General features: G+C 45.0%; 3 long non-coding RNA genes across 4 annotated transcripts in view; all 3 read left to right on the plus strand.

Moving 5' to 3' along the window:
* Positions 1–5,929, plus strand: part of LOC140598293 (uncharacterized) — a 30,368-nt gene extending 24,439 nt beyond the window's left edge. The window contains exons 2-4 of one of the 2 annotated variants that reach the window (XR_012000584.1): positions 1,008–1,190; positions 1,619–1,668; positions 3,509–5,929. This is a non-coding gene — a long non-coding RNA (uncharacterized lncRNA). The remainder of the gene's footprint in view (positions 1–1,007; positions 1,191–1,618; positions 1,669–3,508) is intronic. The other variant, XR_012000585.1, reaches the window with a different exon arrangement.
* A 4,583-nt stretch (positions 5,930–10,512) lies between these two features.
* On the plus strand, positions 10,513–31,762 carry LOC140598294 (uncharacterized). Its single transcript, XR_012000586.1, has 4 exons — positions 10,513–10,830; positions 26,846–27,028; positions 27,455–27,504; positions 29,337–31,762. It is a non-coding gene; the product is annotated as an uncharacterized lncRNA (long non-coding RNA).
* Positions 31,763–36,310: 4,548 nt separating this feature from the next.
* Positions 36,311–58,008, plus strand: LOC140598296 (uncharacterized). Its single transcript, XR_012000588.1, has 2 exons — positions 36,311–36,635; positions 55,579–58,008. It is a non-coding gene; the product is annotated as an uncharacterized lncRNA (long non-coding RNA).
* The last annotated feature ends 3,594 nt before the right edge of the window (positions 58,009–61,602 follow it).

Raw genomic sequence — 61,602 nt, forward strand, 5'->3', positions numbered from 1 at the left:
CTTTTTTTGGTAAGACATGGAAACAAATAATGGCAATATGATTGATGAGGGCTAGAAGAAAGTGTATGACAGGAGCTCTGTGGTTTCTAGGTAATCACTCAGGGGCATTTAAAGGTTTCAGAATTTGGAAAATATTGAGAATAGTGAGAAGATGTTATTTAGAGTGGACCAAAAGACTGGGGAAATAACAGGTGGGGGAGACTGAGAGAAATTACCCCATCAGCATGGGCAAAGCAAGTGAGGACCCCACAGAACAAGTGTCAGAAGAGCTGAGATCTAATAAGCATTTCAACATTTCATGTCCAAAAGGTAGCTCTTTGGTAAATTTTCCCCCAAGTGTTTTCCCGTAAAATACTCAGTTTCCCAGGTCACAAACTGGAATCAATATTCCCTCTGTGTTGAACAAGCTCAAAGCTTCAGAAAGAGCAGTGAGGGCTTGCATTCTGAATGCACTTTTCTTCCTTTTCTTTTACTTTTTTAGTTTATTTTAAGGAGAGAGCTCACGAAAGTAAGTAGTGAGGCAGTGTGAAGGGACAGAGGGAGAGGGAGAGAACCTAAAGCAGACTCCCTGCTGTATATGGAGCCTGACGTGGGGCTGGATCCCACGACCCTGAGATCATGACCTGAGCTGAAATCAAAAGTCAAATGCTTAATGGTCAGGGCCACTCAGACGACCCAATGGATGGACTTTTCAAGTGTGTGTGGGGACATGGGGGACTCGATGGATGCCTTTCCTGAACTCTGTGGCCGGTGAAGTTTGTCCTGGGAGTTCTGATTGCTGTATTAGCAGGAAACCCGTCAGTGGGAGATACTTTCAACACAACAGGGGCTGTTCCTAAATAGGAGTGATAATATTTTTGATCAAAAACGAGAATTCTGGGTGAAGCAGTGCAGTGGATGTTCCTCATAGCTAACTGTGGTGGAGGAAATAGGATAATTCATTCACTGTTCCAGTGTTTCCATGAATTAGTTGACAGGAAAATCCAAACCTTTAAACTTTGTTTCAGAAGCGACAAGTGAACATCATCAACAGAGAGAAGGCAGCTGATGGTCCGTTGTCAGCATGACTCTTTGGTCCAGATGAAGCTTCCAGTCTCTTGGGGTATGACCCCTGCCAGTGGGGTCGCAGAAACCTAGACTGAATTCCACTCATCAGAAGGAACGTTGTACACTAGGACCCCCAGAGTCAGGTAGGTGCCCTGGAGGTGGGCTGTGTTCAAAATCTGAGCCCAACCATTTTTCTGGTTTGCTGGTCACCAGAGAAACCTGACCATGTTCCCTAGGCCCTGGCACTGCCCTGTCAGCAGTATCTTTCCATCTGTGCAGGATCCCATCATGAGCCCAAGGGTTCCGGAGGACGTGGTTGGTCACAGGGCTTCAAGGAGGAGCCACCACTGACTCTGTGAGCTGGCAGCTGTGTGCCGGGAGGCGGCACATGGACTGGGGTCACCCCCACAGATGTTACTGGTTCCTGTTCTCCTTCCTGATTGTGTGAAGACAGATGGTGTTTACAGGGAGAAGGAGGGATGAGTCTTCTGACTACAGGAGTGTTTGCTTCTGTCGCTCCCCTGGTGGTGGTGGACCTTGATTTGTGTTTCTTGTGGTTTTGTTCTTTTAGTATCTTCAAGCTCCACGAGGAAAGGAAACAAAAGATCCTTGGGACAAAATGTAGGTTGGATTACTACTGTCTTTGTAGTTGGGCCCGTGAAGCACAGACACACAGAATACAAGCAAGACCGAAGGATGTGGGTGGTGAATGTGCCCCAACCAGTGACTCTGTGACTCTGTAGCTGCAACATCCAGGCTGTTCTGGCCACCAGCAGGGCTTGGTCACACAGCACCACAGGCTGCAAGACAGAAAGGTGTTGCTCCAGCTGGGGCCTCACTCTGGTCCATGCATCTTGTCAGCACAATTTGTGAATCCTAGAGTTTCATAGATCAGAAGCCAATGATATAGCCAATGATCACCCAAAATTATTTATTTATTTATTTATTATTCATTCATTCATTCATTCATTTATTTAGGAGAGCAAGAGAGGGAGAGAGCATGGGCATGAGGATGCGGAGTAAGGGAGCAGAGGCAGAAGGAGAGAGAGAATCCCAAGCCGACTTTCCACTGGGGGCAGAGCCTGACACATGGCTCCATCCCAGGAGCCGTCAACCATGAGCTCAACACCCAAGTGCTCTGATAATCTCCCCATTTAAGGGCCAAATTAACACCTTTAATTCCCCATTGCCATGTCCAGTCACGCATTCACAGGCTGGGGAGCAGGCATGGACATCTCTGGGTGTAACTCTTCTGCCTACCGCCCTCAGTTTCCACTGTCTCCTCCCTGGGGCCCTCTCCACCTGGTAAGCAGAGCGATACCACTAGAACAGCATCATGTAAGATAGATCATGTCACTTCTGGAAAATCAATCAATCCAAAACCAGTCTCTTTACAGACTTCTAGTGGCCCCATCAAATAAGGCACAGAGTCCCTCATGTGGCCCCCAGAGCCCTGCATGATGGGTGCCCAGGCTTCAGGCACACTGGCTGCTCCAGGATTGGGGGCAGGTGGGTGTGAATAGGGAGGGTGGGTCTCCCCAGCCTTTCACTCATGGAGGGATATTTCATTTCTTTTTATTGTGTGGTGAGGTCGTGAAGAGTAAGCCTCCGGGTCATTTTCTCCCTGAAGACTTCCTCCATGTAGCTCTCTAGACGTTGTGCTAGCCTTCCTGTGATCATCGGCTCAGCACGTGCCAGCAGCTTTATGGATTCGGCCTGTACCTTAGTGAAACAGGCCTGTGAGTGGTTGATCCAGCTGGACCAAAGAATAACAGAATCTGCGATTACACCCTTGTCTGAAGTCCCCACTGTGGGAGGATGGCGAATAGTAGCTATTACCATATTGAACTATGATCCTTTTCTGCTATATTTTGAGGGGGGCTCAAAACCACAAGTAGTATTTTTGTCTCTAGGATTCACCTCTACATAACTGATGCCATATTTTGGTTTCGTTTTTTAAATTGTGATATAATTGACACACAATGTTATTGTAGTTTCTGGTACAACAGAACTAGTATTGAACAGAAAGCCTAGTTAATACCTGTTACCACACATTACAAAATTTATTTTTCTTGTGATAAGAACTGTTAAGATCTAATCTCTTAGCAACTTTCAAATATGCTAAAAAGTGTTATTAACTGTAGTCCTCATGCTGCGCATTACATCCCCAAGACCTTTCTTATATTATAATCAGGTGTTTGTACCTTTTGAGGATCTTCACCATTACGTTTCCCATCCCACTCTGCTTCTGGCAACCACGTGTTTATTCTCTGTATCTGTGAACTTGTTTTTTTATTTTTGTTTTTATGATCCACATGTAAGTGAGGTCATATGGTATTTGGCTTTCTCTAAATTATCTCATTTATCATATTGTTCTGAAGGTCTATATATGGTGTCACAATTGGCAAGATTTCCTCCTTTTAATTAATTAATTAATTGATTAACTTATTTATTTATTTAGAGGGAGCACGTGTAAGCAGGGGTGCCACAGAGCCAGGATAGTTGGATGTGAACATATGAAGAAAGACTCAGAATCTCACTGAATTTTCATCCGAGACCTGGACTCAGACCCTGAGGCTGCGGCAGGAGGCGCGGGAGCAGCAGCAGCGGCAGGCAGAGGAAGAAGCCGGCGGGCCCGAGAGGCCCAGGCCTGGGCGCAGCTCAAGGAGCAGGAAGTGCTGCAGCTGCAGGAGGAAGCAAAAATTTCATTACCCGAGAGAACCTGGAGGCACGGGTGGAAGAAGCATTGGACTCGCCGCCGAAGAGCTACAATTGGGCCATCACCAGGGAAGGGCTGGTGGTCAGACCACAGCATAAGGGCTCGTAAGGGTCCAGTAAGGACAGTGCCCACCCAGGGACCATGTGTGTATGGGGTAGGAGGGTTGGGCCTGATCTGGCATAGATCTGTTGATGCTGCTTAGGAAGAAGGAGGCTCAGCCTATTGCAGTGTCCTCCTCACACTCTGCCCTGCACCCACCACCTGGTTGGCAGTTCCCATACATACTGTCCTGTTCTACACCCATGTACGACTCAGCAAAGCAGCAGACCTTAGAGGTTTCCAGCTCGCAGTGGCGCGGAATGGACCACATTCCCCTCGATCAACTAGGTCATTTACTAAGTGTCATCAAGGACATGGACAGAGGTTGGCAAATTACAGTCCTTTGGCCCAATCTGTCCTACTGCCTGTTTTTGTAAATAAATTTTATTGGAACACACACACACAAAAATGGACTCAGACACATTGCTTTGTCACTTCCAGCTTTATTAAGAGAGCTAGCAGATTGGCTATAGGAATGATTAACTTTGGGAAGCAAAGAAAAACACTTTAACTTCAAAGGGTGAAAGACTAGGCTATTGACTCAAGGAGGGGGAGTGGAGGAGCTGTATCTGGAGACAATGTAGTCAAGAGTCAGTGTGCCAACTCAGGTCTTCACGTGTCCTCAGGGTGCCCAGGACTAGAGAAGCTCCACAGCTTGTTCCCCATGCAGGGTGAAGGGCAGAGGGAGACAGGGAGAGAATCTCAAGCAGACTCCGAGCTGAGCTGAGCTGAGCTGAGCACAGAGCCCAATGTGGGGCTCAATTTCAAGATTCCGAGATCATGACCTGAGCTGAAATCACGAGTTAGACATTTAACCAACTGAGCCACCAGGTGCCCCCAAATATCCTTCCTTTAAATAACTGAATAATATTCTGGGGCACCTGGGTGGCTGAGTCGGTGAAGCATCTGCCTTTGGCTTGGGTCATGATCCTGGGGTCCTGGGATCCACCACTGTGTGGGCTCCCTGCTCAGAGGGGCGTCTCCTTCCTCTTCTCCCCCTCTCCCCACTCGAGCTTTCTCTCTGCCAAAGAAATAAAATCCTTTAATAATTATTTAAAATAGCTGAATAACATTCCATTTTACAGACATACCACATTATCTTTATCGTTTCATCCATGAATGGACACTTGGAATTCTTTGCTTTAGTTTTACAGGTTAGGATAAAGAGGACTGATTCGCAAAGCTCCTGTAAACCGCAATGTGGCAACGATCTGTCCTACTGGTGGAATCAGTAGAATTATACTATTTTGGGAAATGTTTCCCAGATTCCCAGGGTTCTTGAAAATGACATAGGGCGAATTTTGGGAATAGAGATTTCTGGCGTGTATGTTCCTGTGGCCAAGTCTGCAATAAACACTTTCCTCTGAGTGGGAGGAGCTGCAGGGGTGTGGGCAGAAGGTGTGGGTGGGTCACTCTAGCCCTGGGCAGGCAGGAAGATTAAGAAGAGGGATTCAATACAACAGGAACCCTCGCTTACTTGATATGGAGTCCTACCATGAATCCTTGAATGTAAAATAAGTATTCACTGAATGAGTCTCAAATTCCCTCAACCGCAGATATCGCATGTGTGCAGGGGCTTCACACACACACACACACACACACACACACACACCCCTCTCAGAACCTCCAGGATCCTGGACAGCTCCAGGCAGGCAGCTGCAGTGTAGGAATGGCCCATATGATGTCCCTGGGGCAGGTGTCTCTGAGGAGTGGGGACCTGCATGGAGGCTGGAGGGCACCGTGGAGCTGGGTGCTGACACGCAAGGGGGAAGCAGCATTGTGCACGACAGAGCACATCTCTCTGCAGCAGCTGTGCACACAGGGTCCCCGGGGCCAGGCTGCCAGTGTTTGGCCCCGATAGGAAACCTGTACTAGGGGATCCCTGGGTGGCGCAGCGGTTTGGCGCCTGCCTTTGGCCCAGGGCGCGGTCCTGGAGACCCGGGATCGAATCCCACGTCGGGCTCCCTGCGTGGAGCCTGCTTCTCCCTCTGCCTGTGTCTCTGCCTCTCTCTCTCTCTCTGTATCTCTCATGAATGAATAAATAAAATCTTAAAAAAAAAAAAACCCAAACAACACTTGTTGTTGTTCCTCTGCTCAAAGCCCTTCTGTTGCTCACCTGTGAATCACATCAAACCCCAAAGTCCTCCCCGCAGCCCACAGGTCCTACGTTGGAGCTACTAGGAATGCTGGTTTGCAAGAAGATGCCAGCAGGTCTGTCAAGTTAGCGCCTGAGTCGAGAAAGTCTTGCAATGAAGAAAATGTCAGCGGAAATCTACAGGGCGCTTAGTGACGTGGACCGACCGCCTTCTGGGCCAGGCTCCTCCCCTCCTTGCAGACAACCCTTTGAGTAGCACTGCCCCTACCCAACCTGGCTCCTGCCCATACTGTGCTGTCCTCCTCACCCCATGTGTTCCGGCCACAGGGGCTTTCTGACCCTTCCTCAACTCTCACGCAAGCTCAGGTCTCCCCCTGCTCCCCGGCATCTATTCCCTTTCCAGGAAATCATCTTTGTCTGGAGACTCGCAGGACTGCTCCCGCCCTCTCTTCCCATCTCAGATGTCACCCCACCATGAAGGATTTCTTTTTTTTTTTTTAAGATTTTATTTATTTATGCATCACACACACACACACACACACACAGAGAGAGAGAGAGAGAGAGGCAGAGACGCAGGCAGAGGGAGAAGCAGGCTCCATGCAGGGAGCCCCATGTGGGATTCGATCCCGGGTCTCCAGGATCACGCCCTGGGCCAAAGGCAGGTGCTAAACCGCTGAGCCACCCAGGGATTCCTCCAGTGAAGAATTTCATTGACTTTCCTATACAAAGGAACAGGATCTCCCCGTGAAACCCTCACTCTATGTTCTTCACCCTATTTTGGTTCTCTGTTCGATGGCTTTAGAGGACAGAAATTCTGCCTTTTATATCTTTTTTCCCAGATAAAATTGACATGTAACGTTGGATTAGTCTAGGTGTACTGCACACTGATTCGATATATGTATACACTGTGAAGTGACCACCGCGATAAGCATAGTTAATGTCCATGACTTCGTGTAGTCATACTTTTTGCTTTTAGCAAATTTCAAAAATGCAATGCAGTATTTTTTTAAAGGTTTTATTTATTTATTCATGAGAGACACAGAGAGGGAGAGGCAGAGACATATGCAGAGGGAGAAGCAGGCTCCATGCAGAGACCCCGATGCAGGACTCCATCCTGGGACCCCAGGATCATGCCCTGAGCCAAAGGCAGACGCTCAACCACTGAGCCACCCGGGTGCCCCTGCAATGCAGTATCCTTAACAGAGTCACCACGCTGTGCATTACGCCTCTAGGACTTCTGCATCTGGAAGATTTGATCTTTTGATCACCTTTACTCATCCCGACCGCTCCCTGCCCCTCAGGCAAGGCAACCACGGACAGTTCTCTGTCAGATTCCACCTGTAAGCAAGATCATAGAGTATCTGTCTCTCTTTGACTCGCTGGCTGCTCTTAGCACAATATCCTCATCCATGTTGTCCATCCATGTTGTCACAAAAGGCAAGAGTTTCTTCCTTTTTGTGGCTGAATAATATACCATCGTATGAGATCCCACCTTTTCTTTACCCATTTATTCCTCAACAGACTTGTAGGATGTTTCTGTCTCCTGCCCTTTGTGAATGATGCCGCAGTAAACCTGGGGGTGCAGGATGTTTTTCAGGAGGTGATTTCATTTCTTTTGTTCATATACCCAGAAGTGGAACCGTTAGATCAGATGATAGTTCTATTTTTAATATTTGGAGGACTCACCATATTGCTTTCTGTGGGTTTTTTTTTAAGTTTATTTATTTATTTGAGAGAGAGCAAGAGAGTGAGCATGAGTGAGGGGGAGGGGCCGAGGGAGAGAGAGAGAATCCTAAGCAGACTGTCTCCACAATCAGTCCGGAGCTCAACTCTGAGCTCAGTCCCAGGAAGCTGAGATCATGACCCTGAGCTGAAATCAAGAGTCAGATGCTCAACTAATTGAGCCACCCTGGAACCCCCAACTCCGGGCACCCCTCTTTCTATATTTTTGGGTATTCCAAATTTTGGATATTAATCCCTTACCAGACATATGATTTAAAATGTCTCTCCCACTTGGTGGGTTGCCTTTTCATTTTCTCATGGTTTCCTTTGCTGTGCAGAAGCTCTTCAGCTTGATGAGGTTCCACTTATTATTTTTGACTTTCATTGCCATCCAAAAAACTCATTGCCAAGTCTGATGCCAAGGAACTTACTGCTTGTGTTTTCTTCTGGTAGTTTCATGGTTTCAGATCTTATATTCAAGCCTTTAATCCAATTTAACTGAATGCACATGGTGCTCCTGATGGAGCTCTCACTCTCCTGGATCCACTGCTCCAAAATTGTTGACACGTTGTCGGGTGGTTGTAACAGGAGGGCAGTGCATGCTCTTGAGGGTGAAAACTCTTTACAATTGACCTAATTTGAGCCCATTGAATTCATACATCATTTCTGAATCTGAGTACTTTCACACCAAAGCAACTGATGGTGGGAGAAACATGTCCTCACCAGGGAAATTTGAGTTTATATTTGAAATAGTACATAGGGGCGCCCGGGTGGTTGAGCGTCTGCTTTTGGCTCAGATCATGATCCCAGAGTCCTGGGATTGAGTCTTGCATCGGACTCCCCACAGGGAGCCTGCTTCTCCCTCTGCCTGTGTCTCTGCTTCTCTCTGTTTCTCTGATGAATAAATAAATAAAATCTTAAAAAGAAATTTACAGGGCAGCCTTGATGGCCCAGCGGTTTGGCACTGCCTTCAGCCCGGGGTCTGATCCTGGAGACCCGGGATCGAGTCCCACATCGGGCTCCCTGCGTGGAGCCTGCTTCTCCCTCTGCCTCTCTCTCTCTCTCTCCCTGTCAGTCATGAATAAATAAATAAATAATCTTTTAAAATAAATATATAAATAAATAAATAAATAAATAAATAAATAAATAAATAAATAAAAAATTTATAGGAAAGGAGCCAAGAACATACAGTGGAGGAAGGGCATGTAATATCTTCAGAAAAGGCAAAGGTTTTCTTAAACACAAGGGAGCTTCAAAGGCCACACAGAACACCAGACTCAGGAATCTTCCAACCTGCTCATCTAAGTTGTCGCCCTCATCATCTCCTGTCCTCATTCTTTTTTTTTTAATTTTTAATTTTATTTATTTATACATTTTATTTATTTATTCATGAGAGACACAGAGTGAGAGAGAGAGCAGAGACATAGGCAGAGAGAAACAGGCTCCATGCAGGAAGTCCAATGTGGAACTTGATCCTGGGACCCTTGGATCATGCCGTGAGCCAAAGGCAGATGCCCAACTGCTGAGCCATCCAGCCCTCCCCTCATTTTATTTATCATTATTTTTTAAAATATTTTATTTATTTATTCATGAGACACACACAAACACACACACACACACACACACACACAGAGGCAGAGACATAGGCAGAGGGAGAAACAGGCTCTATGCAGGGAGCCACACGTGGAACTCGATCTTGGGACTCCAGGATCATGCCCTGGGCTGAAGGCAGGTGCTAAACCGCTGAGTTTTAATGAGTATTCGTATTTATTTTATTTTTATATTAAAAGAGTATTTTAAATTAGGCTCCATGTAAGCATAGCACCCCACAGGGGGCTTGAACACACAACCCTGAGACCAAGACCTGAGCTGAGTTCATGACTTAGACGCTTAAACAACTGAGCCTAAGAACTCTTTAAAAAAGATTTATTTATTTATTTATTTATTTATTTATTTATTTATTTGAGAGAGAGACAGAGAGAGAGAGAGAGAGAGAGAGAGGCAGAGACAGAGGCAGAGGGAGAAGCAGGCTCCATGCCAGGAGCCCGATGCGGGACTCCATCCCTTGGGCCAAAGGCAGGCGCCAAAGTGCCGAGCCACCCAGAGATCTCTGTTTTTGTTTGTTTGTTTGTTATTGTTTTTTAATGAGTTCTACTTGGGGCCTGAGCCCACCATCCTGAGGAAAGAGTTTCATGTTCTAGGTATTCAGCAACCCGGTCGCTCCCTTTTTTCTTCTTTCTTCCTTTCCTCCTTAATTTCTTTCTTTCCTTCCTTTTTTTTTAATGTCACATCTTAGACTCTTTGGCTGTCCTGAATCCCTCAATCTGCCCCCCTCCCACACAGCTGCTCCTCTACCCATCTTTCCATCCCTGCTCAGCCCTTCTCCTCCCACCTTGGCCCCTCAACTCCTGAGAATCCCTGGAGCCTCGAGCCTCTTCCCCGTTTTGGACTCTGGAGGGGCTCAGAGCCCCATGAGCTGCCATGGGAGGCTGAAACGGGCTGGCTGGGAACACAGAATGAACCTCACCCACCAACACTTTGTATTGGTCACACCCAGAGCTTCCTCTTGGAAGGCAGGAAGGTTTCAAGGGCCCCAGGGATCTTCACCCCAATTTCTTCCTTAAATCTGTGAAAAATTATGGGGAAAAACTCATAACATTACATTCCCTACCATTCACTGGGAACCAGGATACAGATGAGCAGGGGTATCAATATTCTCAGGGGCGTACAATGCATCTCTAGCACCTGCTCATTTTGTAACAGAAAGTCTGCACCCACAGTTTCCTGTTTGCTCCTCCCTGCCCCCACCGGCCCCACATGTCTTCTTTCTGTTTCTATAAATTTGACTATGACGGGCAGGACATACAAGTGGAATCATAGGGTATTTGACTTGCTGCGACCTGCTCATTTCATGTGGCAGCGGGTCCAGAACTCACTTCTTCCTTAGGATCCTTCCAGCTCGTTCCACTGGAGCTGGATGCCGCATGATCTTTCTCTGTTCCTCTGTGCGTGGACACGGGGGCTGCTTCTACATCTTGACTCTTGTGAACAACACTGCGATGAACAGGGATGAGCGGGGATCCCTTCGTACTGTTGGCTTTCAGTTCTTACAGATGTAAAATGAGTAAGGAGATGGCTCCATCACACGGTAAGTCTATTTCTTAATTTGGAGGAAACCCGGCACCGTGTTCCAAGCTGATGTCTGATGTGCCATTTTACTTTTTCACTAACATTTGCCAGGGTTCTGATTTCTCCAGATCCTCACCAACACACATTAATTTATGGTATTTGGGTTTGGGGTCCTTTTGCTTATTGTTGTTTTTTTTTAATTTTTATTTATTTATGATAGTCACACACAGAAAGAGAGAGAGAGAGAGAGAGAGAGAGGCAGAGACACAGGCAGAGGTTGAAGCAGGCCCCATGCACCGGGAGCCCGACGTGGGATTCGATCCCGGGTCTCCAGGATCGCGCCCTGGGCCAAAGGCAGGCGCCAAACCGCTGCGCCACCCAGGGATCCCTTGCTTATTGTTGTTGATGGTGACTATCCTGATGGGTGTGACTTGATATATATTTGTGTTCGATTTGCTCTGTGTAATGATTAGCGATGTTGAGCGTTTCCTCAGAAGCTTGGTGGCCACTGTATACCTTTGGAGAAATGTCTCTTTGACATTTTTGCCCATTGTTGATTTTACTGATTTTTTTGTATACCTTTTTATTGGAGTTCCATTTGCCAACAATAGTATAACACCCAGTGCTCATCCTGTCAAGTGCCCCCCTCTTTACTGATTTTTTAGTTATTAAAATATTTATTAAAAATTGTATTTATTAATGAGTGCCTGGGTGGCTCAGTGGTTGAGTGTCTACCTTGGCTTCATGTCATGATCCTGGCATCCTGAGATGGAGTCCCAAATCGGGCTTCCCACGGGGAGCCTGCTTCTCCCTCTGCCTAAGCCTCTGCCTCTGAGCATGTCTCTCATAATACATAAATAATCTTTAAAAATATTTTATGTATTTATTTGTTAGAAAGAGGGCACGAGAGGGCGAATGAGCAGAGGGAGAGGTAGAAGCCAACTCAATGCTGGGCTAGATCCAAATGAGGCAGGCTCAAACTTCCAGGGCAGCCTGAGGACCTCCGAGGTGCTCTGGGGAGGGTCATTCCACTCACATCCTTTCCCCTCCGCAGGGTTTCTCCTGACCCAAGGGGCGCGTTCTCATGAGCCCTCTGAATTTCACCATCACCCATCCCAACATGGGTCCCTTGAAGATGAGTTTGCGGGGAGCTGTCCCTACCCCCAGCTCAGTCCTCAAGAGGCTGGCTCTACCCTGGTCAAATGTGGGATATATGCCTTACAAGTGGTAGAGATGCTTTCAACCAGTTCAGAGTTCTCTGTGACTGACTTTGAACTTCTCCGGGAAAGATGACACATCCCCAGAGCCTCCTGGGCTGCCGTGTCCCAGACCATCAGCCTTGGAAACCACCTCCACCCCCATCCTCCATTCAGCAAATATCACCCAGGTTGCGTACCCATCCCTCACCAACCCCTGCCAAGCCATGGAGCTCTCTATCTAATCACCCTGGTTTTCCCTCCTCTTCTTCGGTGCCTTGCAACAGACCCTAAGCCACACAGGGTTAGAAGGAAATCAGCCTAGGATGGAGCAGTAAGGCTGCAGACATGCCATTGTCTGAAAGGAACTTTATTTGCTCAGTATGTGAAACAAGAAAGAATCGAGGCTGCGAAAACAAACACGCAAACAAAGAAATAAAAAAAAAAACAAACTGTACTGAAATCAAGGGGGCAGCCCGGGTAGCTCAGCTGTTTAGCGCCCGCCTTTGGCCCAGGGCGTGATCCTGGAGACCCGGGATCGAGTCCCACGTTGGGCTCCCTGCATGGAGCCTGCTTCTCCCTCTGCATGTCTTTGACTCTCTCTCTCTCTCTCTCTCTCTCTCTCTCTCTCTCTCACTCTCTCTCTGTCTCGGATGAATAAATAAAATCTTGAAAAGAAAAAAAGAAATCTGGGAGACATAGATTGAAGAAGAACCAAATGTGCTCTGGGGGCTGTGGGGGTGAGGGGCTCAATTGATGAAGGTAACACCATAGGCTTGTAGAAGTTCTTCTGAAACAATTAGGATCGATGCACCATAAATAACCGGCTTTGCCACATAGAGATGGTGTCACTGAGTGAGTTCAGCGAAATAAGCTTCCTTGTGACAACTGTGGCAGAACGGAGCTGTGTGTCGGTTGGAACGGGCTGCAAGTTCATGTGACATCCAGACGTGGTAGCGGATAGGATCAACTTGTACATTGGTCTCCGGCCTCCATGTCAGGCTGCTGAGCATTAGGGTTTCAGTATCAATGTTTGCACCCACAGTTGTGAGCCAGTGTTGTTTGTGAGAGGATAGAATGGGCCAGGCTCGGGGAGAGCGGAGCGTGCACACAAGCCTCCAGTGGCAGGAGATAAGCGAGGAAAGTCCTTTGCTCTCCTCCGGGTGCCAAGTATCCCCCCAACGAATGCAGGGTGAGTAGGTGTAAGAGTAGCTAAACGACAACCACAGCTGTGGGCTCAGAAACCATCTTTTTGTGTAGAAAGTAATATAGCTTATTGAGGAAGACTTCAACAATGAGATTGTGTATAATGGACGCAAGAGAACTCAGGACATAAATAAGGGTCTTCTTCACCATAAACTGGCACATCTTTTTGAAACAACCCAGGAGCTTCCAGTGGTTGTCCGGCCATGTCACGAACAATGCAGGAACATAACTTCTTATCTTGGCCAGGACAAAGGTAGCTACAACTTCCACCATTAATTCTGTGAACCACAGTTTGATATTGAGCATAACTGACCTGTTACAGAACATAGGCAGTGTCCCCTTGTGTGCTTCGGTCCCAAGGAAGATGTGAAGCCTCGAGACCAGCCTTTAATAGTCACTGCTATAGAGTAGGAGCTGGGGACGAGTTCTCGGTGTCTCTTTTCTAGAGGAGTCGTGCCAGTTTAGAATTATCCTTTCCGTTTATAAAGCTTGTGAGCCCTCTGAAAATAGGTTGAAATAGGTCCTAAAAGTAGTACAAATCAGTTTATTGGTAAATTCATATGACTACTAATAATTTACAAATGATATGAGAAATCAATGACCCTGTGGCCTTTTTATAGGCTCCACAAATGAAAAGAAAATCACTCCACCAATAAAAATAACCCCATAAAGTTTGAAATCGGATATTTTTTCTTTTGAAATCGGATATTTTTTATCTCAAACATCTCAATTGGATGTTTTTTATCTCAAACAACTCAATCGGATGTTTTTTATCTCAAACATCTCAATTGGATATTTTTTTAATCAGATGAGTTTTATCTCAAACATCAATTGGATGTTCTTTATCTCAAACATCTTGGATGGTTTTTTTTTTCTTTTTTTTTTTTTTTTCTTGGATGTTTTTTATCTCAAACTTCTCAATCGGATGTTTTTTATCTCAAACATCTCAATCGGATGTTTTTTATCTCAAACATCTCAATTGGATATTTTTTTAATCAGATGAGTTTTATCTCAAACATCAATTGGATGTTCTTTATCTCAAACATCTGGGATGGTCTTTTTTTTCTTTTTTTTTTTTTTCTTGGATGTTTTTTATCTCAAACTTCTCAATCGGATGTTTTTTATCTCAAACATCTCAATTGGATATTTTTTATCTCAACAAAGGCCATTGTCTTTTTTTCCCCTTATGCCTCCTAATATTGCTTCTTGTGAGAGGGTTGAAAAAAACCCCTTGTCCTCTTGTTTATACATATTTTGGCAAAATGTAGGTATTTTCAGTTTCAATATTTTGTGAAAAACTTCAAAAAACCCTGTTCTTTATCACACACACAAGCTGGCCAAATACAGGATTTATCGTGACAATATTTTGTGAGAAGCTTCAGATAACCTTGTCATTTTTATACATATCATAGTGATACATAGGTACCTTTTGTTCCAATATTTTGTGAAAAGCTTCAAAGAAAAAAATCCCTCTTCTTTTCTACACATATCCTGGCCAATATAGGTATCTTTTGTGACAATATTTTGTGAAAGGGTTCACAAAACCCTGTCCTCTTTTTTCCACATATCTCGGCTGAACATAGGTATTTTTTTAATACCATCTTGTGAAAAAGATTTCAAAACCTTGTCCTCTGTTTTACACGTTTCCTGGCTGAACCTAGTTATTTTTTGTGACAATTTTTGTGTGTGACAGGCTTTCAGAAACCATATCCTCTTTTATACTTGTATCCTGGTTTAACATAGACATTTTTTTGTGACAAGATTTTGTGAAAGGCTTCGAAAACCCAGTCCTCTTTCTTACACATATCCTGGGCGAACGTAGGTATTTTTTGTGACAATTCTTTATGACAGGTTTCAAAACCTCTGGCCACATTTTTACGTATATCCAGTTTTTAAAAATTGAGATTTTATTTATTTATTTATTTATTTATTTATTTATTTATTTATTTATTTATTTGAGACGGAGAGAGACGTAGTGGGAGATGCACTGTCCCTGTGGGGAGCCTAATGGGGACTCTTTCCCAGAAGCTCGGGAACAGGGCCTGAGCGTCTGCTCAACCACTGAGCCACACAGGTGCCCCACATACATCTCTATTGTTACATGTCAGTCTCCTTCACTTTAACTGCTGGCTAGGATCCCACCGTAGGAGTAAACTCGTTGCACTCCTGAAAGGCTGCGAGTTGAAACCAGTGGTTTGGGGCATCCCCGGTGGCGCAGCCGTTTAGTGGCGCCTACAGCCCGGGGCGTGATCCTGGAGACCCTTGATCAAGTCCCACATCAGGCTCTGCATGGAGCCTGCTTCTCCCTCTGCCTGTGTCTCTGCCTCTCATTCTCTCTCTGTGTCTCTATGAATAAATAAATAAAATCTTAAAAAAAAAAATAAAGAAACCACTGGTTTGACTATCACAGCTAGATTTCCGCATCCTGGAACATGTTTTTTTCCACACGGGCTGAAGAGTTTCCCTAGGAGATGTATTCATGCCCCAAAGTAAGAATAGTTGGGCAGGCCGGGTGGCTCAGCAGTTTAGTGCCACCTTCAGCCCAGGGTGTGATGCTGGAGACCCTGGATCGAGTCCCACGTGGGGCTCCCTGCATGGAGCCTGCTTCTCCCGTTGCCTGTGTCTCTGCCTCTTTCTCTTTCTGTGTGTGTGTGTGTGTGTGTGTCTGTGTGTTTCTGGTGAATAAATAAAATCTTGAAAAGAAAAACGAAAGAAATCAAGGAGATACAGATTCAAGAAGAACCAAATGTGCTCTGGGGACTGTGGGGGTGAGGAGCTCAATTGATGAAGGTAACACCATAGGCTTGTACAAGTTCTTCTGAAAGAATTAGGATGGATGGGATCCCTGGGTGGCGCAGTGGTTTGGCGCCTGCCTTTGGTCCAGGGCGCGATCCTGGAGATCCGGGATCGAATCCCATATCAGGCTCCTGGTGCATGGAGCCTGCTTCTCCCTCTGCCTATGTCTCTGCCTCTTTCTCTCGCTCTGTGTGACTATCATAAATAAATAAAAATTTAAAAAAAATTTAAAAAAAAAGAATTAGGATTGATGCAGCATAAATAACCGGCTTTGCCTCCTAGAGATGGTGTCACTGGGTGGAGTTCAGCGAAATAAGCTTCCTTGTGACAACTGTGGCAGAACGGAGCTGTGTGTCGGTTGGTTCAGGCTGCAAGTTCATGTGACATCCAGACGTGGAGGCGGATCAGACCAGCTTGCACTTTGGTCTCCGGCCTCCATGTCAGGCTGCTGAGCATTAGGGTTTCAGTATCAACGTTTGCACCCACAGTTGTGAGCCAGTGTTGTTTGTGAGAGGATAGAATGGGGCAGCCTCGGGGAGAGAACCGAGCGTGCACACAAGCCCCCAGTGGCAGGAGATAAGCGAGGAAAGTCCTTTGCTCTCCTCCGGGTGCCAAGTATCCCCCCAACGAATGCAGGGTGAGTAGGTGTAAGAGTAGCTAAACGACAACCACAGCTGTGGGCTCAGAAACCATCTTTTTGTGTAGAAAGTAATATAGCTTATTGAGGAAGACTTCAACAATGAGATTGTGTATAATGGACGCAAGAGAACTCAGGACATAAATAAGGGTCTTCTTCACCATAAACTGGCACATCTTTTTGAAACAACCCAGGAGCTTCCAGTGGTTGTCCGGCCATGTCACGAACAATGCAGGAACATAACTTCTTATCTTGGCCAGGACAAAGGTAGCTACAACTTCCACCATTAATTCTGTGAACCACAGTTTGATATTGAGCATAACTGACCTGTTACAGAACATAGGCAGTGTCCCCTTGTGTGCTCCGGTCCCAAGGAAGATGTGAAGCCTCGAGAGTCAGCCTTTAAGAGTCACTGCTATAGAGTAGGAGCTGGGGACGAGTTCTCGGTGTCTCTTTTCTGGAGGAGTCGTGCCAGTTTATATTATCCTTTACAAAAAAAAAAAAAAAAAGAATTATCCTTTACGTTTAAAAAGCTTGTGAGCCCTCTGAAAATAGGTTGAAATAGGTCCTAAAAGTAGTACAAATCAGTTTATTGATAAATTCATACGACTACTAATAATTTACAATTGATATGAGTCATCAAGACCCTGTGGCCTTTTTATAGGCTCCACAAATGAAAAAAAAATCACTCCACCAATAAAAATAACCGCATAAAGTTTGAAATCGGATATTTTTTTTTTTTTAAATCGTATGGTTTTTATCTCAAACATCTCAATTGGATGTTCTTTATCTCAAACATCTTGGATGTTTTTTATCGCAAACAACTCAGATATTTTTTATCTCAAACATCTCAATCAGATGTTTTTTAACTCAAATATCTCAATCGAATTTTTTTTTTCAATCAGATGTTTTTTATCTCAAACAGCTCAATGGGATGTTTTTTATCTCAAACATTTCAATTGGATGCTTTTTTATCTCAACAAAAGCCATTGTCTTTTTTTCCCCTTATGCCTCCTAACATTCCTTCTTGTGAGACGGTTGAAAAAAACCCCTTGTCCTCTTGTTTATACATATTTTGGCAAAATGTAAAATATTTTCAGTTTCAATATTTTGTGAAAAACTTCAAAAAAACCCTGTTCTTTATCACACACACCAGCTGGCCAAATACAGGATTTATCGTGACAATATTTCTGAGAAGCTTCAGATAACCTGGTCATTTTTATACATATCATAGTGATACATAGGTACTTTTTGTTCCAATATTTTGTGAAAAGCTTCAAAAAAAAAATCCCTCTTCTTTTCTACACATATCCTGGCCAAATATAGGTATCTTTTGTGACAATATTTTGTGAAAGGGTTCACAAAACCCTGTCCTCTTTTTTCCACATATCTTGGCTGAACATAGGTATTTTTTTAATACTATTTTGTGAAAAAGATTTCAAAACTTTGTCGTCTGTTTTACACGTTTCCTGGCTGAACCTAGTTATTTTTTGTGACAATTTTTGTGTGTGACAGGCTTTCAGAAACCATATCCTCCTTTATACATGTATCCAGGTCTAACATAGACATTTTTTTGTGAAAAGATTTTATGAAAGGCTTCGAAAACCCAGTCCTCTTTCTTACACATATCCTGGGCGAACGTAGATATTTTTTGTGACAATACTTTGTGACAGGTTTCAAAACCTCTGGCCACATTTTTACGTATATCCTCTTTTAAAAAATTGAGATTTTATATATTTATTTATTTATTTATTTATTTATTTATTTATTTATTTATGAGAGACTGAGAGAGGGAGGTAGAGGGAGATGCAGTGTCCCTGTGGGGAGCCTAATGGGGACTCTTTCCCAGAAGCTCGGGAACAGGGCCTGAGCGTCTGCTCAAGCACTGAGCCACACAGGTGCCCCACATATATCCCTATTGTTACATGTCCATCTCCTTCACTTTAACTGCTGGCTAGGATTCCACCGTAGGAGTAAACTCGCACTCCTGAAAGGCTGCGAGTTGAAACCAGTGGTTGGGGCAGCCCCGGTGGCGCAGCGGTTTAGTGCTGCCTGCAGCCTGGGGCGTGATCCTGGAGACCCTTGATCAAGTCCCACATCAGGCTCTGCATGGAGCCTGCTTCTCCCTCTGCCTGTGTCTCTGCTTCTCATTCTCTCAGTGTCTCTATGAAAAAATAAATAAAATCTTAAAAAAAAAAAAAAAAAAAGAAACCACTGGTTTGGCTATCACAGCTAGATTTCCGCATCCTGGAACATGTTTTCTTCCACACGGGCTGAAGAGTTTCCCTAGGAGATGTATTCATGCCCCAAAATAAGAATAGTTGGGCAGCCCGGGTTGCTCAGCAGTTTAGTGTCGCCTTCAGCCCAGGGTGTGATCCTGGAGACCCGGGATCGAGTCCCACATGGGGCTCCCTGCATGGAGCCTGCTTCTCCCTCTGCCTGTCTCTCTGCCTGTCTCTCTTCTCTCCCTCTCTCTCTCTGTGTCTCAGAAATAAATGAATAAAATCTTTAAAAAAATAAACCTACCAAACCAAGGAAGGCTATTTCTGGTTCTGGAGCAAGGGCATCCTTCTTGAGAATAGATATTTCTAGATTCTCTCTCTGAGGGGTTCTACTAATTCACCCATCTACAATGAAAATAGAAGAATTTTAGTTTCCTAGATCCTCACCACACTTGGTCATGTAATAAGGCCCTGGATACTACACACTCTTTGCCTTGCCTTAGGAGAAAAAGTTCCCGGAATACAAAGTGTGAGGGGGACTCTTGGGTTGTTCAGCTGTTGAGCCCCTGCCTTTGGCTCCGGGAGTGATTCTGGAGTCCCGGAACCCAGTCCCACATCGGGCTCCCTGTATGGGGCCTGCATATCCCACTTCCTGTGTCTCTGCCCCTCTCTTTGTGTGTCTCTCATGAATAAATAAATAAAATGTAAAAAAAAAAATACAAAGTGTGAGGACAACTATATATTGCTGTAGGAAACAAAAATTCAGTAACTTTTGATGGCTCTCATTTCACTATAGAATTTTTGCAGCCTTCAGGGGGAAAACATGGAGTAGGTAAGTACCTCTCTTGAAAAAGCCACTTGGAATCCACTCTTTTTGTGAAGATTTAAGCCCATGTCTCTCAGTAATTAGAGGGCAAGCTACACAAGAAGGGTATAGAATATTGGAGCAGTGCAAGCAGCTTGGCCTGTACATACGTAAAATGCTGCAATACAGTTTTTCCAAGCAAACAAGGCAACTTTATGAATATTTGCCACATACTACACCAAAGAGCAACTTTCAGTAAATACTCATAGATGTAATGCTCTGTAAACTCTGTGCTATGAAGTCAGAAGTCCGATTACAAGGGTGTCTAGAACATCACCATCTGAATGGAAACCACCTTTTAAAAAACTTGTGCTTGAAGGAGAAATTATAACGGCCATTTCAAAATTTGTAGAACTAAAAGTAAAAATACTTTCCGTAGGGACACCTGGTTGGCTCTGTGGGTTAGGCGACACTTGATTCCAGCTCAGATCTTGATCTTAGGCTCCTAGATTAAGCCCACCATTGGGCTCCACACTGGCCTTGGAGCCTACTTAAAAACAAAACAAAACAGCTTTCTTTAGAACACATAGGATGCAACTGAGGTGGGCTTCTGAGCAAATTCAAAACACTAAATTGCTTAATAGGAAAGGATGAAAGGTTGGTTGTTTCTGAGATAATTATCCACTGGTTGAAGTAAGAGAAGGAACGAAGTCAAAGGAAAAAGAACGTAAGAGGTAAGCAAGAAATACAAAATTCTAGATATGGTTCTTCTGACCGCGTGATCAGGAAAAAAAAAAAGAAGCAATGTGCAAGAAGCAATGTTAGGAATCAAAAAGGGAAAAAAAAGACAATGGCCTTGAAAGAGATGATGAACATTTTGATTTCAAGCTTTGGTATTCATTTGTGGAGTGATTACCTACAAAAAAGGACCAAACTGGGTCAAAATGGAAGAAAAGCATGAATAGCCGTATGAGACATCCAACAAACTGAGTTTTACTATTTTGGAACTGTTTCAACTGGTAGGAGAGATTTTTAAACATTCATGACTCCATTCTAATCTGACGCATACTCCTCCAGAAAAGAGAAAGAGAAAACATGTCCCCAGCTCTTCCTGTGGGGTACAGTAACTTTGACCCCCAAACCAGAAAAAATACAGCAAGGAAAATACCAGGCCCAAGTCAGCACATACAAACATCCTTCAGGACTCGGAGACACAATGCAGAAATGAATGAAACAGATAATGTGCATGGAAATGTAGGGTTTATTCTAGGAATATAGTAGTTTCACAGGAGAAAATCAGTGTCATTCATGGCATTAATGGTTTAAAGGAGGAAAACCATGTGAGTTCTTTGAAGATGCATTAAAAAAAAACCAAATGCCTCTACCTAAAATTCTAGTTCCATTGATGGTAAAACTCAGTAAACCTGAAATTAAAAGGAATTACCTTCATCTGATATAGGGTATCTCCAAAATGTTACAGCAAATGTGGTATTAAGATCAGGGGCAAGGCTCGGGGACTGCCATCTCCAGGAAGGGTGTTTAGGGGGACTTGCCATACAGCAAGACAGAAACAGAAAAGGAATGGCTAGAGAAGGAAAAATGCAGAAACAGTGTCCTAATTCACAGGTGGGATCGTTGCCTAGATCAACAACTCAGAAGAATCAGACAAATTATCAGAATCAAAACTGAAGTTTACCATGAATGCCTCACCATGTGTGAGGCTCAATGGCATGGCTTTATAAGAGCATCTGTGATTTCTTAAAAAAGATTTTATTTGTTTATTTGAGAAAGAGAGTGAGCAAGAGAGAGTGAGAGAGCACAGCAGGGGGAGCAGCAGAGGGAGAAGGAGAAGCAGGCTCCCCACGGAGCAGGGAACCCAATGGAGGCACAGAGGGGCTATGGGGAGTCGTGTGATCATGACCCGAGCCTAAGGCAGATGCCCAACAGATTGAGCCACTCACATGCGCCCCGCAATGTGATTTTAAATAATATTTGTAATGGCAATCTGAGAAGAAACAGATTTATTCTTTATTTAGAGCAGAAAACTTAGCTGAATGTGAAAGCTTGGCTGTGAATTAGCAATAGGTAACAGATGACAAATAACAGAAAAGAAAGGAAGAGAAACCAGAGAGTATCAGTAAAGGGAGGACTTAGTTGGGTGGAATAGCTGTTCTCCCCAAATTATCTGGACAATTATGAATCTCCAATAGCATTGTAGTTGCTTTCTTTAAGTGGGCAAGCCAATTCTAAAATTAAATAGCATAACAGAGGGCCTCAAAGAAGAGTAATGAGGTGGCAACTGCCCTGCTAGGTGTCAAGATGGACCACCAAGAGCCACACTGTTTCAAACTGGTGCTGTGTCTCTACTGGCGAAGGGAATACAAACTCAGGCACCCCTCCTACACGGACAGAGAAACTTCATAAGGGAGATTGTTTGACAGGTAAGGTGTGCAAAGGAGGCATTTTTCTCAAAAATGATTCTGAAAAACCGGTCTCACACACACGGCCTTGGGAAAATATTCTAAAGTAGGGTGAAAATGCACTAATGCAAAGGTAGAAGAAATGATTTCCACTATATAAAAATTCGTATCTACTTAAGAAAGGACACTCTAAGGAAAGAACAAAGACCAGCCAGACTGGAAGAAGGGTAGAACACATGGCTGGCAAAGAATGACATCCAGAATATATAAAGACCCTTACAATGCAACAAGGAAAAGGCAACGCAAGAGAAAGGCTGCAATTGTTACCCCCAGGAATGTGTGTGTGTGTGTGTGTGTTTGTGTGTCTGTGTGCATGTGTGCAGGCAGACATGTACAGAGGAGCATTCGTAGAGGCAGTATTGATACAACAAAAGAAAACATTTTTTTAAAATCCCAAATGTTCACAAGTAGCCAATAGGAGGGAAAGAGAATGTGCCAATAAGTTCATTCAATGGGAACCATATAGCAATGAAAATGCCCAACTCACATCGAGGCACCTGCAAGAGTGATTCTGGGGAACATAGTTTTTTAAAAAAGATTTTATCTATTTATTTGGCAGAGAGAGAGAGAGAGAGAGAGAGCAAGCAAGTACAAGCAGGGGGAGCAGGAATTGGAGAAGCAGACTCCCTGCTCAGCAGGGAGCCCGATGCGGGACTTAATCCCAGGACCCCAGGATCTGGACCTGAGCCCAAGGCAGATGCTCAACCAATTGAGTCACCCAGATGCTATGGGGAACATAATTTTGACTGAACAGAGCAAGTAGCAGAAAATCCAATGTAATTTCATTTTTATGAAAGTCAAAAACACTCAAAATGAAATATATGGTTTTTAAGAAGATAGGGTGTGAAAAAAAATCAACTGTAGGGATGGGGCATATTTTGCACAATGCAGCTGCAAGTGGGGTGGGTTAGGGGTGGGGCTGGCTGGGAACACAGGAATGGTGGGGTGCGGGTTCTCTTCTTCCTTAAGCTGAGTGAAGACACAGAGTGAGGCCTTTTCTTTAAATTATTGCTCTCCACACCCAGCACAGCTGGTATAAGCAATTACTTTGAATATCTCCAATACTCAAGAGGAAAACAAGAAAAAGTTTGTAGGTTTTTGCTGTTAAGAAGGAAAAGCTCCAGTATAGATTCCTACAAATACTGAGCAAACCTTGAGCCTACACTCATGATAATCAACCGAATTCTACTAAACATGTGCTTTACAACCAAGAATCATAACATTTGAGAAGAATCCATAAGGAGATAGGAAAAGGGGGGAATGGAGGAGAAAGTAGGTGGCCAGTGCACACACATCTGAGGAGAGCCAGCGGAGGCAGGTCCCGGAGCAACCACCCGAGGTAGAAATGGGACCCGTGAGTGCTGGAAACCTCGTGTAAAAGCGTAGATGGAAACTTCTCAACATCCTTCTGACACCCAGGGATTCAGGCAGATGGCTGATGAACTCCCATGGAAAGGGTGCAGTCAACTGAAAAAAGACTTCCCAGAAATACACACACACACACACACACACACACACACACACACACACAAATGGAATGTGTCTGTTAAATAATTGGACTGTAACTGATGAAAAAAATAAATGATCTGGAAGATACAACTGAGGAAATCAACCATGAATCCGGGAACAAAGATGGGGTGTGTGAAAGAGAAGTGCTTGGGGAGATGCACCCATTTGTTTAGTGCCTGACGGGTGCCAGGTGGTATGCGCGGGACTGATCCCGGCTACTTTAGTCTTTAGGCAGCCTAGGAGGATGTGAATGTGCCCCTTTCCCAGTTTCCTCTGCGTGTCAAAGGATTTTTATATTTTTTTAGAGTTAGGGTTGACTTTTATCAAATAATTTTATTAAAAAATTTTTTTAAAAAATAATTTTATTAAATCTATGGAGGTAAGTAATTTTCTCCTTTATACTGTTGATGTGGATTGCTACATTCTGATATTCAAACACATCTGCATTCTTTTTTTTGCTTTGTAGAGAGAGAATGAGTGCAGCAGCGGAGGGGGCAGAGGTAGAGAGAGAGAATATGAAGGAGGCTCCACGCCCAGTGTGGACCCAAAGTGGGGCTTGATCTGATGACCCTGAGATCATGACTTGAGCTGAAATCAAGAGTCAGATACTTAACCAACTGTGCCACCCAGCTGAGCACCTCCACTTTTTAAAAAAACACACTTAAAAAAAATAAAATAAAAAATAAAAAAACACACTTGCATTCCTGATAGATATCCTATTGGTCATGGTAACTTTTTTGTTTCTACGTTTTTTTATTATTAATTCTGCACTTGGTTTTCTAATGTTTCCTTTGATTTTGTACATGTATTTGTAAGTGAAATCGGCCTATAATTTCTTGCCTGGTTTTCTAGCCTCATAAACCGAATTGGGAATGATCTCCTTTTACTACTTTTTATTCCCTGTAGGGATTTGTTGAGGATTATTTTTACTTGAAGATTTATTAACTCACCCATAAAACCATTGGGCCCTGATATTGTTCTTTTTTGGTGGAGGCTAATTAGTGGCTCTCATTTTAATTTCTTTAATGGTTATTGCTCTACTCATATTATCCATTTTGTTCTGAGGTCAGTTTAGGTAATTTACATTTATCTAGAGAACTGTTCATTCATCCATATTTGTAAATACATTGGCATAGGTTTTGTGGTCATCTCCTGATAACGTTTACAATCTCTTTCGTATCTCTGTGATAAGTCCTCAAAGATTTTTATCAATATATCAATAGATCCCTTTCTTTTTAAATTTTTATTTACTTTTAAAAAGATTTTTATTTATTTATTCATGAGAGACAGAGGGAGAGAGAGAGAGAGAGAGAGAGAGAGGCACAGGCACAGGCACAGGGAGAGGCAGGCTCCATGCAGGGAGCCTGATGTGGGACTCAGTCCTGGATCTCCAGGATCATGCCCTGGGCTGAAGGCGGCGCTAAACCACAGAGCCACCCAGGCTGCCCCCCTTTCTTTTTTTTTAAATATTTACTTATTTATTTGAGGAGGATAGGGGAGAGAGAGAGAGGAAGAGAGAATCTCCAGCAGACTCCATGCTGAGTGGGGAGCCCAACATGGGGCTCTATCTCACAACCCTGAGACTGTAACTTTAGCCAAAGCCACGAGTTGGGCACTTTTTCTTTTTTTGAGTTGGGCACTTATCTGCACCATCCAGGTACCTCTCAGTTGGTCCCTTTCTCTGTTTTTCTTTCCTTCTCTCTCTGTCTCTCTGAACACCATAATTTAGTGGTGAATGGTACATGGTAGAGGAAAACTCCCAACGAAGATTCTCTCCTGGACAGACTTTAGTCAGGTTCTCTGAGTCTCTTCCTTGACTAGGCCTGACCATGTGCTTTAGGTTCAGACTGAACGAGAAACCTGCTAAGTCAGTTGAGCCAGAATCCTCCACCCTTGCTATCTGACCAAATTCCTCATGTCCCAGCATCCCATTGGTAGTCTGTGATCACTCTGGCCTGTCTTCAGTAAAAGCCCTGTTGGGTCAGTTTAGCAAGAATTACTCTACCTTCCCGGTAACTTTCCATCCAATGACCATCACTCGGTGCTGCCCCTTGGCTCTAATTCCCCACTCTTCTTGTTTTTGAAGTGGAGTCCAATCTGTGTCCCCCACTGCAAACTCACTGGAGTAGGCTGCCTCAACAAAGTGTGCCTCACTGTCCTAATGAGTGTTGGAATACTTTTTTTGGTAAGACATGGAAACAAATAATGGCAATATGATTGATGAGGGCTAGAAGAAAGTGCATGACAGGAGCTCTGTGGTTTCTAGGTAATCACTCAGGGGCATTTAAAGGTTTCAGAATTTGGAAAATATTGAGAATAGTGAGAAGATGTTATTTAGAGTGGACCAAAAGACTGGGGAAATAACAGGTGGGGGAGACTGAGAGAAATTACCCCATCAGCATGGGCAAAGCAAGTGAGGACCCCACAGAACAAGTGTCAGAAGAGCTGAGATCTAATAAGCATTTCAACATTTCATGTCCAAAAGGTAGCTCTTTGGTAAATTTTCCCCCAAGTGTTTTCCCCTAAAATACTCAGTTTCCCAGGTCACAAACTGGAATCAATATTCCCTCTGTGTTGAACAAGCTCAAAGCTTCAGAAAGAGCAGTGAGGGCTTGCATTCTGAATGCACTTTTCTTCCTTTTCTTTTACTTTTTTAGTTTATTTTAAGGAGAGAGCTCACGAAAGTAAGTAGTGAGGCAGTGTGAAGGGACAGAGGGAGAGGGAGAGAATCTAAAGCAGACTCCCTGCTGTATATGGAGCCTGACGTGGGGCTGGATCCCACGACCCTGAGATCATGACCTGAGCTGAAATCAAAAGTCAAATGCTTAATGGTCAGGGCCACTCAGACGACCCAATGGATGGACTTTTCAAGTGTGTGTGGGGACATGGGGGACTCGATGGATGCCTTTCCAGAACTCTGTGGCCAGTGAAGTTTGTCCTGGGAGTTCTGATTGCTGTATTAGCAGGAAACCCGTCAGTGGGAGATACTTTCAACACAACAGGGGCTGTTCCAAAATAGGAGTGATAATATTTTTGATCAAAAACGAGAGTTCTGGGTGAAGCAGTGCAGTGGATGTTCCTCATAGCTAACTGTGGTGGAGGAAATAGGATAATTCATTCACTGTTCCAGTGTTTCCATGAATTAGTTGACAGGAAAATCCAAACCTTTAAACTTTGTTTCAGAAGCGACAAGTGAACATCATCAACAGAGAGAAGGCAGCTGATGGTCCGTTGTCAGCATGACTCTTTGGTCCAGATGAAGCTTCCAGTCTCTTGGGGTATGACCCCTGCCAGTGGGGTCGCAGAAACCTAGACTGAATTCCACTCATCAGAAGGAACGTTGTACACTAGGACCCCCAGAGTCAGGTAGGCCCTGGAGGTGGGCTGTGTTCAAAATCTGAGCCCAACCATTTTTCTGGTTTGCTGGTCACCAGAGAAACCTGACCATGTTCCCTAGGCCCTGGCACTGCCCTGTCAGCAGTATCTTTCCATCTGTGCAGGATCCCATCATGAGCCCAAGGGTTCCGGAGGACGTGGTTGGTCACAGGGCTTCAAGGAGGAGCCACCACTGACTCTGTGAGCTGGCAGCTGTGTGCCGGGAGGCGGCACATGGACTGGGGTCACCCCCACAGATGTTACTGGTTCCTGTTCTCCTTCCTGATTGTGTGAAGACAGATGGTGTTTACAGGGAGAAGGAGGGATGAGTCTTCTGACTACAGGAGTGTTTGCTTCTGTCGCTCCCCTGGTGGTGGTGGACCTTGATTTGTGTTTCTTGTGGTTTTGTTCTTTTAGTATCTTCAAGCTCCACGAGGAAAGGAAACAAAAGATCCTTGGGACAAAATGTAGGTTGGATTACTACTGTCTTTGTAGTTGGGCCCGTGAAGCACAGACACACAGAATACAAGCAAGACCGAAGGATGTGGGTGGTGAATGTGCCCCAACCAGTGACTCTGTGACTCTGTAGCTGCAACATCCAGGCTGTTCTGGCCACCAGCAGGGCTTGGTCACACAGCACCACAGGCTGCAGGACAGAAAGGTGTTGCACCACCTGGGGCCTCACTCTGGTCCATGCATCTTGTCAGCACAATTTGTGAATCCTAGAGTTTCATAGATCAGAAGCCAATGATATAGCCAATGATCACCCAAAATTATTTATTTATTTATTTATTATTCATTCATTCATTTATTTAGGAGAGCGAGAGAGGGAGAGAGCATGGGCATGAGGATGCGGAGTAAGGGAGCAGAGGCAGAAGGAGAGAGAGAATCCCAAGCCGACTTTCCACTGGGGGCAGAGCCTGACACATGGCTCCATCCCAGGAGCCGTCAACCATGAGCTCAACACCCAAGTGCTCTGATAATCTCCCCATTTCAGGGCCAAATTAACACCTTTAATTCCTAATTGCCATGTCCAGTCACGCATTCACAGGCTGGGGAGCAGACATGGACATCTCTGGGTGTAACTCTTCTGCCTACCGCCCTCAGTTTCCACTGTCTCCTCCCTGGGGCCCTCTCCACCTGGTAAGCAGAGCGATACCACTAGAACAGCATCATGTAAGATAGATCATGTCACTTCTGGAAAATCAATCAATCCAAAACCAGTCTCTTTACAGACTTCTAGTGGCCCCATCAAATAAGGCACAGAGTCCCTCATGTGGCCCCGGAGCCCTGCATGATGGGTCCGCAGGCTTCAGGCACACTGGCTGCTCCAGGATTGGGGGCAGGTGGGTGTGAATAGGGAGGGTGGGTCTCCCCAGCCTTTCACTCATGGAGGGATATTTCATTTCTTTTTATTGTGTGGTGAGGTCGTGAAGAGTTAAGCCTCCGGGTCATTTTCTCCCTGAAGACCTCCTCCATGTAGCTCTTTAGACGTTGTGCTAGCCTTCCTGTGATCATCGGCTCAGCACGTGCCAGCACCTTTATGGCCTCGGCCTCTACCTTAGTGAAACAGGCCTGTGAGTGGTTGATCCAGCTGGACCAAAGAATAACAGAATCTGTGATTACACCCTTGTCTGAAGTCCCCACTGTGGGAGGATGGCGAATAGTAGCTATTACCATATTGAACTATGATCCTTTTCTGCTATATTTTGAGGGGGGCTCAAAACCACAAGTAGTATTTTTGTCTCTAGGATTCACCTCTACATAACTGATGCCATATTTTGGTTTCGTTTTTTAAATTGTGATATAATTGACACACAATGTTATTGTAGTTTCTGGTACAACAGAACTAGTATTGAACAGAAAGCCTAGTTAATACCTGTTACCACACATTACAAAATTTATTTTTCTTGTGAGAAGAACTGTTAAGATCTAATCTCTTAGCAACTTTCAAATATGCTAAAAAGTGTTATTAACTGTAGTCCTCATGCTGCGCATTACATCCCCAAGACCTTTCTTATATTATAATCAGGTGTTTGTACCTTTTGAGGATCTTCACCATTACGTTTCCCATCCCACTCTGCTTCTGGCAACCACGTGTTTATTCTCTGTATCTGTGAACTTTTTTTTTTATTTTTGTTTTTATGATCCACATATAAGTGAGGTCATATGGTATTTGGCTTTCTCTAAATTATCTCATTTATCATATTGTTCTGAAGGTCTATATATGGTGTCACAATTGGCAAGATTTCCTCCTTTTAATTAATTAATTAATTGATTAACTTATTTATTTATTTAGAGGGAGCACGTGTAAGCAGGGGTGCCACAGAGCCAGGAGAGTTGGATGTGAACATATGAAGAAAGACTCAGAATCTCACTGAATTTTCATCCGAGACCTGGACTCAGACCCTGAGGCTGCGGCAGGAGGCGCGGGAGCAGCAGCAGCGGCAGGCAGAGGAAGAAGCCCGGCGGGCCCGAGAGGCCCAGGCCTGGGCGCAGCTCAAGGAGCAGGAAGTGCTGCAGCTGCAGGAGGAAGCAAAAAATTTCATTACCCGAGAGAACCTGGAGGCACGGGTGGAAGAAGCATTGGACTCGCCGCCGAAGAGCTACAATTGGGCCATCACCAGGGAAGGGCTGGTGGTCAGACCACAGCATAAGGGCTCGTAAGGGTCCAGTAAGGACAGTGCCCACCCAGGGACCATGTGTGTATGGGGTAGGAGGGTTGGGCCTGATCTGGCATAGATCTGTTGATGCTGTTTAGGAAGAAGGAGGCTCAGCCTATTCCAGTGTCCTCCTCACATTCTGCCCTGCACCCACCACCTGGTTGGCAGTTCCCATACATACTGTCCTGTTCTACACCCATGTACGACTCAGCAAAGCAGCAGACCTTAGAGATTTCCAGCTCGCAGTGGCGCGGAATGGACCACATTCCCCTCGATCAACTAGGTCATTTACTAAGTGTCATCAAGGACATGGACAGAGGTTGGCAAATTATAGTCCTTTGGCCCAATCTGTCCTACTGCCTGTTTTTGTAAATAAATTTTATTGGAACACACACACACACACAAATGGACTCAGACCCATTGCTTTGTCACTTCCAGCTTTATTAAGAGAGCTAGCACATTGGCTATAGGAATGATTAACTTTGGGAAGCAGAGAAAAACACTTTAACTTCAAAGGGTGAAAGACTAGGCTATTGACTCAAGGAGGGGGAGTGGAGGAGCTGTATCTGGAGACAATGTAGCCAAGAGTCAGTGTGCCAACTCAGGTCTTCACGTGTCCCCAGGGTGCCCAGGACTAGAGAAGCTCCACAGCTGGTTCCCCATGCAGGGCGAAGGGCAGAGGGAGACAGGGAGAGAATCTCAAGCAGACTCCGAGCTGAGCTGAGCTGAGCTGAGCACAGAGCCCAATGTGGGGCTCAATTTCAAGATTCCGAGATCATGACCTGAGCTGAAATCACGAGTTAGACATTTAACCAACTGAGCCACCAGGTGCCCCCAAATATCCTTCCTTTAAATAACTGAATAATATTCTGGGGCACCTGGGTGGCTGAGTCGGTGAAGCATCTGCCTTTGGCTTGGGTCATGATCCTGGGGTCCTGGGATCCACCACTGCGTGGGCTCCCTGCTCAGAGGGGAGTCTCCTTCTCCTTCTCCCCCTCTCCCCACTCGAGCTTTCTCTCTGCCAAAGAAATAAAATCCTTTAATAATTATTTAAAATAGCTGAATAACATTCCATTTTACAGACATACCACATTATCTTTATCGTTTCATCCACGAATGGACACTTGGAATTCTTTGCTTTAGTTTTACAGGTTAGGATAAAGAGGACTGATTTGCAAAGCTCCTGTAAACCGCAATGTGGCAACGATCTGTCCTACTGGTGGAATCAGTAGAATTATACTATTTTGGGAAATGTTTCTCAGATTCCCAGGGTTCTTGAAAATGACATAGGGCGAATTTTGGGAATAGAGATTTCTGGCGTGTATGTTCCTGTGGCCAAGTCTGCAATAAACACTTTCCTCTGAGTGGGAGGAGCTGCAGGGGTGTGGGCAGATGGTGTGGGTGGGTCACTCTAGCCCTGGGCAGGCAGGAAGATTAAGAAGAGGGATTCAATACAACAGGAACCCTCGCTTATTTGATATGGAGTCTTACCATGAATCCTTGAATGTAAAATAAGTATTCACTGAATGAGTCTCAAATTCCCTCAACCTCAGATATCGCATGTGTGCAGGGGCTTCACACACACACACACACACACACACACACACACACCCCTCAGAACCTCCAGGATCCTGGACAGCTCCAGGCAGGCAGCTGCAGTGTAGGAATGGCCCATATGATGTCCCTGGGGCAGGTGTCTCTGAGGAGTGGGGACCTGCATGGAGGCTGGAGGGCACCGTGGAGCTGGGTGCTGACACACAAGGGGGAAGAGCATTGTGCCCAACAGAGCACATCTCTCTGCAGTAGCTGTGCACAGAGGGTCCCTGGGGCCAGGCTGCCAGTGTCTTGGCCCCGATAGGAAACCTGTACTAGGGGATCCCTGGGTGGCGCAGCGGTTTGGCGCCTGCCTTTGGCCCAGGGCGCGGTCCTGGAGACCCGGGTTCGAATCCCACGTCGGGCTCCCTGCATGGAGCCTGCTTCTCCCTCTGCCTGTGTCTCTGCCTCTCTCTCTCTCTCTGTATCTCTCATGAATGAATAAATAAAATCTTAAAAAAAAAAAAAACCCAAACAACACTTGTTGTTGTTCCTCTGCTCAAAGCCCTTCTGTTGCTCACCTGTGAATCACATCAAAACCCAAAGTCCTCCCCGCAGCCCACAGGTCCTACGTTGGAGCTACTAGGAATGCTGGTTTGCAAGAAGATGCCAGCAGGTCTGTCAAGTTAGCGCCTGAGTCGAGAAAGTCTTGCAATGAAGAAAATGTCAGCGGAAATCAACAGGGCGCTTAGTGACGTGGACCGTCCGCCTTCTGGGCCAGGCTCCTCCCCTCCTTGCAGACAACCCTTTGAGTAGCACTGCCCCTACCCAACCTGGCTCCTGCCCATACTGTGCTGTCCTACTCACCCCATGTGTTCCGGCCACAGGGGCTTTCTGACCCTTCCTCAACTCTCACGCAAGCTCGGGTCTCCCCCTGCTCCCCGGCATCTATTCCCTTTCCAGGAAATCATCTTTGTCTGGAGACTCGCAGGACTGCTCCCGCCCTCTCTTCCCATCTCAGATGTCACCCCACCATGAAGGATTTCTTTTTTTTTTTTAAGATTTTATTTATTTATGCATCACACACACACACACACACACACACACACACACACACAGAGGCAGAGACACAAGCAGAGGGAGAAGCAGGCTCCATGCAGGGAGCCCGATGTGGGATTCGATCCCGGGTCTCCAGGACCGCGCCCTGGGCCAAAGGCAGGCGCCAAACCGCTGAGCCACCCAGGGATTCCTCCAGTGAAGAATTTCATTGACTTTCCTATACAAAGGAACAGGATCTCCCCGTGAAACCCTCACTCTATGTTCTTCACCCTATTTTGGTTCTCTGTTCGATGGCTTTAGAGGACAGAAATTCTGCCTTTTATATCTTTTTTCCCAGATAAAATTGACATGTAACGTTGGATTAGTCTAGGTGTACTGCACACTGATTCGATATATGTATACACTGTGAAGTGACCACCGCAATAAGCATAGTTAATGTCCATGACTTCGTGTAGTCATACTTTTTGCTCTTAGCAAATTTCAAAAATGCAATGCAGTATTTTTTTTAAAGGTTTTATTTATTTATTCATGAGAGACACAGAGAGGGAGAGGCAGAGACATATGCAGAGGGAGAAGCAGGCTCCATGCAGAGACCCCGATGCAGGACTCCATCCTGGGACCCCAGGATCATGCCCTGAGCCAAAGGCCGACGCTCAACCACTGAGCCACCCGGGTGCCCCTGCAATGCAGTATCCTTAACAGAGTCACCACGCTGTGCATTACGCCTCTAGGACTTCTGCATCTGGAAGATTTGATCTTTTGATCACCTTTACTCATCCCCACCGCCCCCTGCCCCTCAGGCAAGGCAACCGCGGACAGTTCTCTGTCAGATTCCACCTGTAAGCAAGATCATAGAGTATCTGTCTCTCTTTGACTCGCCGGCTGCTCTTAGCACAATATCCTCATCCATGTTGTCCATCCATGTTGTCACAAAAGGCAAGAGTTTCTTCCTTTTTGTGGCTGAATAATATACCATCGTATGAGATCCCACCTTTTCTTTACCCATTTATTCCTCAACAGACTTTTAGGATGTTTCTGTCTCCTGCCCTTTGTGAATGATGCCGCAGTAAACCTGGGGGTGCAGGTATGTTTTTCAGGAGGTGATTTCATTTCTTTTGGTCATATACCCAGAAGTGGAACCGTTAGGTCAGATGATAGTTCTATTTTTAATATTTGGAGGACTCACCATATTGCTTTCTGTGGTTTTTTTTTTTAAGTTTATTTATTTATTTGAGAGAGACCAAGAGAGTGTGCATGAGTGAGGGGGAGGGGCAGAGGGAGAGAGAGAGAATCCTAAGCAGACTGTCTCCACAATCAGTCCGGAGCTCAACTCTGAGCTCAGTCCCAGGAAGCTGAGATCATGACCCTGAGCTGAAATCAAGAGTCAGATGCTCAACCAACTGAGCCACCCTGGCACCCCCAACTCCGGGCACCCCTCTTTCTATATTTTTGGGTATTCCAAATTTTGGATATTAATCCCTTACCAGACATATGATTTAAAATGTCTCTCCCACTTGGTGGGTTGCCTTTTCATTTTCTCATGGTTTCCTTTGCTGTGCAGAAGCTCTTCAGCTTGATGAGGTTCCACTTATTATTTTTGACTTTCATTGCCATCCAAAAAACTCATTGCCAAGTCTGATGCCAAGGAACTTACTGCTTGTGTTTTCTTCTGGTAGTTTCATGGTTTCAGATCTTATATTCAAGCCTTTAATCCAATTTGAGTGAATGCACATGGTGCTCCTGATGGAGCTCTCACTCTCCTGGATCCACTGCTCCAAAATTGTTGACACTTTGTCGGGTGGTTGTAACAGGAGGGCAGTGCATGCTCTTGAGGGTGAAAACTCTTTATAATTGACCTAATTTGAGCCCATTGAATTCATACACCATTTCTGAATCTGAGTACTTTCACACCAAAGCAACTGATGGTGGGAGGAACATGTCCTCACCGCGCAAGTTTGGGTTTATATTTGAAATAGTACATAAGGGGCAACCAGGTGGTTGAGCCTTTGGCTCAGATCATGATCCCAGAGTCCTGGGATTGAGTCTTGCATCGGGCTCCCTGCAGGGAGCCTGCTTCTCCCTCTGCCTGTGTCTCTGCTTCTCTCTGTTTCTCTGATTAATAAATAAATAAAATCTTAAAAAGAAATTTACAGGGCAGCCTCGATGGCCCAGCGGTTTGACGCTGCCTTCAGCCCGGGGTCTGATCCTGGAGACCCGAGATCGAGTCCCACGTCGGGCTTCCTGCGTGGAGCCTGCTTCTCCCTCTGCCTCTCTCTCTGTCTCTCTCCCTGTCTGTCATGAATAAATAAATAAATAATCTTAATAAATAAATAAATAAATAAATAAATAAATAAATAAAAATTTATTTATAAATAGAAAAGGAGCCAAGAGCATACAGTGGAGGAAGGGCATGTAATATCTTCAGAAAAGGCAAAGGTTTTCTTAAAGACAAGGGAGTTTCAAAGGTCACACAGAACACCTGACTCAGGAATCTTCCAACCTGCTCATCTAAGTTGTCGTCCTCATCATCTCCTGTCCTCATTCTTTTTTTTAATTTTTAATTTTATTTCTTTATACATTTTATTTATTTATTCATGAGAGACACAGAGTGAGAGAGAGAGCAGAGACATAGGCAGAGAGAGAAGCAGGCTCCATGCAGGAAGTCCAATGTGGAACTTGATCCTGGGACACTAGGATCATGCCATGAGCCAAAGGCAGATGCCCAACTGCTGAGCCATCCAGCCCTCCCCTCATTTTATTTATTATTATTATTATTATTATTATTTTTAAAGATTTTATTTATTTATTCATGAGACACACACACACACACACACACAGAGGCAGAGACATAGGCAGAGGGAGAAGCAGGCTCCATGCAGGGAGCCAGATGTGGAACTCGATCTTGGGACTCCAGGATCATGCCCTGGGCTGAAGGCAGGTGCTAAACCGCTGAGTTTTAATGAGTATTCGTATTTATTTTATTTTTATATTAAAAGAGTATTTTAAATTAGGCTCCATGTAAGCATAGCACCCCACAGGGGGCTCGAACACACAACCCTGAGACCAAGACCTGAGCTGAGTTCATGACTTAGACGCTTAAACAACTGAGCCTAAGAACTCTTTAAAATATATTTATTTATTTATTTGAGAGAGAGAGAGAGAGAGAGAGAGAGAGGCAGAGACAGAGGCAGAGGCAGAGGCAGAGGGAGAAGCAGGCTCCATGCCAGGAGCCCGATGCGGGACTCCATCCCTTGGGCCAAAGGCAGGCGCCAAAGTGCCGAGGCACCCAGGGATCCCTGTTTTTTTGTTTGTTTGTTTGTTTGTTTTTGTTTTTTAATGAGTTCTACTTGGGGCCTGAGCCCACCATCCTGAGGAAAGAGTTTCATGCTCTAGGTATTCAGCAACCCGGTCGCTCCCTTTTCTTCTTCTTCTTTCTTCCTTTCCTCCTTAATTTCTTTCTTTCCTTCCTTTTTTTTTAATGTCACATCTTAGACTCTTTGGCTGTCCTGAATCCCTCAATCTGACCCCTCCCACACAGCTGCTCCTCTACCCATCTTTCCATCCCTGCTCAGCCCTTCTCCTCCCACCTTGGCCCCTCAACTCCTGAGAATCCCTGGAGCCTCGAGCCTCTTCCCCGTTATGGACTCTGGAGGGGCTCAGAGCCCCATGAGCTGCCATGGGAGGCTGAAACGGGCTGGCTGGGAACACAGAATGAACCTCACCCACCAACACTTTGTATTGGTCACACCCAGAGCTTCCTCTTGGAAGGCAGGAAGGTTACAAGGGCCCCAGGGATCTTCACCCCAATTTCTTCCTTAAATCTGTGAAAAATTATGGGGAAAAACTCATAACATTACATTCCCTACCATTCACTGGGAACCAGGATACAGATGAGCAGGGGTATCAATATTCTCAGGGGCGTACAATGCATCTCTAGCACCTGCTCATTTTGTAACAGAAAGTCTGCACCCACAGTTTCCTGTTTGCTCCTCCCTGCCCCCACCGGCCCCACATGTCTTCTTTCTGTTTCTATAAATTTGACTATGACGGGCAGGACATACAAGTGGAATCATAGGGTATTTGACTTGCTGCGACCTGCTCATTTCATGTGGCAGCGGGTCCAGAACTCACTTCTTCCTTAGGATCCTTCCAGCTCGTTCCACTGGAGCTGGATGCCGCATGATCTTTCTCTGTTCCTCTGTGCGTGGACACGGGGGCTGCTTCTACATCTTGACTCTTGTGAACAACACTGCGATGAACAGGGATGAGCGGGGATCCCTTCGTACTGTTGGCTTTCAGTTCTTACAGATGTAAAATGAGTAAGGAGATGGCTCCATCACACGGTAAGTCTATTTCTTAATTTGGAGGAAACCCGGCACCGTGTTCCAAGCTGATGTCTGATGTGCCATTTTACTTTTTCACTAACATTTGCCAGGGTTCTGATTTCTCCAGATCCTCACCAACACACATTAATTTATGGTATTTGGGTTTGGGGTCCTTTTGCTTATTGTTGTTTTTTTTTAATTTTTATTTATTTATGATAGTCACACACAGAAAGAGAGAGAGAGAGAGAGAGAGAGAGGCAGAGACACAGGCAGAGGTTGAAGCAGGCCCCATGCACCGGGAGCCCGACGTGGGATTCGATCCCGGGTCTCCAGGATCGCGCCCTGGGCCAAAGGCAGGCGCCAAACCGCTGCGCCACCCAGGGATCCCTTGCTTATTGTTGTTGATGGTGACTATCCTGATGGGTGTGACTTGATATATATTTGTGTTCGATTTGCTCTGTGTAATGATTAGCGATGTTGAGCGTTTCCTCAGAAGCTTGGTGGCCACTGTATACCTTTGGAGAAATGTCTCTTTGACATTTTTGCCCATTGTTGATTTTACTGATTTTTTTGTATACCTTTTTATTGGAGTTCCATTTGCCAACAATAGTATAACACCCAGTGCTCATCCTGTCAAGTGCCCCCCTCTTTACTGATTTTTTATGTATTAAAATATTTATTAAAAATTGTATTTATTAATGAGTGCCTGGGTGGCTCAGTGGTTGAGTGTCTACCTTGGCTTCATGTCATGATCCTGGCATCCTGAGATGGAGTCCCAAATCGGGCTTCCCACGGGGAGCCTGCTTCTCCCTCTGCCTAAGCCTCTGCCTCTGAGCATGTCTCTCATAATACATAAATAATCTTTAAAAATATTTTATGTATTTATTTGTTAGAAAGAGGGCACGAGAGGGCGAATGAGCAGAGGGAGAGGTAGAAGCCAACTCAATGCTGGGCACAGATCCAAATGAGGCAGGCTCAAACTTCCAGGGCAGCCTCAGGACCTCCGAGGTGCTCTGGGGAGGGTCATTCCACTCACATCCTTTCCCCTCCGCAGGGTTTCTCCTGACCCAAGGGGCGCGTTCTCATGAGCCCTCTGAATATCACCATCACCCATCCCAACATGGGTCCCTTGAAGATGAGTTTGCGGGGAGCTGTCCCTACCCCCAGCTCAGTCCTCAAGAGGCTGGCTCTACCCTGGTCAAATTTGGGATATATGGCTTACAAGTGGTAGAGATGCTTTCAACCAGTTCAGAGTTCTCTGTGACTGACTTTGAACTTCTCCGGGAAAGATGACACATCCCCAGAGCCTCCTGGGCTGCCGTGTCCCAGACCATCAGCCTTGGAAACCACCTCCACCCCCATCCTCCATTCAGCAAATATCACCCAGGTTGCGTACCCATCCCTCCCCAACCCCTGCCAAGCCATGGAGCTCTCTATCTAATCACCCTGGTTTTCCCTCCTCTTCTTCGGTGCCTTGCAACAGACCCTAAGCCACACAGGGTTAGAGGAAATCAGCCTAGGATGGAGCAGTAAGGCTGCAGACATGCCATTGTCTGAAAGGAACTTTATTTGCTCAGTATGTGAAACAAGAAAGAATCGAGGCTGCGAAAACAAACACGCAAACAAACAAATAAAAAAAAACAAACTGTACTGAAATCAAGGGGTCAGCCCGGGTAGCTCAGCTGTTTAGCGCCCGCCTTTAGCCCAGGGCGTGATCCTGGAGACCCGGGATCGAGTCCCACGTTGGGCTCCCTGCATGGAGCCTGCTTCTCCCTCTGCATGTCTTTGACTCTCTCTCTCTCTCTCTCTCTCTCTCACTCTCTCTCTGTCTCAGATGAATAAATAAAATCTTGAAAAGAAAAAAAGAAATCTGGGAGACATAGATTGAAGAAGAACCAAATGTGCTCTGGGGGCTGTGGGGGTGAGGGGCTCAATTGATGAAGGTAACACCATAGGCTTGTAGAAGTTCTTCTGAAACAATTAGGATGGATGCACGATAAATAACCGGCTATGCCACATAGAGATGGTGTCACTGAGTGGAGTTCAGCGAAATAAGCTTCCTTGTGACAACTGTGGCAGAACGGAGCTGTGTGTCGGTTGGAACGGGCTGCAAGTTCATGTGACATCCAGACGTGGTAGCGGATAGGATCAACTTGTACATTGGTCTCCGGCCTCCATGTCAGGCTGCTGAGCATTAGGGTTTCAGTATCAATGTTTGCACCCACAGTTGTGAGCCAGTGTTGTTTGTGAGAGGATAGAATGGGGCAGGCTCGGGGAGAGCGGAGCGTGCACACAAGCCTCCAGTGGCAGGAGATAAGCGAGGAAAGTCCTTTGCTCTCCTCCGGGTGCCAAGTATCCCCCCAACGAATGCAGGGTGAGTAGGTGTAAGAGTAGCTAAACGACGACCACAGCTGTGGGCTCAGAAACCATCTTTTTGTGTAGAAAGTAATATAGCTTATTGAGGAAGACTTCAACAATGAGATTGTGTATAATGGACGCAAGAGAACTCAGGACATAAATAAGGGTCTTCTTCACCATAAACTGGCACATCTTTTTGAAACAACCCAGGAGCTTCCAGTGGTTGTCCAGCCATGTCACGAACAATGCAGGAACATAACTTCTTATCTTGGCCAGGACAAAGGTAGCTACAACTTCCACCATTAATTCTGTGAACCACAGTTTGATATTGAGCATAACTGACCTGTTACAGAACATAGGCAGTGTCCCCTTGTGTGCTCCGGTCCCAAGGAAGATGTGAAGCCTCGAGACCAGCCTTTAATAGTCACTGCTATAGAGTAGGAGCTGGGGACGAGTTCTCGGTGTCTCTTTTCTAGAGGAGTCGTGCCAGTTTAGAATTATCCTTTCCGTTTATAAAGCTTGTGAGCCCTCTGAAAATAGGTTGAAATAGGTCCTAAAAGTAGTACAAATCAGTTTATTGGTAAATTCATATGACTACTAATAATTTACAAATGATATGAGAAATCAATGACCCTGTGGCCTTTTTATAGGCTCCACAAATGAAAAGAAAATCACTCCACCAATAAAAATAACCCCATAAAGTTTGAAATCGGATATTTTTTCTTTTGAAATCGGATATTTTTTATCTCAAACATCTCAATCGGATGTTTTTTATCTCAAACAACTCAATCGGATTTCTTTTAATCAGATGTGTTTTATCTCAAACATCTCAATTGGATGTTTTTTATCTCAAACATCTCAATTGGATATTTTTTTAATCAGATGAGTTTTATCTCAAACATCAATTGGATTTTCTTTATCTCAAACATCTTGGATGGTTTTTTTTTTCTTTTTTTTTTTTTTCTTGGATGTTTTTTATCTCAAACTTCTCAATCGGATGTTTTTTATCTCAAACATCTCAATTGGATATTTTTTATCTCAACAAAGGCCATTGTCTTTTTTTCCCCTTATGCCTCCTAATATTGCTTCTTGTGAGAGGGTTGAAAAAAACCCCTTGTCCTCTTGTTTATACATATTTTGGCAAAATGTAGGTATTTTCAGTTTCAATATTTTGTGAAAAATTTCAAAAAACCCTGTTCTTTATCACACACACAAGCTGGCCAAATACAGGATTTATCGTGACAATATTTTGTGAGAAGCTTCAGATAACCTTGTCATTTTTATACATATCATAGTGATACATAGGTACCTTTTGTTCCAATATTTTGTGAAAAGCTTCAAAAAAAAAATCCCTCTTCTTTTCTACACATATCCTGGCCAATATAGGTATCTTTTGTGACAATATTTTGTGAAAGGGTTCACAAAACCCTGTCCTCTTTTTTCCACATATCTCGGCTGAACATAGGTATTTTTTTAATACCATCTTGTGAAAAAGATTTCAAAACCTTGTCCTCTGTTTTACACGTTTCCTGGCTGAACCTAGTTATTTTTTGTGACAATTTTTGTGTGTGACAGGCTTTCAGAAACCATATCCTCTTTTATACTTGTATCCTGGTTTAACATAGACATTTTTTTGTGACAAGATTTTGTGAAAGGCTTCGAAAACCCAGTCCTCTTTCTTACACATATCCTGGGCGAACGTAGGTATTTTTTGTGACAATTCTTTATGACAGGTTTCAAAACCTCTGGCCACATTTTTACGTATATCCAGTTTTTAAAAATTGAGGTTTTATTTATTTATTTATTTATTTATTTATTTATTTATTTATTTATTTATTTATTTGAGACGGAGAGAGACGTAGTGGGAGATGCACTGTCCCTGTGGGGAGCCTAATGGGGACTCTTTCCCAGAAGCTCGGGAACAGGGCCTGAGCGTCTGCTCAACCACTGAGCCACACAGGTGCCCCACATACATCTCTATTGTTACATGTCAGTCTCCTTCACTTTAACTGCTGGCTAGGATCCCACCGTAGGAGTAAACTCGTTGCACTCCTGAAAGGCTGCGAGTTGAAACCAGTGGTTTGGGGCATCCCCGGTGGCGCAGCCGTTTAGTGGCGCCTACAGCCCGGGGCGTGATCCTGGAGACCCTTGATCAAGTCCCACATCAGGCTCTGCATGGAGCCTGCTTCTCCCTCTGCCTGTGTCTCTGTCTCTCATTCTCTCTCTGTGTCTCTATGAATAAATAAATAAAATCTTAAAAAAAAAAAATAAAGAAACCACTGGTTTGACTATCACAGCTAGATTTCCGCATCCTGGAACATGTTTTCTTCCACACGGGCTGAAGAGTTTCCCTAGGAGATGTATTCATGCCCCAAAGTAAGAATAGTTGGGCAGCCCGGGTGGCTCAGCAGTTTAGTGCCACCTTCAGCCCAGGGTGTGATGCTGGAGACCCTGGATCGAGTCCCACGTGGGGCTCCCTGCATGGAGCCTGCTTCTCCCTTTGCCTGTGTCTCTGCCTCTTTCTCTTTCTGTGTGTGTGTGTGTGTGTGTGTCTTTGTGTTTCTGGTGAATAAATAAAATCTTGAAAAGAAAAACGAAAGAAATCAAGGAGATACAGATTCAAGAAGAACCAAATGTGCTCTGGGGACTGTGGGGGTGAGGAGCTCAATTGATGAAGGTAACACCATAGGCTTGTACAAGTTCTTCTGAAAGAATTAGGATGGATGGGATCCCTGGGTGGCGCAGTGGTTTGGCGCCTGCCTTTGGTCCAGGGCGCGATCCTGGAGATCCGGGATCGAATCCCATATCAGGCTCCTGGTGCATGGAGCCTGCTTCTCCCTCTGCCTATGTCTCTGCCTCTTTCTCTCGCTCTGTGTGACTATCATAAATAAATAAAAATTAAAAAAAAATTAAAAAAAAAAGAATTAGGATGGATGCAGCATAAATAACCAGCTTTGCCTCATAGAGATGGTGTCACTGGGTGGAGTTCAGCGAAATAAGCTTCCTTGTGACAACTGTGGCAGAACGGAGCTGTGTGTCGGTTGGTTCAGGCTGCAAGTTCATGCGACATCCAGACGTGGAGGCGGATCAGACCAGCTTGCACTTTGGTCTCCGGCCTCCATGTCAGGCTGCTGAGCATTAGGGTTTCAGTATCAATGTTTGCACCCACAGTTGTGAGCCAGTGTTGTTTGTGAGAGGATAGAATGGGGCAGCCTCGGGGAGAGAACCGAGCGTGCACACAAGCCCCCAGTGGCAGGAGATAAGCGAGGAAAGTCCTTTGCTCTCCTCCAGGTGCCAAGTATCCCCCCAACGAATGCAGGGTGAGTAGGTGTAAGAGTAGCTAAACGACAACCACAGCTGTGGGCTCAGAAACCATCTTTTTGTGTAGAAAGTAATATAGCTTATTGAGGAAGACTTCAACAATGAGATTGTGTATAATGGACGCAAGAGAACTCAGGACATAAATAAGGGTCTTCTTCACCATAAACTGGAACATCTTTTTGAAACAACCCAGGAGCTTCCATAGGTTCTCCAGTAATGTCAAGGACAATGCAGGAACATAACTTCTTATCTTAGCCAGGACAAAGGTAGCTACAACTTCCACCATTAATTCTGTGAACCACAGTTTGATATTGAGCATAACTGACCTGTTACAGAACATAGGCAGTGTCCCCTTGTGTGCTCCGGTCCCAAGGAAGATGTGAAGCCTCGAGAGCCAGCCTTTAAGAGTCACTGCTATAGAGTAGGAGCTGGGGACGAGTTCTCGGTGTCTCTTTTCTGGAGGAGTCGTGCCAGTTTATATTATCCTTTACAAAAAAAAAAAAAAGAAAAGAAAAAAAAAAAAGAATTATCCTTTACGTTTAAAAAGCTTGTGAGCCCTCTGAAAATAGGTTGAAATAGGTCCTAAAAGTAGTACAAATCAGTTTATTGATAAATTCATACGACTAGGGATCCCTGGGTGGCGCAGCGGTTTGGCGCCTGCCTTTGGCCCAGGGCGCGATCCTGGAGACCCGGGATCGAATCCCACGTCGGGCTCCCAGCGCATGGAGCCTGCTTCTCCCTCTGCCTGTGTCTCTGCCTCTCTCTCTATCTCTCTGTGACTATCATAAATAAATAAAAATTAAAAAAAAAATTCATACGACTACTAATAATTTACAATTGATATGAGTCATCAAGACCCTGTGGCCTTTTTATAGGCTCCACAAATGAAAAAAAAATCACTCCACCAATAAAAATAACCGCATAAAGTTTGAAATCGGAAATTTTTTTTTTTGAAATCATATGGTTTTTATCTCAAACATCTCAATTGGATGTTCTTTATCTCAAACATCTTGGATGTTTTTTATCGCAAACATCTCAGATATTTTTTATCTCAAACATCTCAATCAGATGTTTTTTAACTCAAATATCACAATCAAATTTTTTTTTCAATCAGATGTTTTTTATCTCAAACAGCTCAATGGGATGTTTTTTATCTCAAACATTTCAATTGGATGCTTTTTTATCTCAACAAAAGCCATTGTCTTTTTTTCCCCTTATGCCTCCTAACATTCCTTCTTGTGAGACGGTTGAAAAAAACCCCTTGTCCTCTTGTTTATACATATTTTGGCAAAATGTAAAATATTTTCAGTTTCAATATTTTGTGAAAAACTCCAAAAAAACCCTGTTCTTTATCACACACACCAGCTGGCCAAATACAGGATTTATCGTGACAATATTTCTGAGAAGCTTCAGATAACCTGGTCATTTTTATACATATCATAGTGATACATAGGTACTTTTTGTTCCAATATTTTGTGAAAAGCTTCAAAAAAAATCCCTCTTCTTTTCTACACATATCCTGGCCAAATATAGGTATCTTTTGTGACAATATTTTGTGAAAGGGTTCACAAAACCCTGTCCTCTTTTTTCCACATATCTTGGCTGAACATAGGTATTTTTTTAATACTATTTTGTGAAAAAGATTTCAAAACTTTGTCGTCTGTTTTACACGTTTCCTGGCTGAACCTAGTTATTCTTTGTGACAATTTTTATGTGTGACAGGCTTTCAGAAACCATATCCTCCTTTATACATGTATCCAGGTCTAACATAGACATTTTTTTGTGACAAGATTTTATGAAAGGCTTCGAAAACCCAGTCCTCTTTCTTACACATATCCTGGGCGAACGTATATATTTTTTGTGACAATACTTTGTGACAGGTTTCAAAACCTCTGGCCACATTTTTACGTATATCCTCTTTTAAAAAAATGAGATTTCATTTATTTATTTATTTATTTATTTATTTATTTATTTATTTATTTATGAGAGACTGAGAGAGAGAGGTAGAGGGAGATGCAGTGTCCCTGTGGGGAGCCTAATGGGGACTCTTTCCCAGAAGCTCGGGAACAGGGCCTGAGCGTCTGCTCAAGCACTGAGCCACACAGGTGCCCCACATATATCCCTATTGTTACATGTCCGTCTCCTTCACTTTAACTGCTGGCTAGGATCCCACCGTAGAAGTAAACTCGTTGCACTCCTGAAAGGCTGCGAGTTGAAACCAGTGGTTGGGGCAGCCCAGGTGGCGCAGCGGTTTAGTACTGCCTGCAGCCTGGGGCGTGATCCTGGAGACCCTTGATCAAGTCCCACATCAGGCTCTGCATGGAGCCTGCTTCTCCCTCTGCCTGTGTCTCTGCTTCTCATTCTCTCTCTGTGTCTCTATGAAAAAAATAAATAAAATCTTAAAAAAAAAAAAGAAACCACTGGTTTGGCTATCACAGCTAGATTTCCGCATCCTGGAACATGTTTTCTTCCACACAGGCTGAAGAGTTTCCCTAGGAGATGTATTCATGCCCCAAAGTAAGAATAGTTGGGCAGCCCGGGGGGCTCAGCAGTTTAGTGCCACCTTCAGCCCAGGGTGTGATCCTGGAGACCCGGGATCGAGTCCCACATGGGGCTCCCTGCATGGAGCCTGCTTCTCCCTCTGCCTGTCCGTGTCTCTGCCTCTTTCTCTTTCTGTGTGTGTGTGTGTGTGTGTGAATTAATAAAATCTTGAAAAGAAAACCGAAAGAAATCAAGGAGACACAGATTCAAGAAGAACCAAATGTGCTCTGGGGGCTGTGGGGGTGAGTAGCTCAATTGATGAAGGTAACACCATAGGCTTGTAGAAGTTCTTCTGAATGAATTAGGATGGATGCAGCATAAGTAACTGGCTTTGCCACATAGAGATGGTGTCACTGGGTGGAGTTCAGCGAAATAAGCTTCCTTGTGACAACTGTGGCAGAACGGAGCTGTGTGTCGGTTGGTACAGGCTGCAAGTTCATGTGACATCCTGACATGGAGGCGGATCGGACCAACTTGCACATTGGTCTCTGGCCTCCATGTCAGGACTGCTGAATGTTGTGCCCACGATCGCAAGTGCCAGAAACCACCAAGGAGCCAACCCCGATGCCAGTGCTCGAGGGTTTGTTAGCAAGCTCGAGCTTGGGTCGAAGTATACCCATCACAGCGGAGCAGGGACTTGGACCCCAAAGGTGGGTTACAGCTGGGTTTTTGGGCTGGTCCAGGGGATTTCCAGAAGGGGTGGAGGAATTTTTTTTCATTGTGATATGGGACTTTCTATCAAGAGCCTTCTGCAGTTTTTCCTATAACTGAAGTGTGGTAATGTTCAGCCCTTGGTCTCAGAGGCCTGAGATGGCTGCCGAGGCTAAGGTGGCTGTACTTGTGCTAACGCTAAACTTGAGGTGGAAGGGCCTTAATTTTCTCGGCTTCCATATTTCCCCCTCTCAGAGGAACCTAAGGAAGGACCCAATCATGGGTCCAGGTTGGTCTCAGTAACAAGGTCCATGGTTGGTATTGCTGTGTGAGTACCATGATGTGAAGTGTGCGGACTCTGTCTTGGACAAAAGTAACTAATCTATTGATAACGCAGGGCCCGAAGGTAAGGAGAAGGAGGATAATGAGGGGCCCGGCTCGGGTGGACAGCAAGGTCGTGAGCCAGGGGGAATGATTGAACCAAGATTCGAACCACCTTTGTCGCTGTTCTCACCCCGTTTACATCTAGCCAAACCTCCGACTTTTGCCATAGATTCCCGGACTATTCCTGAGTGGTCAGTAAAGAAGCCACATTCCTCGTTTAAGGCAGCACATAACCCCCCTTGTAGTAAGACGACTAAGTCTAATCTCCTCTGTTTTTTTTTTATTTTTTTTAATTTTTATTTATTTATGATAGTCACCCACACAGAGAGAGAGATAGAGGCAGAGACACAGGCAGAGGGAGAAGCAGGCTCCATGCACCGGGAGCCCGACGTGGGATTCGATCCCGGGTCTCCAGGATCGCGCCCTGGGCCAAAGGCAGGCGCCAAACTGCTGCGCCACCCAGGGATCCCTCTCCTTCTGTTTTGAAGGACAACCTCAGACAAAGATGTTAGGGAGTCTTGGAGGTGGGAAATAGAGGTTTCTACCCATTCTATGCCTAGATGGACTGCTGCTCTGAGGCTGTCATAGTGGGAGTTGGGTACGGCTAGTGAAGCAATCCCTGTCCCTGCACCTGCTAACCCGATTCCCAACAGCAATGGTGATAGCCGAGATGGGCTCCCCTCTATCCGTCTGTGGGTACCGGCTCATCTGAGTGGTAGATAATTGTAGGAAGTAGCTGAACTAGCACACAGAAACCCTTTGTCAGATTTAGAATCTGACCATGAAAACAGGGGGTTAGGCCTGTAGAACATGCCCACCGACCGTCTTGAGGAGGTAGGTGGTTGTCTAGGCTAGATATAGATTTTGTCTCATTACATATGGACTGGTATTGGGGTGATGGGGTGCCTATACAGAGCCCCTGGCCTGACATTGCTTGTAAAGTGAGTCCTAGAGTCTTTTGATGCCATCTCCAGGCATTAGGGCCGGAGGTTGTACTGACCGAACATCGCAATTCCCTCATAGAAGAGAGGCCGGATGCCAGAGCAGAGCCTTCAAGATCGGGTAAGATTGGGCTTGGTTGCATTGAGGAACCTGTAAGCTTGGAACATCAGGTCCCAAAGTGGATGCTGAGAGGGGCTGAGGAAGGGAGGGTCTTGTGGGAAGGAGGCCGGGACGGGAGTGATAGTGTGTGCGTCAGGGCTTTTTGGTCCTAGAGTCAGTGTCCTTCTCAGCCTTTCGCAGGGCTAGAATCTTGGTGGGTGAAAATGGTTTTAGCCAAGGAGGGGGATTCTCGATCATGTCCTGCCCGGCCAGGATGTACGGCACCTGGTCAGGGTGGTCATCAGATTTATTCCTGAAGTTCACGGACTTAACCTGTAAGATAATAGGAGCTGGAAAGTTCCTTGTAGGGGCCACCCCACCTCAAAGGTTGGCCATTCTGACATGCAGCAAGCTTGAAAGTCTTCTCTCCGCATGTCTGTGCTCAGGTGATGAGCTCTTTCCCTAACGTGGGAGGAGTGGGAGAGCATAAGAGACAGGGGGGTGGTTTGTGTCTGCCCCATTATGTCCTCAGTCCACACCAAGGCCCAGACATTATGACAGTTAACAAAGACGCGGCCAGACAGACAAGCGCACACGCAGTTAACAAGGACACGGTACAAACGTTCCGGGGCGGCCGCGGAGACAAACAGAAGGTAAACCGAAGGGCTGGCAGCCGGCCCTCCTCACAGATGGGGACTTCGTCCTCCCGGCGGGGGCAAGGGACGTCTCCCAAGACCCCCGGGCCACGGCCCTCCATCGCGTCCGCCTAAGCCGGTGTCAACCTAACACACATTGGAACTCCGACAGGTAGAAATACAGTATAGAGCTCGCAGAGAATATGCGCGAAGGTGGAAAAGTTGAGCGTGCTCACCCCGCGTGGGACCCTCCGGGTCGGGCCTGGGGGCCTCCCGGACCCGGACACCCCGCAAATGTTGTGCCCGAGATTGCGAATCCCAGAAACCACCAAGGAGGCGACACCGATGCAAGCACACGAAAGTTTATTAGCAAGCTCGAGCCTGGGTCCTCGTATACCCGACACAGAGGAGCAGGGACTTGGGCCCCGAGGGGGTTCCAGTTAGATTTTATGGGCTGGTCTTGGGGATTTCCAGAAGGGGTGGAGGAATTTCTTAGGCTCTAGTTTCATTCCAATATGGGACTCTCGGTCAAGGGCGTTCTGTGGTTTCTCCTGTAACTGAAGGAGGGTAGAGGCCTGTTCACAGGGGCCTGAGGTGGCTGGTGAAGCTTGGAAGGCTGTAGGTACTAGTGCTAATGCTAAACTTGAGGTGCAATGGCCTTAATTTTCTTGGCCTTCTCTCTCTGTGTGTGTGTGTGTGTTTGTGCATGTGTGTGTGTGTGTGTGTGTGTGTGTGTGTCTGATGAATAAATAAAATCTTGAAAAGAAAAAAAAGAAATCTGGGAGACACAGATTCAAGAAGAACCAAATGTGCTCTGGGGGCTGTGGGGGTGAGGGGCTCAATTGATGAAGGTAACACCATAGGCTTGTAGAAGTTCTTCTGAAACAATTAGGATCGATGCAGCATAAATAACCGGCTTTGCCACATTGAGAGGGTGTCACTGGGTGGAGTTCAGCGAAATAAGCTTCCTTGTGACACCTGTGGCAGAACGGAGCTGTGTGTCGGTTGGTACAGGCTGCAAGTTCATGTGACATCCCGACGTGGAGGCGGATCAGACCAGCTTGCACTTTGCTCTCCGGCCTCCATGTCAGGCTGCTGAGCTTTAGGGTTTCAGTATCAATGTTTGCACCCACAGTTGTGAGCCAGTGTTGTTTGTGAGAGGATAGAATGGGGCAGCCTCGGGGAGAGAGCGGAGCGTGCACACAAGCCCCCAGTGGCAGGAGATAAGCGAGGAAAGTCCTTTGCTCTCCTCCGGGTGCCAAGTATCCCCCCAACGAATGCAGGGTGAGTAGGTGTAAGAGTAGCTAAACGACAACCACAGCTGTGGGCTCAGAAACCATCTTTTTGTGCAGAAAGTAATATAGCTTATTGAGGAAGACTTCAACAATGAGATTGTGTATAATGGACGCAAGAGAACTCAGGACATAAATAAGGGTCTTCTTCACCATAAACTGGCACATCTTTTTGAAACAACCCAGGAGCTTCCAGTGGTTGTCCGGCCATGTCACGAACAATGCAGGAACATAACTTCTTATCTTGGCCAGGACAAAGGTAGCTACAACTTCCACCATTAATTCTGTGAACCACAGTTTGATATTGAGCATAACTGACCTGTTACAGAACATAGGCAGTGTCCCCTTGTGTGCTCTGGTCCCAAGGAAGATGTGAAGCCTCGAGAGCCAGCCTTTAATAGTCACTGCTATAGAGTAGGAGCTGGGGACGAGTTCTCGGTGTCTCTTTTCTGGAGGAGTCGTGCCAGTTTAGAATTATCCTTTACGTTTATAAAGCTTGTGAGCCCTCTGAAAATAGGTTGAAATAGGTCCCAAAGTAGTACAAATCAGTAAATTTATATGACTACTAATAATTTGCCTATGATTTGAGTCATCAGTGATCCTGGGGCCTTTTTATAGGCTCCACAAATGAAAAGAAAATCACTCCATCAAATAACCCCATAAAGTTCGAAATCGGATATTTTTTTTTTGAAATCGGATGTTTTTTATCTCAAACATCTCAATCGGATTTTTTTTATCTCAACAAAAGCCATTGTCTTTTTTTCCCCTTATGCCTCCTAACGTTGCTTCTTGTGAGAGGGTTGAAAGAAAAACCTTGTCGTCTTGTGTATACATATTTTGGCAAAATGTAGGTATTTTCAGTTTCAATATTTTGTGAAAAACTTCAAAAAACTCTGCTCTTTATCACACACACAAGCTGGCCAAATACAGGATTTATCGTGACAATATTTTGTGAGAAGCTTCAGATAACCTTGTCATTTTTATACATATCATAGTGATACATAGGTACTTTTTGTTCCAATATTTTTAACCTTAAAAAACTTGTGCTTGAAGGAGAAATTATAACGGCCATTTCAAAATTTGTAGAACTAAAAGTAAAAATACTTTCCGTAGGGACACCTGGGTGGCTCTGTGGGTTAGGCGACACTTGATTCCAGCTCAGATCTTGATCTTAGGCTCCTAGATTAAGCCCACCATTGGGCTCCACACTGGCCATGGAGCCTACTTAAAAACAAAACAAAACAAAACAGCTTTCTTTAGAACACATAGGATGCAACTGAGGTGGGCTTCTGAGCAAATTCAAAACACTAAATTGCTTAATAGGAAAGGATGAAAGGTTGGTTGTTTCTGAGATAATGATCCACTGGTTGAAGTAAGAGAAGGAACGAAGTCAAAGGAAAAAGAACGTAAGAGGTGAGCAAGAAACACAAAATTCTAGATATGGTTCTTCTGACCGCGTGATCAGGAAAAAAAAAAAAAAAGAACCAATGTGCAAGAAGAAGCAATGTTAGGAATCAAAAAGGGAAAAAAAGGACAATGGCCTTGAAAGAGATGATGAATATTTTGATTTCAAGCTTTGGTATTCATTTGTGGAGTGATTACCTACAAAAAAGGACCAAACTGGGTCAAAATGGAAGAAAAGCATGAATAGCCGTATGAGACATCCAACAAACTGAGTTTTACTATTTTGGAACTGTTTCAACTGGTAGGAGAGATTTTTAAACATTCATGACTCCATTCTAATCTGACGCATACTCCTCCAGAAAAGAGAAAGAGAAAACATGTCCCCAGCTCTTACTGTGGGGTACAGTAACTTTGAACCCCAAACCAGAAAAAATACAGCAAGGAAAATACCAGGCCCAAGTCAGCACATACAAACATCCTTCAGGACTCGGAGACACAATGCAGAAATGAATGAAAAAGATAATGTGCATGGAAATGTAGGGTTTATTCTAGGAATATAGTAGTTTCACAGTAGAAAATCAGTGTCATTCATGGCATTAATGGTTTAAAGGAGGAAAACCATGTGAGTTCTTTGAAGATGCATTAAAAAAACCAAACGCCTCTACCTAAAATTCTAGTTCCATTGATGGTAAAACTCAGTAAACCTGAAATTAAAAGGAATTACCTTCATCTGATATAGGCTATCTCCAAAATGTTACAGCAAATGTGGTATTAAGATCAGGGGCAAGGCTCGGGGACTGCCATCTCCAGGAAGGGTGTTTAGGGGGACTTGCCATACAGCAAGACAGAAACAGAAAAGGAATGGCTTGAGAAGGAAAAATGCAGAAACAGTGTCCTAATTCACAGGTGGGATCGTTGCCTAGATCAACAACTCAGAAGAATCAGACAAATTATCAGAATCAAAACTGAAGTTTACCATGAATGCCTCACCATGTGTGAGGCTCAATGGCATGGCTTTATAAGAGCACCTGTGATTTCTTAAAAAAGATTTTATTTGTTTATTTGAGAAAGAGAGTGAGCAAGAGAGAGTGAGAGAGCACAGCAGGGGGAGCAGCAGAGGGAGAAGGAGAAGCAGGCTCCCCACGGAGCAGGGAACCCAATGGAGGCACAGAGGGGCTGAAGGGAGTCGTGCGATCATGACCCGAGCCTAAGGCAGATGCCCAACAGATTGAGCCACTCACATGCGCCCCGCACATGTGATTTTAAATAATATTTGTAATGGCAATCTGAGAAGAAACAGATTTATTCTTTATTTAGAGCAGAAAACTTAGCTGAATGTGAAAGCTTGGCTGTGAATTAGCAATAGGTAACAGATGACAAATAACAGAAAAGAAAGGAAGAGAAACCAGAGAGTATCAGTAAAGGGAGGACTTAGTTGGGTGGAATAGCTGTTCTCCCCAAATTATCTGGACAATTATGAATCTCCAATAGCATTGTAGTTGCTTTCTTTAAGTGGGCAAGCCAATTCTAAAATTAAATAGCATAACAGAGGGCCTCAAAGAAGAGTAATGAGGTGGCAACTGCCCTGCTAGGTGTCAAGATGGACCACCAAGAGCCACACTGTTTCAAACTGGTGCTGTGTCTCCACTGGCGAAGAGAATACAAACTCAGGCACCCCTCCTACACGGACAGAGAAACTTCATAAGGGAGATTGTTTGACAGGTAAGGTGTGCAAAGGAGGCATTTTTCTCAAAAATGATTCTGAAAAACCGGTCTCACACACACGGCCTTGGGAAAATATTCTAAAGTAGGGTGAAAATGCACTAATGCAAAGGTAGAAGAAATGATTTCCACTATATAAAAATTCGTATCTACTTAAGAAAGGACACTCTAAGGAAAGAACAAAGACCAGCCAGACTGGAAGAAGGGTAGAACACATGGCTGGCAAAGAATGACATCCAGAATATATAAAGACCCTTACAATGCAACAAGGAAAAGGCAACGCAAGAGAAAAGCTGCAATTGTTACCCCCAGGAATGTGTGTGTGTGTGTGTGTGTGTGTGCATGTGTGTCTGTGTGCATGTGTGCTAGCAGACATGTACAGAGGAACATTCGTAGAGGCAGTATTGATACAACAAATGAAAACATTTTTTAAAAATCCCAAATGTTCACAAGTAGCCAATAGGAGGGAAAGAGAATGTGCCAATAAGTTCATTCAATGGGAACCATATAGCAATGAAAATGCCCAACTCACATCGAGGCACCTGCAAGAGTGAATCTGGGGAACATAGTTTTTTAAAAAAGATTTTATCTATTTATTTGACAGAGAGAGAGAGAGAGAGAGAGAGCAAGCACAAGCAGGGGGAGCAGGAGTTGGAGAAGCAGACTCCCTGCTCAGCAGGGAGCCCGATGCGGGACTTAATCCCAGGACCCCAGGATCTGGACCTGAGCCCAAGGCAGATGCTCAACCAATTGAGTCACCCAGATGCTATGGGGAACATAATTTTGACTGAACAGAGCAAGTAGCAGAAAATCCAATGTAATTTCATTTTTATGAAAGTCAAAAACACTCAAAATGAAATATATGGTTTTTAAGAAGATAGGGTGTGAAAAAAAATCAACTGTAGGGATGGGGCATATTTTGCACAATGCAGCTGCAAGTGGGGTGGATTGGGGGTGGGGCTGGCTGGGAACACAGGAATGGTGGGGTGCGGGTTCTCTTCTTCCTTAAGCTGAGTGAAGACACAGAGTGAGGCCTTTTCTTTAAATTATTGCTCTCCACACCCAGCACAGCTGGTATAAGCAATTACTTTGAATATCTCCAATACTCAAGAGGAAAACAAGAAAAAGTTTGTAGGTTTTTGCTGTTAAGAAGGAAAAGCTCCAGTATAGATTCCTACAAACACTGAGCAAACCTTGAGCCTACACTCATGATAATCAACCGAATTCTACTAAACATGTGCTTTACAACCAAGAATCATAACATTTGAGAAGAATCCATAAGGAGATAGGAAAAGGGGGGAATGGAGGAGAAAGTAGGTGGCCAGTGCACACACATCTGAGGAGAGCCAGCGGAGGCAGGTCCCGGAGCAACCACCCGAGGTAGAAATGGAACCCGTGAGTGCTGGAAACCTCGTGTAAAAGCGTAGATGGAAACTTCTCAACATCCTTCTGACACCCAGGGATTCAGGCAGATGGCTGATGAACTCCCATGGAAAGGGTGCAGTCAACTGAAAAAAGACTTCCCAGAAATTCACACACACACACACAGACACACACACACACACACACACACAAATGGAATGTGTCTGTTAAATAATTGGACGGTAACTGATGAAAAAAATAAATGATCTGGAAGATACAACTGAGGAAATCAACCATGAATCCGGGAACAAAGATGGGGTGTGTGAAAGAGAAGTGCTTGGGGAGATGCACCCATTTGTTTAGTGCCTGACGGGTGCCAGGTGGTATGCGCGGGACTGATCCCGGCTACTTTAGTCTTTAGGCAGCCTAGGAGGATGTGAATGTGCCCCTTTCCCAGTTTCCTCTGCGTGTCAAAGGATTTTTATATTTTTTTAGAGTTAGGGTTGACTTTTATCAAATAATTTTATTAAAAAATTTAAAAAAAAAATAATTTTATTAAATCTATGGAGGTAAGTAATTTTCTCCTTTATACTGTTGATGTGGATTGCTACATTCTGATATTGAAACACATCTGCATTCTTTTTTTTGCTTTGTAGAGAGAGAATGAGTGCAGCAGCGGAGGGGGCAGAGGTAGAGAGAGAATATGAAGGAGGCTCCACGCCCAGTGTGGACCCAAAGTGGGGCTTGATCTGATGACCCTGAGATCATGACTTGAGCTGAAATCAAGAGTCAGGTACTTAACCAACTGTGCCACCCAGCTGAGCACCTCCACTTTTTAAAAAAACACACTTGCATTCCTGATAGATATCCTATTGGTCATGGTAACTTTTTTGTTTCTACGTTTTTTTATTATTAATTCTGCACTTGGTTTTCTAATGTTTCCTTTCATTTTGTACATGTATTTGTAAGTGAAATCGGCCTATAATTTCTTGCCTGGTTTTCTAGCCTCATAAACCAAATTGGGAATGATCTCCTTTTACTACTTTTTATTCCCTGTAGGGATTTGTTGAGGATTATTTTTACTTGAAGATTTATTAACTCACCCATAAAACCATTGGGTCCTGATATTGTTCTTTTTTGGTGGAGGCTAATTAGTGGCTCTCATTTTAATTTCTTTAATGGTTCTTGCTCTACTCATATTATCCATTTTGTTCTGAGGTCAGTTTAGGTAATTTACATTTATCTAGAGAACTGTTCATCATCCATATTTGTAAATACATTGGCATAGGTTTTGTGGTCATCTCCTGATAACGTTTACAATCTCTTTCGTATCTCTGTGATAAGTCCTCAAAGATTTTTATCAATATATCAATAGATCCCTTTCTTTTTAAATTTTTATTTACTTTTAAAAAGATTTTTATTTATTTATTCATGAGAGACAGAGGGAGAGAGAGAGAGAGAGAGAGAGAGAGAGAGAGACAGGCACAGGCACAGGCACAGGCACAGGCACAGGGAGAGGCAGGTTCCATGCAGGGAGCCTGATGTGGGACTCACCTGGGTCTCCAGGATCATGCCCTGGGCTGAAGGCGGCGCTAAACCACAGAGCCACCCAGGCTGCCCCCCTTTCTTTTTTTAAATATTTACTTATTTATTTGAGGAGGATAGGGGAGAGAGAGAGGAAGAGAGAATCTCCAGCAGACTCCATGCTGAGTGGGGAGCCCAACATGGGGCTCTATCTCACAACCCTGAGATTGTAACCTTAGCCAAAGTCACGAGTTGGGCACTTTTTTTTTTTTTTGAGTTGGGCACTTATCTGCACCATCCAAGTGCCTCTCAGTTGGTCCCTTTCTCTGTTTTTCTCTCCTTCTCTCTTTGTCTCTCTGAACACCATGATTTAGTGGTGAATGGTACATGGTAGAGGAAAACTCTGTAATGCTGTGCATTACATCCCCAAGACCTTTCTTATATTATAATCAGGTGTTTGTACCTTTTGAGGATCTTCACCATTACGTTTCCCATCCCACTCTGCTTCTGGCAACCACGTGTTTATTCTCTGTATCTGTGAACTTGTTTTTTTTTTTTTTTGTTTTTATGATCCACATATAAGTGAGGTCATATGGTATTTGGCTTTCTCTAAATTATCTCATTTATCATATTGTTCTGAAGGTCTATATATGGTGTCACAATTGGTAAGATTTCCTCCTTTTAATTAATTAATTAATTAATTAATTAACTTATTTATTTATTTAGAGGGAGCACGTGTAAGCAGGGGTGCCACAGAGCCAGGATAGTTGGATGTGAACATATGAAGAAAGACTCAGAATCTCACTGAATTTTCATCCGAGACCTGGACTCAGACCCTGAGGCTGCGGCAGGAGGCGCGGGAGCAGCAGCAGCGGCAGGCAGAGGAAGAAGCCCGGCGGGCCCGAGAGGCCCAGGCCTGGGCGCAGCTCAAGGAGCAGGAAGTGCTGCAGCTGCAGGAGGAAGCAAAAAATTTCATTACCCGAGAGAACCTGGAGGCACGGGTGGAAGAAGCATTGGACTCGCCGCCGAAGAGCTACAATTGGGCCATCACCAGGGAAGGGCTGGTGGTCAGACCACAGCATAAGGGCTCGTAAGGGTCCAGTAAGGACAGTGCCCACCCAGGGACCATGTGTGTAAGGGGTAGGAGGGTTGGGCCTGATCTGGAATAGATCTGTTGATGCTGCTTAGGAAGAAGGAGGCTCAGCCTATTCCAGTGTCCTCTTCACACTCTGCCCTGCACCCACCACCTGGTTGGCAGTTCCCATACATACTGTCCTGTTCTACACCCATGTACGACTCAGCAAAGCAGCAGACCTTAGAGGTTTCCAGCTCGCAGTGGCACGGAATGGACCACATTCCCCTCGATCAACTAGGTCATTTACTAAGTGTCATCAAGGACATGGACAGAGGTTGGCAAATTATAGTCCTTTGGCCCAATCTGTCCTACTGCCTGTTTTTGTAAATAAATTTTCTTGGAACACACACACACACAAATGAACTCAGACCCATTGCTTTGTCACTTCCAGCTTTATTAAGAGAGCTAGCAGATTGGCTATAGGAATGATTAACTTTGGGAAGCAGAGAAAAACACTTTAACTTCAAAGGGTGAAAGACTAGGCTATTGACTCAAGGAGGGGGAGTGGAGGAGCTGTATCTGGAGACAATGTAGCCAAGAGTCAGTGTGCCAACTCAGGTCTTCACGTGTCCCCAGGGTGCCCAGGACTAGAGAAGCTCCGCAGCTGGTTCCCCATGCAGGGCGAAGGGCAGAGGGAGACAGGGAGAGAATCTCAAGCAGACTCCGAGCTGAGCTGAGCTGAGCTGAGCTGAGCACAGATCCCAATGTGGGGCTCAATTTCAAGATTCCAAGATCATGACCTGAGCTGAAATCACGAGTTAGACATTTAACCAACTGAGCCACCAGTTGCCCCCAAATATCCTTCCTTTAAATAACTGAATAATATTCTGGGGCACCTGGGTGGCTGAGTCGGTGAAGCATCTGCCTTTGGCTTGGGTCATGATCCTGGGGTCCTGGGATCCACCACTGTGTGGGCTCCCTGCTCAGAGGGGCGTCTCCTTCTCCTTCTCCCCCTCTCCCCACTCGAGCTTTCTCTCTGCCAAAGAAATAAAATCCTTTAATAATTATTTAAAATAGCTGAATAACATTCCATTTTACAGACATACCACATTATCTTTATCGTTTCATCCATGAATGGACACTTGGAATTCTTTGCTTTAGTTTTACAGGTTAGGATAAAGAGGACTGATTCGCAAAGCTCCTGTAAACCGCAATGTGGCAACGATCTGTCCTACTGGTGGAATCAGTAGAATTATACTATTTTGGGAAATGTTTCTCAGATTCCCAGGGTTCTTGTAAATGACATAGGGCGAATTTTGGGAATAGAGATTTCTGGCGTGTATGTTCCTGTGGCCAAGTCTGCAATAAACACTTTCCTCTGAGTGGGAGGAGCTGCAGGGGTGTGGGCAGAAGGTGTGGGTGGGTCACTCTAGCCCTGGGCAGGCAGGAAGATTAAGAAGAGGGATTCAATACAACAGGAACCCTCGCTTACTTGATATGGAGTCCTACCATGAATCCTTGAATGTAAAATAAGTATTCACTGAATGAGTCTCAAATTCCCTCAACCGCAGATATCGCATGTGTGCAGGGGCTTCACACACACACACACACACACACACACACACACTCACACCTCTCAGAACCTCCAGGATCCTGGACAGCTCCAGGCAGGCAGCTGCAGTGTAGGAATGGCCCATATGATGTCCCTGGGGCAGGTGTCTCTGAGGAGTGGGGACCTGCATGGAGGCTGGAGGGCACCGTGGAGCTGGGTGCTGACACGCAAGGGGGAAGCAGCATTGTGCCCGACAGAGCACATCTCTCTGCAGCAGCTGTGCACACAGGGTCCCCGGGGCCAGGCTGCCAGTGTCTTGGCCCCGATAGGAAACCTGTACTAGGGGATCCCTGGGTGGCGCAGCGGTTTGGCGCCTGCCTTTGGTCAGGGCGCGGTCCTGGAGACCCGGGATCGAATCCCACGTCGGGCTCCCTGCGTGGAGCCTGCTTCTCCCTCTGCCTGTGTCTCTGCCTCTCTCTCTCTCTCTGTATCTCTCATGAATGAATAAATAAAATCTTTAAAAAAAAAACCCCAAACAACACTTGTTGTTGTTCCTCTGCTCAAAGCCCTTCTGTTGCTCACCTGTGAATCACATCAAAACCCAAAGTCCTCCCCGCAGCCCACAGGTCCTACGTTGGAGCTACTAGGAATGCTGGTTTGCAAGAAGATGCCAGCAGGTCTGTCAAGTTAGCGCCTGAGTCGAGAAAGTCTTGCAATGAAGAAAATGTCAGCGGAAATCAACAGGGCGCTTAGTGACGTGGACCGTCCGCCTTCTGGGCCAGGCTCCTCCCCTCCTTGCAGACAACCCTTTGAGTAGCACTGCCCCTACCCAACCTGGCTCCTGCCCATACTGTGCTGTCCTCCTCACCCCATGTGTTCCGGCCACAGGGGCTTTCTGACCCTTCCTCAACTCTCACGCAAGCTCGGGTCTCCCCCTGCTCCCCGGCATCTATTCCCTTTCCAGGAAATCATCTTTGTCTGGAGACTCGCAGGACTGCTCCCGCCCTCTCTTCCCATCTCAGATGTCACCCCACCATGAAGGATTTCTTTTTTTTTTTTTTTAAGATTTTATTTATTTATGCATCACACACACACACACAGAGAGAGAGAGAGAGAGAGAGAGAGAGAGAGGCAGAGACGCAGGCAGAGGGAGAAGCAGGCTCCATGCAGGGAGCCCCATGTGGGATTCGATCCCGGGTCTCCAGGATCGCGCCCTGGGCCAAAGGCAGGTGCTAAACCGCTGAGCCACCCAGGGATTCCTCCAGTGAAGAATTTCATTGACTTTCCTATACAAAGGAACAGGATCTACCCGTGAAACCCTCACTCTATGTTCTTCACCCTATTTTGGTTCTCTGTTCGATGGCTTTAGAGGACAGAAATTCTGCCTTTTATATCTTTTTCCCAGATAAAATTGACATGTAACGTTGGATTAGTCTAGGTGTACTGCACACTGATTCGATATATGTATACACTGTGAAGTGACCACCGCAATAAGCATAGTTAATGTCCATGACTTCGTGTAGTCATACTTTTTGCTCTTAGCAAATTTCAAAAATGCAATGCAGTATTTTTTTTAAAGATTTTATTTATTTATTCATGAGAGACACAGAGAGGGAGAGGCAGAGACATATGCAGAGGGAGAGGCAGGCTCCATGCAGAGACCCCGATGCAGGACTCCATCCTGGGACCCCAGGATCATGCCCTGAGCCAAAGGCAGACGCTCAACCACTGAGCCACCCGGGTGCCCCTGCAATGCAGTATCCTTAACAGAGTCACCACGCTGTGCATTACGCCTCTAGGACTTCTGCATCTGGAAGATTTGATCTTTTGATCACCTTTACTCATCCCCACCGCCCCCTGCCCCTCAGGCAAGGCAACCGCGGACAGTTCTCTGTCAAATTCCACCTGTAAGCAAGATCATAGAGTATCTGTCTCTCTTTGACTCGCTGGCTGCTCTTAGCACAATATCCTCATCCATGTTGTCCATCCATGTTGTCACAAAAGGCAAGAGTTTCTTCCTTTTTGTGGCTGAATAATATACCATCGTATGAGATCCCACCTTTTCTTTACCCATTTATTCCTCAACAGACTTGTAGGATGTTTCTGTCTCCTGCCCTTTGTGAATGATGCCGCAGTAAACCTGGGGGTGCAGGATGTTTTTCAGGAGGTGATTTCATTTCTTTTGGTCATATACCCAGAAGTGGAACCGTTAGATCAGATGATAGTTCTATTTTTAATATTTGGAGGACTCACCATATTGCTTTCTGTGGGTTTTTTTTTTAAGTTTATTTATTTATTTGAGAGAGAGCAAGAGAGTGAGCATGAGTGAGGGGGAGGGGCCGAGGGAGAGAGAGAGAATCCTAAGCAGACTGTTTCCACACTCAGTCCGGAGCTCAACTCTGAGCTCAGTCCCAGGAAGCTGAGATCATGACCCTGAGCTGAAATCAAGAGTCAGATGCTCAACCAACTGAGCCACCCTGGCACCCCCAACTCCGGGCACCCCTCTTTCTATATTTTTGGGTATTCCAAATTTTGGATATTAATCCCTTACCAGACATATGATTTAAAATGTCTCTCCCACTTGGTGGGTTGCCTTTTCATTTTCTCATGGTTTCCTTTGCTGTGCAGAAGCTCTTCAGCTTGATGAGGTTTCACTTATTATTTTTGACTTTCATTGCCATCCAAAAAACTCATTGCCAGGTCTGATGCCAAGGAACTTACTGCTTGTGTTTTCTTCTGGTAGTTTCATGGTTTCAGATCTTATATTCAAGCCTTTAATCCAATTTGAGTGAATGCACATGGTGCTCCTGATGGAGCTCTCACTCTCCTGGATCCACTGCTCCAAAATTGTTGACACTTTGTCGGGTGGTTGTAACAGGAGGGCAGTGCATGCTCTTGAGGGTGAAAACTCTTTACAATTGACCTAATTTGAGCCCATTGAATTCATACACCATTTCTGAATCTGAGTACTTTCACACCAAAGCAACTGATGGTGGGAGAAACATGTCCTCACCAGGGAAATTTGAGTTTATATTTGAAACAGTACATAGGGGCGCCCGGGTGGTTGAGCGTCTGCCTTTGGCTCAGATCATGATCCCAGAGTCCTGGGATTGAGTCTTGCATCGGACTCCCCACAGGGAGCCTGCTTCTCCCTCTGCCTGTGTCTCTGCTTCTCTCTGTTTCTCTGATGAATAAATAAATAAAATCTTAAAAAGAAATTTACAGGGCAGCCTTGAGGGCCCAGCGGTTTGGCGCTGCCTTCAGCCCGGGGTCTGATCCTGGAGACCCGGGATCGAGTCCCACATCGGGCTCCCTGCGTGGAGCCTGCTTCTCCCTCTGCCTCTCTCTCTCTCTCTCCCTGTCTGTCATGAATAAATAAATAAATAATCTTTTAAAATAAATAAATAAATAAAAAATTTATAGGAAAGGATCCAAGAACATACAGTGGAGGAAGGGCATGTAATATCTTCAGAAAAGGCAAAGGTTTTCTTAAACACAAGGGAGCTTCAAAGGCCACACAGAACACCAGACTCAGGAATTTTCCAACCTGCTCATCTAAGTTGTCGCCCTCATCATCTCCTGTCCTCATTCTTTTTTTTTTAATTTTTAATTTTATTTATTTATTCATTTTATTTATTTATTCATGAGAGACACAGAGTGAGAGAGAGAGAGCAGAGACATAGGCAGAGAGAAACAGGCTCCATGCAGGAAGTCCAATGTGGAACTTGACCTGGGACCCTGGGATCATGCCGTGAGCCAAAGGCAGATGCCCAACTGCTGAGCCATCCAGCCCTCCCCTCATTTTATTTATTATTATTTTTTAAAATATTTTATTTATTTATTCATGAGACACACACACACACACACACACACACAGAGGCAGAGACATAGGCAGAGGGAGAAACAGGCTCCATGCAGGGAGCCACACGTGGAACTCGATCTTGGGACTCCAGGATCATGCCCTGGGCTGAAGGCAGGTGCTAAACTGCTGAGTTTTAATGAGTATTCGTATTTATTTTATTTTTATATTAAAAGAGTATTTTAAATTAGGCTCCATGTAAGCATAGCACCCCACAGGGGGCTTGAACACACAACCCTGAGACCAAGACCTGAGCTGAGTTCA

This window comes from Vulpes vulpes, chromosome 1 (genome assembly GCF_048418805.1).
Source record: "Vulpes vulpes isolate BD-2025 chromosome 1, VulVul3, whole genome shotgun sequence".
In the NCBI taxonomy this organism is placed as follows: domain Eukaryota; kingdom Metazoa; phylum Chordata; class Mammalia; order Carnivora; family Canidae; genus Vulpes; species Vulpes vulpes.